Genomic DNA, 70,535 nt, shown 5'->3' on the forward strand with positions numbered 1-70,535 from the left:
AAAAAGACCTGGGAAACTTGACTTTCGGATCACCCTTATGTAACCCGCTCTGCGCTGAGCCTTGGAGAAGGAAAGCTCTGGCCCCTGGGTGGGGGTGGAGGGGATCGCCGAGGGGGGCTGCACAGATGGTGAGGGGCGGAGGCCTCTGGCTGTGGAAAAGAATAAAGTTTCTGTCCTTGCACGGTTGGAATGAGGGCCCTGGAGCCAAGCAGTCCGGGCCAGGGCGGGGCCAGCCAACCTTTGGCACGTGAAATGCCACCCAGTGCTCATGGCAGATAATTCTCGTTAATAATGCATCCTCCCTGGCAGGCACGCATCCTGAAAGCCCTGTCTGTTCGTGCCTCATGGGGTCCCTGCTGGAATGTGGGGGGTCGAAGGGCTGGTCCCAGACGTGGGCAGAGTTCAGACCGGGCTGGGTAGGCGGGGCAGCATCTGGGCACTGCCTGGGGGCAGAGGGAGCCTTTGTGCTCTGTGCCCTAGGAACCCCACCCCCAGCGGCAGCCGCCCTGGGGAGACATGGCTGACACGCCAGGCCGAGGCCTGCTCTCTCTGTTCCCTCTCCTGCGGCAGCCAGGGCAGAGGATGCTAATCTGGGTGCAACCTGGCATCTGACAGATCCACCCCATTGTGCTCAAGGTGCTCTTTCTGAGTGGCGGGAGGGCGAGGGGCAGGGGGGGCCTCAACCCTGAACGCACAGCACAATCTGCTGGGGAGCTTTTAAAACACTGAATCTCAGTCCTCCGTCAGAGACTCTGGTATGTTGGCCCGTGGGGGTCCCTGGGCATCACCTTTTAACATTGCGCAGTGGCTCTGGAACGAGCTGAGGTTGGTACGCATTTTGAGAGGGTGACTCCTCAAGCTCAGCCACCCCCAGCTGTGTGACCTTGAACACATGAGGTAGCGGTGGGCGGCTCAGTTTCCTCAATTGTGAAACATGGACAGCGATAGTACTTACCGTGTGGGCTAACTGGAAAGATCCAAGGACATGCTGGAAAGACGGAGCACCACCCCCTGGCACAGAGCACACACCCAGACGTTGAGTGCCCAGGGACAGGTAGTTATTTTTATTTCTTCCTTTCCACACCAGCCAAGGGGGGAGTTTTAGGGCTTGAAACCAGGGAAGAAAGTGGAAAGGGCAGAGAGAGAGGACGTCCCCTTTTGAGGACGACATCATTAGGGTGACCAGGGGAGGCTCTGCTTCCACGTGGAGGCAGGCTGGGAGGTCCTGGTCCCTCCGTGGCTCTGGGAGAAGCCCACACTCCTTAGCAAGGCACGTGGAGCCCCTCTGAGATCTCCGCTGGCGGAGCACCAAGTGCACCCGGTGGGTGTTGTTGTGTCTGAGTCCCCGCCTCCCAGCAAGCTCGCAGGGCAGCTCGGTGCCCCCGAGGCCAGCACACAGGTGTCAGTCACGGTGGAGAGCCCGCAGGGCAGGACATGGAGAGCTGGCTGTCCCTCAGAGCAGCGCATTAACTGGTCACAAGGGCAACGGTGGCTGCCATTTCCTGAAGCCCACGTGTGCTGGGCATCACGCTCAGGGCTTACAGAATTGCACTAGCCTTACCACTGCTCCCCCTGGCGCGGGGTGCTGTCAACCACGCCGGTAAGGGTCAGAGGTCAGTCAGTCCAGCCCCCCAGCCCACTGAACTCTACAGCCTCGGGCCTCTGTTGGCCACCGAGCTGCCTGGAACGCTGAATCGGGACCCAGAGCCAAGTGCCTGTCTCGTCCAGCGCCGGGATGCTACAGCTTTCTTTGCCGTCTGAGCGTCTGGCTGCAGAGCAGAGCAGTGTTTAGGCAAGTATTTTCCCCCGAAGATGGGTTTTCTCATTTTTTTTTTTTAAGGTTTTATTTATTTATTTGTCAGAGAGAGAGCTTGAGTACAGGCAGGGGGAGCAGCAGGCCGAGGGAGATGCAGGCTCCCTGTGATGCGGGGCTGGATCCCAGGACCGCGGGATCATGACCTGAGCCGAAGGCAGACGCTTAACGGACTGAGCCACCCAGGCGCCCCGGGTTTCCCCGTTTTCATCCAACTGCAGGGTGGAGGGAGTCACTGGGAATATCCTGTCTGCTTTCCAGCCTTAATGATCCGAGATTGCAGTCCAGAGATTTCTGTGTGGAACCTGACTTATGCTGCACAAATTCATGAAAGAAGCGTGGCCCATCCAGTGGTAACATATTTGGAGCGGACCCTGTATGAACTTGCCCAAAGTTCTGACACAGATTGCCCGGTCATTTGCAGCCATTTGTTGGGGGGGGTCTCCTGGGTGCTGGTGACATGGTGGGGAACAGCTCTGCTTTCATGGGGCTCTGATCCCAGTGAGGGGAGACAAACCCCAGGCAAGTACACGAATGTAAGTGCCCACCAGTGAAGAGACAAAAGAGCATGTTGTTGCGAGTTCTTGTCTCACGGAGTCCAAGAGTGAATCTCGGGGACAAAAGGGCAAAGTGAAGGGAAAGTTTATTAAGGGAAGGTGAGAACAGAAAGGAAAGAAAAGGAGCTCTCTAGAGCGAGAGGGGTCCCGAATGGGTTGCCACTGGGGGCGTTTATGGTCAGTCTTTTATAGAAAACTGACCAGGGACCTTGGTAAATATCTTGTCTATAACATTTAAGACAAGTGGATTTGTAAATATTATGAAACTGTCTCCTCTATATTTAGAACAAAGGGGATTTGTTATGTTCCCTTCTCTCTGGTTAATATCTTGTCTATAACATTTCTCCATCTGGGATTTCTGTGATCCTCGTCAGGTGGCCCCCTCCCTGTCTCTCCCTACCTAGCCTCGCCTGTGCCTTACTCAATGTGACTGGGGCCAGCTTCAGACCCAGCCTTGAGGGATCGCTTCTCTGGGCAGGTGACATTTCAGCTGAGACCTGCATGGCCAGAGGGAGGCAGCCATGCCCAAGTGCAGGTACCAGGATAGCAGCCAGACTGAGCAGCTGATGCAGAGGTCGGAGAAGATGGGGCAGTGGGGAACAGGCAGGGCTAGGGCTAGCCAAGGGCCTGAGTGGAGAGGCCACGATGCAGATTACCCAAAGCCCGGCCATGTTTGGTCTGCTTGTGTCAGCTCCAGCAGGGTCTACATGGTGAGAGGGACAGGGCTTATCAGCCCCTGCTAGCACCATGCTTCTGGCTGTCTGTCCTGGGGGAAGCGGGACCCTTGTTCTTGCCAGGGGCCACAGGGACAGGGCCCAGCTCTGCCAAGGCTGGGGAGGGAAGGCCTAGCTGAATGTGTGTGTGTTTGTGTTTGGGGAAGTTGGTCTAAATCCGTGTCACCATCAGTGGCTTGAGAGCTCTTGAGAGGTACCTAAGCCACCAGGCGAAAGGCCCTTGAATCACATGGAGAAGCTATTCCCTCTAGTCCCATCCCTCTGATTACATCAAGGTCAATGTCCACTTGGTGTTGGTCTGTCCTTTATACCCCCTGACATTGGTAATCTGGCTTTTTGCACGAAGAACAACTGGCCCAGGGATCACAGGCACAGTAACCACCAGAAACCAATGGTGCTGCTTGTTTTCAAAAGTGTCCCATCCCAGCCACCTTGCATGGTGGTCACTGACTTTTTTTTTTACTATTGTAATATTCCTCCTTTAAAAACTTGTTTTTGCTAACAGCTTATTAAACTTCCCTTTGAAATAAAATTATTTTAGTAAAAAGAATGAAATCATCTGAAAGAGAAACCGTAAAGCATACTGAAGATGGTCAAGGGGAACGGCAAAAGTCATGAAGAAGGTCTGTACAGGAGTGACAAGTTTGGGAAATGTGGGACTAAGATGCTCAAGGCCCATCTCCTCGGTTCCACAACACTCTTTTTCCCAGGAAATGAAATGTTTGTGTTATGATAAGGAAGCAGACCACAGCACTTATTCAAGACTTTCAAATGGAAATTTGATCATGTCTTTATTTAGGTATATGCCACCTTGTTGCAAAAAAGGTATTGTGGCAACTTACAAACATAGATAAAATACAATGGAGTAAAAATAAACAGATCTGGGTAAAGGTTAAAGCAGAAAGCTAGAATGAAGTCAGAGTCCAGTTGGTGACTCAGTACAATTGTTAAAAGTAATCTCAAATTTGACTTTGAGGTTCCCAGCGGCCAAAGCAAAAGAGAAAACACGACTGTCACAAGATTTCTAATAACAGTGAGTTTGGGGCTTTGGCATAGACACACACCTGGTTCAAATCTTGACTCTACTACTTGCTAGATTCAGGACCCTGAGCAGGTTGCTTAACTTCCCTGAACTTGAGGTTCATCACCTGTCAGGAGGGAAAGCAATGCCAACCTTGGGGATTCCTGGGTGCATCAGTGAGAATGTGTGTCCAGGTGCCTTCTAGCTCTGGGAGGGTGCTGCTTGGGTCCTCAGCTGCCCTTAGTCCTCCCTAAGCTGTAGGTCTTCAGCCATAAAAGGGAGTTGACATCTGTCTCCTCTGTCAGTCCCTACCCTGCCCAAGCATGCAGCATGGAAGAGGCTGAGCCAGATCCCAACAGGCCTCCCTAACTCCTACCCAGGCTGTCTGACAACCATCCGGTGCTGTGTTCTCCTGTCATCAGAGTGGTTTCCAATGTTGTCAAGGAGAACATGACGCTTTGGAACACAGAGGCTTTCAGGAACACTCAAATGATTCCCAGGAAAACCCCAGCCTCACTTTCTGGGCTGCCTCCAAGGCAGAGGCCCCCTTCTCTCCTCCGCAGACAGAGCAAATTAAATGTCAAGGCCTAGAAATCTCTAGGGGGAATCCAAGGCAGCAGCCCAAGCCCCTTCATATGTTCAGAACACCAGAGACAGCTTCCTTTGCCCTCACATCCAAGGTCAATAAGAAACGCTGGTCCTCCCCAGTCCAGGTCCTTTCTTATTTGAAGTACCTGTGGCCAAATGCAATAAAGTCCATGACAGAAACCCGTCCCTGCCTCCCATGAGCAATGGAATCAATTCCAATTGTCTTAGAATTTTCTTTTCTCTGTTAACTTATACTTGACTTTGTTCCAAATGTGATTGGAGGCAGTCTTTGGCTTGGCATTCAAGGCTCTTTACAGGCTGACCCCAACTTCCTTCTTGGGTGTCCTTTCTGGATGCAGCTTGTGGCCTGGTGACACTTCTGGAGCTGCCCTTGGAGTGCCATGCAGTTGGCAAACAACATGGACTGACCAGCCCTGAAACCCCGATCTGCCACAGACTAAGCCACGGTGTGACCTTGGGTAAGTCCCTTCACCTCAGTTTCTTCATCTGTAAAATGGGCACATTCCAAGTATAGACCTTCCCTGTTGTGACGAAGCAAGAATATGCACCCGGCATGCGTGGCCCACTTGATGCTCAGTCAGTGGTGATGCTTAGATGACCTGATTTTGAGACCTGGCTCCCCATTTAACTGCTTTCATGACAAGTGACCCACGTCTGGGCTCCAGTTCGACTATCTGTAAAGTGAGGAAAATAGCTACCACAAAACCCCACACACTAAGGCCTGAAAACAGAAGGGGCTTAGTGAAGGCTTGGAGGCTGCAGCCTGCATCACCGCCCCCCCAAAAACAATTTTGCTCGTCCTTCCATTTTCCCAAATCCCATCCTTTCTAACTTTCCTTTTTCTCAACTACTGAGCAAGAGGAGTCTGAACACTTCTCACATGGTTAGGCTGTGATATCATGAAAGACACAATCTTGTAAAACCCACACCCAGGGCCAAGGGAAATGCAGCCCCCTGAAGAGACTGTTCGGTGGAGCCCGCCGACGGTTGGGTGGGGGAGGCTGGATGTGTCCACCACTATGAGTCAGGCCTTGCTTGGCTGGCTATCCTCATTCCCCTCTATTTCAGGGGTGAGTTCAGCTTAAACAAAACATCACCTGACCATGCCCGAAAGAGACGTCTTCTGCACAAAATGCTTTTCCTTACACTCTTGGGTATGCAGCTGGGTGTCCAAATATACAGATATGCAGGAGTTGGCATGGGGACAGATGAGGGGAGCAGGGTCAGGGGGTGGTGTAGGGATCAACAGTAAATACTCTCAAAGGTGTTGGGATGGATTGGGTCCTTGGGAGTCTATGGCCTTCCCAGGCAGAGCTGCCTCTAAGCCGGAAGAATAAAGGAAATAGACAAAGCCCTTCTGGAAGATCAGCTGTGTCCTGTTCCCCAGCATGGCCCCAAACTACTCTCTAAACCTCTCTGGGGGCTTCTTTCTCCTTTGGTGAAACAGGGAGTTAGACTGGTGAACTTCCTAGCTCTGAAAATACTACCCAAAGCAGATGAGGGGAAGGCTTTAAGGTCTATGTCCTATGGGTTGCCTGGGTCTGAGGCTCAGGGGGGTCACCAGCAGCACCAGGAGAGACGGCCCACCTGTGCATCCTCAGCCCCAAGGCCCGGGTTCAGGGTGGTCCTGGCACCAATAACTCTGAAGCCTGGAAAAGCCTGGTCCACACACCGCCTTCTCCTTCCTTCCCAGCTTCCATCCTCTAGCACCTCCCTGCAACCATTAGGTCCAATTCCTCCCCTGGACCCAACCGCTCAGATCTCAAATCCCCCCCAGCGCCCCCCCAAAATAAACCACAAAAAATCTGCTGGGTCATTCCACCAAATGACCGGGTCAGGACTGACAAGGAAGAGGGAATCTGTTTCATCCTGGCACCACCCCAGCCCTGTCCAGGGTCTTGCTCACAGCAGACCTGAAGGTATCCCTGAGTACATCTAAGCTGTGGGTTCAAAGGTCCAGAGAGAAAGGACAACATGGACCCCAGGCCCCAGGGCTCTGGGAGGGGCTGAGGACAGGTCCCATGGCCTAGGTATGTAGCCAAAGCCGGCACTTCTGGGTGGAGAGGGGGCCTCAGGGCCTGGCCCAGCTCCCCACCCTGGTAGAGTCGGGTCTGGCAGGCAGCTGCCGGCGGCCTTCTCAGCTGCTGCTGCAGAAACAAATGACAGCACTGAGGAGGAATAAGAGAAAATAAACATGAATACAGAGGGAGGGGAACTTGGAACAGGGGCTGGTATTTTTCCTCGGGGTGCGGTTTCTGCTCAGTGGCTGGGTGACCATGGAGGTTTGGAATGTGGTTGGACAGAGGGTGAGGGGGGGTGGGGGGTGGCCAAAGGCAAGGAGCAGGAACATTAGCCAGGGGCCTGAAGCCCAGGGCCACCAACAGTTCAGCCAGAACGGGGGCCGGGGGTGGGACGCAGCGTGCCACATAGTGCGGAGATTCCCGAGGCCTCTGCTTTTGAATGGCCCCGGGGGTAAGGGAGACGGAGTTGAGAGAACAAGAGAATCTAGAGGAGTAGGGAGAGGCCTGGAGGTGAAGGTGAGCACAGTCAGGTCTCCTCATCTGTAAAACGGGGCTGTTGTGACGGCATGGCCTGCCTGATCCAAACTGAGGCTATTCAGGCAAGGGACATGGTCTCTCTGGGCCTCAGTGTCGTCATCTGTTAAATGGGCTTAATTATCCCTACCTCCGGGGGTGCTACTGGGAGGACTGAATGGGTTTGTGCATGTGAAGCTCTTGGCATGGTGCTCTGCAAGTGGAAGGGATTATTAATCCACTGGGTGCCAAGGAAGCTTTATCCTGGCTGTGCCACGTGCCTAGCACCTGCCCCGGGCCTGGACCCCCATCAATATGTGCTGACGGAGCCCCCTGCAGGAGTTGCTGTGGGGGAGCCACGCCCACGGCCACTCCTCTCCTGTGAGCGCCGGTCCCGGCTCAGACCACGAAGTGGAGGGTGTAGGTGAGCTGGTGGCCGTTGTCCCAGGCGTACAGCATGCGCTCCTTGGGGTTGTAGTCGATCTGGGTGGTGAAGGCGTGCGCGTTGAGGAAGGGCAGCTGCGGCCGGGCGTCAGTGCCTGTGTGCGTGTCGAAGGCGTAGGCCACCTGGCCTTCCTTCTGGTTGTACGTGTCCACGGCGTACAGGATGCCGCACACCAAGAAGCAGTTCCCGTAGGAGTTCCGCCGCAGCCGCGTCCTCCACGTGGTCTCCCGGTGCATGGACAGGTCGCCGGGGTCCAGGCGGCTCAGCACAATCACCTCGGGCTGGGCCTCGTCCTGGTCATCCGCGGCGGGGTAGATGACCCACAGGCCGCTCTCGTCCACGGCGAAGTCGATGTCCGAGTGGCCGCGCCACTTCCAGGGCGTCGTGTCCTCGTAGACCACGTCGGGCAGCAGTGCCCAGGAGGCCACGAAGCGCTGCCGCAGGTCGTACTTGATGATGTTCTTGGTGAAGGCGCGGTTGTAGTAGAAGGCGCCCTGGAACACCACGTGGCCCGTGCCGATCCAGCTGTACGGCAGCTTGTACATGTTACTCCAGCGGCCTGTGTGCGGGGCAGATGCTCACACCGGGGCCGGCGGGCCGGCCAGGCCACCCGGGGCTCCCGAGTGGCCCAGCAAGCAGGGGAGACCGAATAGGCTATGGGCTCGGAGCTGGGCCAATCCTCTTACCCCCGACCACCGCGAAGCAGGTACTGTCAGCATCCCCCTTGCCAAGGAGGAAACAGGGTCAGAGGGTTCAAGGTCACCCAGTTATGGAATGGCGCAGTCGGGATTTAGACAGCCCCAGGGCTCTGTCTCAGGGCCTTTGCCCAGGCTGTTTCTTTTGTCTGGACTGCATTCCCAGTGCTGTCTGCCTGGGGAATGCCTCCTTATCTTTCAGAGCCCTCCACCAATACTACCTCCTCCTGGAAGCCTTCCACCACCTCCCTGGGCTTGAGTGAGGGCCTCCCCTCTGGCCTCCCATCACCCTGGTCTTGGCACTTTTCAGTGGCTTCCTCCACAGCAGCCTATGAGCTGCCTGAGGCAGGCATCAGGTCAATTTTGGACCTGGCAGAGGAAGGACTTTGGCTGTTCCAGGCCATACCCGGTGACTCCAAGGCTCTCAGGATAAATCCAAACTTCGATGTGGCTCCCGAGGACTGCCTGAGCCTACTCTCTCCTTATGCTTCCCCCACCTCCCTTCTAGGCCATTCTGCTTCTCATTGCCGGGCCTTGGCACACACTGGGCCTTCTGCTTGGAACGCCCGGCCCTTTCCCTTTTCTATGGCTTCTTCCCGCTCTTCCTCCAAAGCTCAGCTCAACATCACCTCCTCCTCTGGGAGGTCTTCTCTGATGTCCAGGCTTGGGTTCCACAGTCCCTTGAGCTTTCCCTCAAACACTACACTGAAGTTATTTCCTTAGGTCTTTGCCTCTCGCTTCAGACCGTGCATTTCTGGAGGGCGGGTGAGGCCTAAATGACCCCTCCCCCATCATGCCCCAGATCCGATAACCAAAATTCTGCCCTTCCCTGCCCAGACTTGCAGCTCCTCTAAGGCCTGGGGCTCTGCTCTCCTGTAAAACAGAGTACTGACCCCACCCCCCATAGAATTATGAAGCTACCATGAGCTGACGCACATGGCGTGATTAGCACGTAATAAGTCCTCAAGAAGAGGACACCCTAAGTGTTGTTCCTCTTGACAATAAGTTACGCTCCTGAGGGCAGGACCTTGCCCATCTTGTTTGTTGCTGCATTCCCGCTCCTGGCTCCATGCTGGCACATAGGGGGTGCCCTCAGATGCCCCTCACTGGTGTGGCTGATCATGTGGAGCTGGACCAGGCTGGGACATTCCGGACCACAGGAAAGCACAGGCACAAGAGGGCCCAGTCTCCGTGGGAGACCCTCCTCAGGCTGCCCACCCCCTGCCAGTCTCCGTGGGAGACCCTCCTCAGGCCGCCCACCCCCTGCCCCCTTCCCAACTTCCAGCTCTCCAACCTTGCTTGAAGTTTTCCAGATTGCGGAACTCCACCAGGCTGTTCCCGTAGTAGTAGTTGGTGACGTAGATCCTGTCGTCTTTCGCAGCAGGGTCCTTCATCCAGGCTCCCTCGTGGCGCCCGTAACTGTGGTGCCTCACGGGGGGGTCCACGGCCCGCAGGGTGCCCTCACAGCTCGTCTCTCTGCCTGTGGGGGGCAAGGGGAGCAGCACTCGGTCCTCAGCCCCACAGGCCCCGGAGCTGGAGCAACAGTCCAGGAACGTTATCTGGGTCTTACTTAAACCCCTCCCGATATTTTGTTTACAGCATTTTTTTTTTTAAGATTTTATTTATTTATTTGAGAGAGACAGAGAGAGTGCAAGTGGGGGGAGGAGGGCAGAGGCAGCAGGAGAAACAGACTCCCCGCTGAGCAGGGAGCCCGATGTGGGGCTCGATCCCAGGACCACAACCTGAGCCGAAGGCAGACACTTAACCGACCGAGCCACCCAGGCGCCCCATATTTGCAGCCTTTTTTCCCCTTATGATCAAAGCAATGTCTGATCAATGTAGAAAACAGAACATTCAGCAAAGGAGAATGAGGAAAATAAAAACAATGAAAAATGTCAATATCAAAAGAAAAATTTAAATATGTTGTATTTCCTTCCATTTTTTTTCTTTGTATATACAGTCATGCAGACATACTTTTAAAAACCGTGGTTCTTCTGAATATACAATTTTATGTATCCTGTTTTTTCCCTCCACTGAGCAATTTCTCACATCATTAAATGGCTTTTAATGATGTGATTTCAAGGCTCTACCAAGCCACCAGACAGCTGTGCCCCAGTCCCCTCGGTGTGAGATCTTCAGATTATTTCCAGTTTTCTGATGTTGGAAATGGGCTGGGGGTGAGGGGCAGGTAAGCTGCAGCTGCTGTCCACATTGCTGATGGACCCTTGAGGAAAGATTCCTGGAAGTGGAACGCACCAGGACCGAAGTGGGGAACGGATTTAACAAGACCTTGTCGTCACAGGTAGCCAAGATACCCTCCAGAAAGATGGGCTCGATGATTTAATGGGAAAGATCTCTACCAAAAGACACAAGCCAAACGTACAAATGTGGACAGAAAAAAGTAAAGAAGTGGGAACAGTTGCTGGATTTGATGATGGGATTCTAGGTGACATGTTAGGAAGGATTTGTTGAAAATACTACCTGTTTGACTATCAGTGTCCTCAAGCTTTCTACAAAGGATCAGACAGTAAAGATTTTAGGCTTTCCAGACCACATACGTCTGTCCCGTATTCTTTTTTTCACAACCCTTTAAAAATGTAAAAACCGTTCTTAGCTCAAGGGCCATAGAGAACCAGGCTGCAGGCTGGATCTGGCCCATGGGCTGTACCCTGCTGACCCCTGTGAGGCTTACTCACCTTGGCTTGGGACATCTGGGTGTGAAGGTGGCTCGGTGGGCTGGGGCCGGGCGGTGGGAGTCAGGGTGGGGGTGGGGACAGGGTCGGAACTGAGAGTGCCAGAGGCCAGGTCCGCTCCCTCTGAGGCCCTGGGCCCAGCCTTGTCATGTTCCGCTGAGTTGGGCTCCGGTGACCTGCCCTCCACCCTGGGCGGCCGCTGTTCTAGCCAGGAAGTGCTCTTGAGGGCGTTGTCTGCGGAGAGAGGACCCTGTGCTCACGTCCCGTGCGGCTGCCCACGGTCCTCCCCAGGCCCACCTGGCTCCCAGCTCTGGGGCCATGGCGGAGAGAAGTGGGGAGGCCCTGAGGAGTGAAAGACCTCCACAAGTGGGCGGTGGGGAGGCTTTGTGGTCAGCAGACCGGCTGCAAGCCCCCCAGCTGAGTGACCTCAGCCGAGTCCCCTGCCTTGGTGGGCCTCAGCCTCCCCTTCTATGAAACGAGAGTCATAAGGTCCACCATGTTAGGCTGTTGTGTTGATTAGAGGAAAATGTATACACATCATTTGCCCAGGTCCCGGCATGCATGAGGTGCTGAACATGAGACCCCTTCCCTCCTAAGTGTCAAATACTTTGTCCCAATTCTTTCCCGTCCCAGATTCAACTCTAGGAGGGAGACACCCTCGCTCCCATTTTACAGACTTTTTTCTGCTGGTCCTCTCCTCTGGAACCCAGCCGACAGCTCCTCTCACCCAGCATTTGCCACTTTAAGCAGGGAGGGGCAGGGGCAGCCAGCCTCCCGTCACCTCTGGACCCCAGGTCTCTGTCTCTCTGCCCCCTCACTCAGCTCCTGTCTCTGATCTCGAAGCTTTCTGGGCAGGCCCCCCCTCCGCCCCCATCTCGCTGGCAAAGCCTTTGCTGATGGGATGACTTTTTCAGCTCCCGTGGGACCTGTCTGGGGCCATCTCTGGGTCATCCCTGACCCACACACTTGTCTGGGCTGGGCTGGATGGGGTCTGGGTAGGAAAAACAGGAAGATTCAATGCCACACAGCAGGGGACAGAGCTGGGGTGGGGTCTCAGGCTGGCTCTGTAGCCCACTGAGCTGGGTTCCTGTCCCACCAACTTGCTGTGAAATCTGGAGCCAGTCTCTTCACCTCTCTGAGCTTGTTTCCTCATCTGGATCAAGTCCAACAGGGTCTGTGAGAACCCACAGAAAACTGTGATGCCAGGGACAAAGGAAAGGGGATGGTGTGGCCCCCAGGAGCTGAGGCCCCTTGATGCCAGGACAATTACCTGACTTCTCTCATTTTCTCTCCCTGCCAGCCTTCCTCTTTGCATAGGGTTTAGCCAGGCCCTGTTGTAGGGCAGCCCCTGGGGTCTCTTGGGAATGGAGCACACCCTTTGGCGGGGGTGGGGGGCTGGCCTTGGCAGCCTGCCAGGGCCAGGGCCTTGTTCCCACGGGCCTCGCTGGCAGAGCCAGCTGCTTGCAGCTGTCCTTGGGCAGTGCCCAGCCAGGGGTCAGAGGTGCTGTACTGTGGCCAGGAGGAGCTAGCAGGCCTCACAGCCAGCAACTACCCCCGGGGGGTCTGGGAAGAGGCCCCTGAGCCTTGAGAGGCCAAGAATTTAGGGGGGGCTCTTGAATTCCACCTCCTGGCCCCTTGGACATGGGGTGGGCAGAGGGCCTCACTGAAGGAGGTGGTCAGCGGGATCCAGGGTGGGGGAGCAGGCTTGGGACACCTCTCTGGGGCATGAGAGGAGAGCAGGCGTCTGGGGAGGGCCTCAGAGGAAGAATCAGGAGCCACACCAGTGGGGACGGCCTAGAACTTTGGGTACTCCAGGGACTTTTGTCTCTTGTGGGTTTTTTTTTTTTTTTGGTTAATTACTTGGTTGCCCTTCAGTGTGATCCCCCATGGATTGCAGGAAAAATATAGGACTCTGTGGGCTCTCCTTTGGGAAAATAAGAATTGGGAGGCCATCCATTGCAAGGCTACTCTGGAAATAAGAGGTGCTCTGAAGGCCCCCTAACACTTCCCAGAACCCTGGCCTGGCTCCAGCCTCTGGGGATTCCCACCCCACCTGTGGCCGCTGCCTGGTCATGGGTATGTTTTTTCCACTGGACTGTGAAGTCTATGTTAGGCAGAGTCTCTGGGAGATATGGCACGTACATAGTGGACCTTCAGCAAATCTTTGAATGAAGAAGGAAAAGTCCAATAAGGGCAGAGATAGCGGAAAATACTGGAGAGGAACCGAGTGGCCCTTTGTGTTGATTCAATCATTTCATCCCCAACAACCCCACGAGGGGTACTATCTCATTGTGTGGATGAGCCAAGGGCACCAACAGGTAACCAGGAGAGCTGAAATCTGGGGCAGTTTGACTGTAGAGAAGACACTGGATCCCCGCAGGTGATCCTTGCTTGGGATGCAGCCATCCAGCAGCAAGCCCCCACTCCGCCGGGGTCCAGTCCTCCGCCAACTCACCGGCCACGGCCTCAGTCACCTCCTTCCCGCCCGCCTTGTAGTAGGTGATGCCTCGGATTATGGCCTGCTGCTGGGTCAGGGTCCGGGGCTTGGCTGTGGGTTGGGGGAATCTGCTCTTGCCGCCCTCCTTCCTCAGCTTCTCCACCTTCAGCAGCTTCTCCTTAGGAGGTTTTGTGAGGCCCCTGTCTGCAAAGGTCTTCTGAACGTTGACGTATTTGTTGTTGTCTTTGCCTTTCCCTCCAGCTGTGTCCTGAGAGAGAAGGGAAATCTCAGACTTAGGGGCGGGGGAAGGGGTGTTGCGGGAGGTCATGGAGGCTCAGCTTCGCGGGGGGGCTGGAAGTGGTCACGTTGCTCTAGGCCCTAGGTGTCAGGTGCTCGTGAACTCACAGCTTTCCTCCCATAGTCGCTACATCCATGACTGGGCCGTGCCTCAGTTTCCCCACTCAGCTCTCCAGCTCCCCTGCAGGCTTGAAGCCCAACCTGCTAGGTTAAGTTCCTGTTCCATTTCCAAACCCCTGCATACTCACCCCCGGGGGTAGATTATAATGGTTAATTCCCTAAGGAGGTAGCTGCTCAGGAGGTCAGCTTCTCATCCCTGTCTCTCTCTCGCTCATGGGTCTTTTTTTGTGGGCAGGGGCGAGGTTCTCAGGCTCCAAGGCAGGGTGATCAATCCATCTCAGTGTGCCTGGAACTTTCCCAGTTTCCGCACTGAAAGTCCTGCGTCCCGGGAAACCCTTCAGTCTCAGGCCAACTTGGACGGTTGGCCACCGAGGCCATTGTCCTTAGCGCATGCAGTTTCTTTCTTTTTTTTTTTTTTTTTAAGATTTTATTTATTTATTTGACAGAGAGAGAGACAGCGAGAGAGGGAACACAAGCAGGGGGAGTGGGAGAGGGAGAAGCAGGCTTCCCGCGGAGCAGGGAGCCTGATGCGGGGCTCGATCCCAGGACCCTGAGGTCATGACCTGAGCCGAAGGCAGACGCTTAACGACTGAGCCACCCAGGCGCCCCCAAGCATGCAGTTTCTAATGTCCTGTAGATTTCATTCTCACTTCCTCTTAAAGGCCTCTGCTGCTCACTTGGCACAAGAACAAAGGCCCCGTGACATCACCCACTGTCAAGCAGAATCTCCAGGAGATACAGCAAGTGCAGTCTCTAGACCTGCCGTGCTGTGGCCCAAACAGCATTCATTTGCGCCTGTGGACTTGACACGGGAACAAGCAGGAAGCCTGTCCTGGGCCACAGGCACCAGGCTTCCTCCACGCTTTATCAGCAACGAGGCGGTCCCGGCCGCAGACACAGATGGGCACAATGTCAGCACAACGTCAGCACGGGGGGCCAGGAGGTGGGAGAGGAAGAGCCCGGGCTTGTCAGTCACGCAGATGCAGGTTCCAGTCCCGGCGCGGCCACCCTCTCCCCACGGGGGGCCTCACTCTAGGCTTCCTCATCTGCCCAGCGCGCAATGATTGTCCCTCCCTTGCAGGTGGCTGTGGGATTAACTGAGATCATGTCTGTGAGCAAGTCAGATTTAGACTTTAGAAATCAGATTTAGAGGCTGTCAGGATCCCCCACTCTAAACCGCAAGGCTGCTGTGGGGAATGGAGCGGCTGTGTCCTGCCTGAGGGTGACTGGCCTAAGGGGCACAAATGACACTGAAATCCAGTCTGTACTCCCATTTGCCAAGCCACACCCCCTAGGGTGTATCTATCATAGGAAGGAGCCTCTGTCCAATTTGCCCACCTATGGGGGGCTTCTCTGCATTTGCCCAGAGGGACAGTCTTTTAGGCAATTTGTCGAGAGGAGGACCTTTTACAAATGTGCATAAAGGTGTATTATAGATCTTGGGTGGCTCTGCCTGGTGTCCCTGCTCACTCTGTGCTGAGCTTGAACACGGAATGTCTGGGTGTTATGCTGCAGGAATTCTCCACCCCAGATTGGGTTGATGAAGTGGTGTTAGTCTGCAGGGTCCCCAAGGCATTGCCCACCTGCCCCTGAGCAGGCAGGACCCGGCCAGGGGCCCAACCACACTAGGGGAGGCTCGAAGTGGTTTTGCTGCAGCCAACCTGGTTTCCCAGGGCCAGGCAGGGAGGGTCATTTCTACAGTTTTGTCTCTGCTAGTTTGGGGATGGGAATGAGAACACCGCCAGATGCCTTCCTCAGCAAACAGAGCCCTCAGCTGGATCCCCACATCTGCTCCCAGCTTACCTCTGTCAACGGTGCTCGCTGCACTGCAGGCCCCTGCCCCCCACCCTGTCAGGGACTCTCCAGCTGTGCTAGCCCTCAGCCCTGTCCTGTGACCCCAAACCCCCACCCAGCTGGCCCTCGGGACTGAGGTCCTGGCAGACTGTGTTCCCAAGCCCACCCACCTTCGGGCCCCATCGCCAGGGCCACGGCCTCACCTGAGCCTTGCTGGCAGGGCCGGGTGCTGGGGCAGCGGCCGAGGCCGGGGCTGCGTCCTTCTGCAGCAGCTGGAGGCCCAGGCTGGAGAGCTCCTTCTTGATGCCCATCATGATGGCCGAGTGATTCTCATAGCGCTTCAGCTGCTCGCTCAGGTGGCGCATGCTCTCCTTCACTACCTCGTTCTCCCGGCTCAGGTTCAGCTTGACGTTCTGTGGGGGCAGGACTCCAAGGTCTTTCTAGCCTCCTCTGACAGCCACCCCCCATCCCCCTGGAGGGGGACACCCCAGCTTCTGCCGTCAGGCTTCATGGCCCAGGCTCCTGAGCGGGGCCCAAGGGGACAGGTGCTGCGTGGTGGCACTCACAGCCACGCGTGGATAAAGCGTGCTGCCAAGAGACCACGTAATGATCAATGATTACTAAAAAGTGAATGAGTGATGTTGTTCCTTTGGGCAGAGGGAGTCAGTTCCTCCCGAGTGAGGCTGTTTTCTCCACCTCCACCCAGAGTTAGCAATAAGCCTATTTTTTTTTTTTTTTAGAGTTATCATTTAGTGAACAGAAGCAAAGCACAGATAATGCAAAACAGAAGATAATTAAAAAATCATTTCTTTGTGGCTTCGGAAATCATTTCTGATTTGTTCCAGCCACTGCAGACATACTCTCCAGATCGTCTGGCTCTTGGTTACATGACGTGAGTTAACATTTCCTAAGATTAGAGGAGGAAGGGTCACAGGGGGATAACTGCAGAGCTAGCGACAGGAGAGTCCGGCATCTACTAGGTGCACAGAAAGTACTGGTGCATGGTAGAAGTCCAACAACTGGTAACCTTACTCCCATGCTGGCAAGGGCCTTACACCTAGGAGATACACACCAAACACTTCTGGATAATTCAAGCCACTGTGACCCCAACTTTGGGGAGAGTAAGGGGTTAATCTCCCACCCTGGGGCACAGGATGCCCAGGTGCCCCCTCCCTCCGGAAAGGAAGCTGGGAAAGGAAGCCCCCACACCCCGCTCCTGGCAGCTGCATGTCCCCAGGCTCCCAGCAGCCTAGCAGGGGCCGGATGCAGGAAACAGGCGGAGGCCTGGCCCGTGCCAGCAGAGATGCATGCCAGCAAACCTTGAACCTGCAGCCTGGACCCCCATGATTGCCCAACTCTGTCGCTGCCCTCAGGGGGCAGTCCTGGCCACCTGCCTAGCCCTCTAGCACATCTGCACTGACCAGAAGACGCTCGGCCCCTCAGCCTCCACTGCAAGTGGGGCCTGGGCCAGCCATGCTGCCTTAAGCCCTGCCCCAGTGAGCTTGGCCAGTCCTGCACTTTTATGTGGCATTTTATGTGACCGGTGGCCTTGGAGTTGTGTCATGTGTGAGTCCTGGTCTTGGTGGACTGAGGGCCACTGCAGGTTCCTGCCAGCCCCCTCCACATCCCTTTCAGACAATCAGCTGGTGCCTCAGTTTCTCCACCCAGCCTTCCAGCCTTCTGTAGGCCCATGAGCCCCAGTGAGACCCCTTTTCCAAAGTCCGGACCCAGAGGCCTGTATCTCCCTCTCCCAGCTCCCTGCTGGACTCCAGTTTTCAGCAGCCACCAATGTAAGGCAGAATGGCCCAGGCCCGTTCCGGCACAGCCCCTGGCTCCCAGTGTTGACCCAGCCTGGCTCCTGGGCAGAGCTCTGCCCTTACCTCTTCCAGCGTGTTCATCTGGGAGGCCACCTTGTGGACATAGGCGTGCACTTTCATCAGGTCCATGCTGTACAAGGTGCCCTCCAGGAGATCCACCATGGACTGGAGCTGCCCGGGAAAGGGTGAGGGGTCAGGGCAAGGGCAGAGCACAGGATCAGGCACAAAGGCTGCAAAAGGAGCCCCACCACTTGCAATGGCCTGCGTGGGCCCTCGGCACCCACTAGACCCAGCTTGCTAGTACTCATCGTGGGAAAAGCCACAGATTCCATCTTTTGAGCACTTACGACACGGCAGGCCCTGTGTAAAGGGCTGTAATGAGCTGTTTCACTTTGTCCTCGTGACAACCCCACGAGGTGTGTAGTGGACACTAAAGGAGATCAGTCTGCATGGCCTGGGATCCCTCTTTCTTGTTTCTTGTGCCCATACCTGGTTTCCATGTGCCTTTATTTTTATTTATTTTTTTAAAGATTTTGCCTATTCATTTGACAGAGAGAGACAGGAGAGAGAGAGAGAGCACGCACAAGCCGGGGGAGCGGCAGGCAGAGGGAGAAGCAAGCTCCCTGCTCAGCAGGGAGCCCGATGCGGGACTCGATCCCAGGACCCTGGGATCATGACCTGAGCCAAAGGCAGACGCTTAACCGACTGAGCCACCCAGGCGCCCCGTGTGGCTCCTTCTTAACAGCCTGCATCTGTGACTCTTCCAAGAGATGCTGTGTCCCCAAACTGCCTGGGAGAGTATGTCCTCCTGGGGCAGTCCTTCGGCAATGCCTGACAGGTGCAGGCATCCAAAGGCCCAGCTCCCTAGCCCCAGTGGGGACAACTGAGCTGTCATTCACACTCCGCGTCCCCTGGGGCTGATGCTGATGCTTGGCCTGAGATCACATCCTATTGGGCTTCCTTCTCCTCCCACCTCCACTTCTTTCATTTTGGTACCAGCTTCTCTTGGGAACTTTTTAAAAATTTATTTATTTGACAGAGAGACACACAGCAAGAGAGGGAACACAAGCAGGAGGAGTGGGAGAGGGAGAAGCAGGCTTCCTGCTGATCAGGGAGCCCGACGCGGGGCTCGATTCTTGAGAACATTTTCATAATAAATCACTGCAACACTAATCACTTGCCTCAGAGTCTGCACCTGGGGACCCAAACAAAAACAAGGTTGGGACAACTATTTTTTTTAAAGTAATCTCTATGCCTAACGTGGGGCTTGAACTCACAATCCCAAGATCAAGAGTCATGTGCTCTTACCCACTGAGCCAGCCAGGCGCCCTGACAAGGTCCAGACAACTTTTATCTTCATCTTACACACAGAATGGGAAAGTGCAGCTTAGGTGAAGTGACTTGTCCAAAGCCGCCCAGTTGTTAGAGGGTGGGGCTGGCAGCAGAACCCAGATTGGTATAAACCAAAACCTCTTTCCTAACATGCTTTACCATTCCTTCTTGTGTTCAGATGGGGAAACTGAGGCCAAGAGAAGGGGAGGAGCTTGCACAAGAAACAGGCCAGTGACAGATGCTGGGTCGTCCTGGCCCAGCCCCCAGCTCCTCCTTGTAGCTGCCCCTCCCCTTCCGCTCTCCCCTGCACGTAATCAGGATATGATCTTCTCTCCCGAGGGCGAAGATGCCGGTGAGGGTCAGGGAAGCCGCGGCGCAAGAGGCTGGCTGGGAAATCAGCTTCCCCCGGCTTCTTGAGAAGGGCAGTTCCTCCAGCCCACCCTCTCGCATGGCCCCACTCCGAGCCCTGCAGCATTTCTCAGGGTTTGAGCAGGCCAGCGCTCCTGTCTGGCCCTGGTCAGCTATTTCCAAAACAGTTTGACTCCCGCTCTCCCAGGGGTGTTCGAGCTGTTTTAAGCCAGAGAGCCTTTCTTGGAGTAGACATTAATCTCTAAAATGGAAAAAGGGAGCGGAGAAGTCTTAGGGAAGCAGGGATTGGACCTTGAGTCTTGTCTGCTCCCCTGGAACCTTGCTCAGACTCTGAAGACTTGCTCAGTACCCCTCGGGCTCTGGGGAGCACAGCGTGAGAACCATGCACATAGACTCTTACGTGCTTCGGCTTCCTTCTCTGTGAAATGAGGCCATAGTAGTGTGTGGACAGGGCTCAGCACAGAGCAGGTACACAGCAAGGGGTCCATGAATGTCAGCAGTAATGATACTATTCCAGGGGGCTAAAGGGGATCCTCCCAGCTTCACTCTGCTGCCTTCGTGGCCACCAAAACTGGCTTTCCAAAGCACAGGTTTGACCCTGGGTCTCTCCCTTGCTAGATAACTTTCATGGCTCCCCACTGCTCATGTGTGGCTTTGCACCTCCTAAGCCTGGCATTCGAGCCCCCCATGGTCTGCCCCTGCATCCTCTTTGAGCTCAGCAAATGTTTTCTCTGGGCCAGGCACTAAGGACAGTGAGGAGTAAGATAGACACAAGCCTTCATGGTCCTTCACAGGCTGTGAAAGAACAGAGTGACAGAGAGGTGCCCAGATCATTAATGACAGAGCGCTGACCTTGTTGAGGAGCAGATGCGGATTAGTAAAGTATGCCAGGAAGGAGTCTGTTGGAGCTGAGCTCTGCAGGAAGAACACAAATTAGGCAAAGATGGCAGGAGAAGGGCATCCCAGGCCAAGGGAAGCTTGTGCAAAGAGCTGGAGGTGAGAAGAGGCATGGTGTGTTTGGGCCATGCTACTCAAAGTGCGGTCCGCAGACCAGCACCAGTCCAAGCTACTTGTTACTCATCTGTGATAAAATAATTGCAAAAAGCGAGAGTAGACTTTTATAAACTCTCAGAACCCTTTGACAGAGAAAATTTTTTAAAAGATTTTTATTTATTTATTTGAGAGAGTGAGAGAGAGAGCACAAGCAAGGGGAAGGGGGAGAAGGAAAAGCAGACTCCCCACTGAGCAGGGAGCCCGATGCGGGGCTCAATCCCAGGACCCCGGGATCATGACCTGAGCTGAAGGCAGATGTTTAACCGATTGAGCCACCCTGGCGCCCAACAGAGAAATTTTTGTCTGTTGACTCTAACAGTAAAACCCTGGACTTGTATTTTGCTTGTCTGCTTTTGTTTCATTTTTCTAATCATTCATTTTTATGGCATTTTCCAAAAGTACTGGTTCTTGTTTTTTAAAAATTAGTCTTTCACCACAGATAGGTTGAGAAGCCCTGTGTTAGAGGAACTGACAGGTGGCTAGTGGGGCTGGAGGAGAGAGAGGGCAGGGAGCTATCCTGGGCCACATCCACTCCACTTGCTCTCACCCACAATGCCCTCCTTTCTTCTCTGCCTGAGGGACTCCTACCCATCCCTCAAAGCTCAGCTCTAATATTACCTCCTCCTCTGGGTTCCCACAATCCCTGAGACATCCCTTGGCCCAGCACTAATGACCAACCGTTGGAGTCAGGAGCTGTGTCCCCAGGTGACCGGGGATTCCTCAAGGGTGGGGCCATGTCTAGTTCATGTCCAGAAGGAAAAGGAGTAAAGAGATGAAAAGCATGTACCTGCCACCGACCTCCCCCAAAAAGGGGATCTAGAATCCTCTCCCTCCTACTCAGAGTCATGCAACTAAGGCCAAATCACAGCTGGAGTTCTTAGCTTGAGGGAAAGGGCTTCGGTAGAGACCAGGGGAGGGTATAGCATGGGTGTGCCCTGCTCCCCCTCCTCCACGGGCTTCCCTTAATCTCCTCTCCTGGGGGGCTGCCCAGAAAGAGCCTCCTGCTGAGGGAGGAGGAGCCACATGTAATGGGAGGGGCCTGAGCCCTGTCTCATACTGCCTCTGCCCCCTTCTCCTCTTGGGGTTCTCTGAGTTACCTCTCAGATACCTACCCCTGCAGTATCTTCTCTTCCTCCTACACCACCGCCTGCTGAGTCAGTCCCTCCACTACCCCACTCCAGTCCAATAAGGCTGAGTGAAAACCACCATGGCTGCCATACATTGAAAAGACCTAAGGGACAACGGGCTCCAGGCTGAGAGCTGCCTAGGGACCTGTTCCATGGGTAAGGGAACATAGCAGAGAATTCCTGAGTGCAAATCTTAGTGCTGCCAGTTTCTTGCTGTGAGATCTTAGGCAAGTCACCATCCTTCTCTGGGCCTCAGATTCCTCCACAAGTAAAGCTGGGACCCTAAGTTCCCTTGCCAAAGGATTGTGGCAAGGATTAAATGAGCCAGAAAGTATGAAAAGCTTTTGTGTATCCTCCTGTAAAGTATGCTTACAATTTAGTTATTGCGAGGTGGACTTTGAGCAGAAGTTGGATTTGTTCCTATAACTGAAGACTGACCTATGACCTCAGTGCCTGGAGTTTGCAGGGCCCTAGTGAGGCCCCACAGAGACAGTGAGGTCCAGGGACTGACAAGTTAAGAGGCAACTTGGCCTAAAATTCAGCCCTATGCCAACTTTGAGAGTTTTGGTATGCATTTAGTTGTTATAAAACTAAAGCCGAAGTTAAATTTAAAGAAGACATTTTTAGGGGTGTCTGGGTAGCTCAGTCAGTTAAGTGTCTGTCTTCAGCTCAGGTCTTGATCTGGGGGTCCTGGGATTGGGCCCCGTGTTGTCAGGCTCCCTGCTCAGTTGGCTGTTCCTCAGGACGTTAAACATAGAATTGGAGGGCCTGGCTGGTTCAATCAGCAGAGTGTACAACTCTTGATCTCGGAGTTGTGAGTTCGAGTCCCACACTGGGTGCAGAGATTACTTTAAAAACATTTCAGGGCACCTGGCTGGCTCAGTTGGTAGAGGATCCAACTCCTGATCTCAGGGTTGGGAGTTCAAGCCCCACGTTGGGTGTGGAGCCTACTTTAAAAATTTCAAAAAAAAAAAAAACCCTTAGGGATGCCTGGGTGGCTCAGTTGGTTAAGTGTCTGCTTTTGGCTCGAGTCATGATCCCGGGGTCCTGGGATAGAGCTCCGCATCGGGCTCCCTGCTCAGTGGGAAGTCTGCTTCTCCTTCTCCCTCTGCCCCCACCCCCCCAACTTGGGCTCTCTCTCTCTCACATAAATAAAGAAAATCTTAAAAAAAAAATAAAGAAAACATTTTTAGCCAAATGTTGAAGACAATTTTTCATGGGTCTCTTGCTTTTCTGCATGTCTTGCAAGCAGAGGCATTGACTGTCTTTGTTCTAGGACATATTTTGTATAGGCAACAGCCCTGGAACACAGAGAGAGTGTTTCCCTCCAGAGTAGGGAAGGCATGCTCAGTGCCCATTGTAAAAAGTTTGGATTCTCTAAGCTTGGGGCTCCACTCCTGAAAAATACCCTAGTATGTGTGCGGGAGCTATGTAGTCTTCACTGCATCACCCCGTGGGAACTGGAGCTGGGAGAATCAGTTCAAGAAAATGTAGATACTCTGGCTGCTGTGAGTAATAAAGTCCTTTGTCTCTGACCCAGGAGGCTTGTGTCTTTTGCCAGCATCCATGAAATTGGCTGCCAACTTGTTAGCTTACAAGTAGGGTAACATCTCAGTCAATTTCACAGTGCGTGATACCAAAAAAGGCAAAACAGATGTTCAGGTGTTTGGAAGAAATTATAAGAGAAAAGGATACTCTCAAAAGACGCCAGAATTATCTAGTCCATTACAGAAAGAAAGGAGACTAAAGGTGGTTTAGAATACAGGCTTTGGATACAGCAGGACGTGGTTCAAATCCCAGCCCCACCAAGCACTGAGTTGGGCGTGTTACGAATGGCACAAAGGTGCCTGGCTCGCTGTGGGGACCGTGATGTAGGCTGCACATGCCTATTCAAGCATGGGTCCTGGGGGTAGACCCTGGCATGGGCCTGTGCTCCCCAAAGGTGGTGCTTCTTTCTGATCTGCCTATGTTGGTGGCTGGGGGGAAGGTAAGCATAAAATACATATAAAAGTATGGTATAGACCCGAGGCTACATGCCATTAGGTGAGAGTTTGGGCCAGTTACCTAACTTCTCCAAACCTCAGTTTTCTTGCCTATAAAATGAGAACAGTGATCCCATATTTCACAGAATCGTTTAAGAATTTAGAGGAAAAAGGGGCACCTGGGTGGCTCAGTCGTTAAGCGCCTGCTTTCGGCTCAGGTCATGATCCCAGGGTCCTGGGATTGAGCTTGGCATTGGGCTCCCTGCTCCGCGGGAGGCCTGCTTCTCCCTCTCCCACTCCCCCTGCTTGTGTTCCCTCTCTCGCTGTGTCTCTCTCTGTCAAATAAATAAATAAAATCTTAAAAAAGAAAATAAAAATAAAAAAAGAATTTAGAGGAACATGTCAAAAGAGCTTAGCACAACATCTGGCATGCAGGTGGTGCTTGAATATGGGACATGTTCTTATTACATTAAAAACAATAAAATGCTACAAAATTTAAAATGTAAAGAACTGTATTCAGGTGCTGACAGATGAACAGGTTTGGGTAAAATACAGAACACTGAACTAGACAATAAAATATTATATCCGTGTTTGCTTATTTTCCGTCTCCCATACTCTACGGAAGGCATGGACTTTGTCTAGTTCCCTCCAATATCCCCCAAACTAGTGCCTACCTGGCTGGTGGTAGGTGCTCCCTGAACATAAACAAGCCTGCATTTCGCATACACGCTAGAGCACAGGGTAAGCTAGCCAAAGAATGCCGCCTCCACCACTTACTGGAGAATGGTCTTGAGCAAGAGTGGCTTCCCCTCAGGGAGCCTCTGTTTCCCCACCTGTGAAATGGGATAACAACAGCACCTCCCCAGAGTGTGGGCTTTCCACTGGGAGGACAGCCTGGCACCAGCCCCTGCTAGAATCGCGTCCAGGAGGTGCTCCCTCCCCCCCCCCCAAAGCCTACCTTGAGGAGCTCGGGTGCCTGCTTCTTGAGCTTCTCCATCTTCCACTCGTTCTCGCAGGGGTTGAGCGAGGAGGGTGGCGCCGTGCAGGAGCAGCGGCAGTCGGTCCCCGAGCTCACCGTCTCCACAGTGTAGTAGTCCTCCACCCGGGCCTGCCCGCTGCGCACTCGGCTGCAAGCGTCCTTGCTCAGCGGCCTCATGATGCACTTGCAGCGACAGTCGGAGCCCTCCGAGGTCATCCGCACCTGCTCCATGTCACCAAACACCTGCAAGAGGGGCTCCGGTGAGCCGAAGGCCAGGGCTGCGGGGAGGAGAGGACTGGAGGAGCCAGAGGGGACAGGTAGCAGAATCCAGTGTCCCTGGCCTTTGTGGGACGGCTACAGGCGGCTGAGGAGCCAGCAGCCCTTTGGAGGAAATAGAGTATAATAGCCTTAAGGTGGTAATACCTGAAAATATTAATGGCCACCTTGAAAAACAGTTTGGCTGTTGCTCAGGACGTTAAACATGGAATTGGGGGGCCTGGCTGGCTCAATCAGTAGAGTGTACAACTCTTTTTTTTTTTTTTAAAGATTTTATTTATTTATTTGACAGAGAGATAAAGAGAGAGCACAAGTAGGCAGAGTGGCAGGCAGAGGGACAGGGAGAAGCAGGCTCTCCACTGAGCAGGGAGCCAGACGTGGGGCTCGATCCCAGGACCCCAGGATCATGACCTGAGCAGAAGGCAGTGGCTTAACCGACTGAGACACCCAGGTGCCCCCCCCCTTTTTTTTTAAAGATTTTATTTATTTGACAGAGAGAGATACAGCGAGAGAGGGAACACAAGCAGGGGGAGTGGGAGAGGGAGAAGCAGACTCCCCACTGAGCAGGGAGCCCAGTGCGGGGCTCGATCCCAGGACCCTGGGATCATGACCTGAGCTAAAGGCAGACGCTTAACGACTGAGCCACCCAGGCGCCCCGAGTGTACAACTCTTGATCTCGGAGTTGTGAGTTCAAGTCCCACATTGGGTGCAGAGATTACTTTAAAAACATTGCAGGGCACCTGGCTGGCTCAGTTGGTAGAGGATCCAACTCCTGATCTCAGGGTTGGGAGTTCAAGCCCCACGTTGGGTGTGGAGCCTACTTAAAAAATTTCAAAAAAAAGTCTTAGGGATGCCTTAGGGTCCTGGGATCGAGCTCCGCATCGGGCTCCCTGCTCAGTGGGGAGTCTGCTTCTCCCTCTCCCTCTGCCCTCCACTGTGCTCTCTCTCTCTCTCTCAACTAAATAAATAAAATCTTAAAAAAAATTTTTTAAAAACCCATAGAATTACCAATTACCATAGGACCTAATAATTCTATTGCTAGGTAGAATTATTCTCCAAAGATTACTTCTCCAAAGAACCGAAGATAGGTATTCAAACAAAGACTTGTATATGAATATTCACAACAGCACGATTCACGACAGTCTCAAAGTGGAACCAACCCAAACGTCCATCAACTGGTAGATCAACAAAAGTTGGTATCTTCATACAATGGAATATTATTGAGCCCTAAAAAGGAATGGAGTACTGACACCTATATCATGGATGAACCTTGACAACATGATGCTAAGTGATAGAAGCCAGACACAAAAGGCCACATGTTGTATGATTCCATTTATTAATATCCAGAAGAGGCGCATCCACAGACAGATTCGTGGTTGCCAGGACTTGGGAGGCGGAAAATGGGCAGTGACTGTTTCATGGGCACGGGGTTTCCTTTGGGAGCGATGAAAATGTTCTGGAACTTAGTAGTGGTGATGGTTGCACAACACTGTGAATGTACTAAGAGCCACTGGATTGTAAACTTCAAAATGGTTAAAATGGTAAATGTATGGGCACCTGGGTGGCTCAGTTGGTTGGGCGACTGCCTTTGGCTCAGGTCATGATCCCGGAGTCCCGGGATCGAGTCCCGCATCGGGCTCCCTGCTCGGTGGGGAGTCTGCTTCTCCCTCTGACCCTCCCCCCTCTCCTGCTCTCTGTCTCTCATTCTCTCTGTCTCAAATAAATAAATAAATAAAATCTTTAAAAAAAAATGGTAAATGTATGTGCAGTTTATCACCATAATAAAAGACATGAATGAAGACCTTTCATTGGACACCTACTACAGCCCAGTTTCCATGGGCATCACACCCTTTCATAATACCTGTGTACGGACGGGCTAGTTACCTCCAGCGTCCTTACCGTGGCCTTCAAGGCCTATGTGAGCTGACAGCCTCCCCACAACCCTTTCTCTTGCCACTCTTTCCTTCCTTTGGGTCACTCCACTCCAGCCTCAGGGCCTTTGCAGATGTGGTACCCTCATCCTGAAACCCTTATCCCCGATATTCCCTTGGTTCATTCCGTCATGTTACTTTCCTCTGAGAAGCCTTTCCCAACTACCCACTTCCCCTTCCTCTGTCCCCTTATCTAGTGGCTTTGTTTTTCTTTATTATACCTCTTACCATCTGAAGTATTGTATCTGTGCTTGCTTATTTTTTCCCTTACTCTACTGAAGGAACCATTAGAGACCGGAACTTTGTCTAGTTCTCTCCTATACCACAGACTGGTGCCTGCCTGGCCCATAGTAGATGCTCTGTAAATATCTGTTGGATCACTGAGCCTGCATTTTGCAGACATGCTGGAGCACAGGGCTAAGAACATGGCGTCTGCCACCTGAGTGAGTAGCTGTGAGATGGTGGGCCACTCATCCTTTCCCCGCCACTCCCCGAGCTGTCTCACCCCGCCCACCCTGGGCTCCAGGCTCTTGGGACACAGCTCTTTGTGGCTCCGGCAACAGACACCCCAGGCCTCATGGCTACTCAGCTCTCACTAAAGCCACCAGGACTCAGGTGAGTTCGTGGCTCTGTTGGGCTTTCTGCCAACCCCAACGCCCACGAGCGTCCCAGAGCCCTCTGGGGAAGGGCCATAGATACTCCATTTCTGTTCTGAGCTGTCAGACACCTGTTTGAGCCTTTGGCCTCTGTCAGACCCTGGTGACAGCTGGAGGTGTAGGAGAAATAGATTGAAGTACATTCCTGAGCTTCTCTGCTAGAGGAGAAGCCAGCAGGATGGGCTCTGTCTGAGAGCACAGAGGAAGACATCCATGCCAACTGCTCAGGGAGGGACCCCTTGGGGGACATCGCTAAGGAGAAGGGCATTCCAGGGTGAGCAAACCAGATATGTAAAGATGAGCAAAGGCCTGGCACTTGGAGAAGGTTCACTCTGGCTGGTGCTTGCGGGACCCTGGGGTGGCAGAGACCAGCTCCTGGAGGACCCTGAAAGCTGGCTGAGGATCTTGGCTTCTTCCTGGGGAGTCATGGAAGGATTTTAAGCAGGGGAGAGCCAGGGTCAGATCTGCGTTCTGGGAAGCTCACTTGGGAGGCTTTGTGGATAGATGGTGGGTGGAGGAGGCAAGCCGGGGGCACAGAGCCCAGGAGGAGACAGCTACTGAGAACTCACGAAGTGCTGGGGAAGTGTGGGCAGTGGTTAGGCACACAGCCATGGGCCATCTACAGCTGTGTGCCCTTGGGTAGATTACTTAATCTCTCTGTGCCTCAGTTTCCTCATCTGTAAAATGAGGGTACTACTAGTGTCTACCCAACAAAGGACTGTGTGAGGACTGAGAGACAGGATACCAGGAATACGCTCAGTCTAGTGCCAGGAGCCCACAGCGTAGTCTGTACATTGTAGCCGTTATTATTACTAACAATGATCCTGAAAGGGGGTTGTCTATGTGTTCATTTCTCCATGGGGATGCAGTGGTAGATATTCTCAGCAGTGTCCTACAGACGAGACAACGGAGCCCTGGAGCCATCAAATGACTTGTTCAAGGGGATCAGAGCCTGGTGTGGATAGATTTCCAGTCCCCTGGGGGATGAGGAGGTGGGGAAGGAGGAAGCTATGGGTGGAAGCTTTGTCCTGGGCCTTCTGTGGGTGGAGTGTACTCGGGGCACCGCGGGGCAATCTGCCCCTGCCTGTGAACGCGGACAGCCAGCCTAGGGGTCCCACACATTCCTAAGATCTCGGGCAGTGCCTCAAGCCTGCTTTCTCTTCGAGACTCCTGGGCCCCCTTCCCAGCTCTGCTGTGGACCTCTAGTCACCCCCACGCACTCCCCAGCGGGTAGATGCGGCTGTGTTCCGTGTGGCCAGGCCACAGAGGCCTCCTCCTGGGGACCCACTCATCGTCCTGGCGTCCGCCCCCACCAGCAGCAGCCTCCATATCAGACTGCAACATTCCTTCTCTCCTCAGATGAGGTGCTACGTCCTGACGGGGGCAGCCAAGGCCCTGACACGGGCCAGGAGCCGGAAGAGGGCCTCTGCGCCCAGCCCCAGCTGCCAGGAGCCTAGGCGAGGCCCTTCCTCCGGTGATTACTGGAGCCCGTGGTGCTTGATTGGAGGCCGCAAAGCACCGCGGTGGGGAACCAAGCCCAGACTCCAACCCCAGCTCCTCCATTCCCCTGCGTGGCCCTGACCCCTCTGAGTCTCTGCACCCTCCACTGCAAAACGGGGAGGACGACGGTCTTTGCCTCACACGCCCGACCTGAGGCTGAAATGAGTCCACGCGCACAGAGCAGCTGTCACCAAGCCTGGCACAGAGTCACGGCTCTTTAGGTGGTGCTTGCTATCCAGGTGGCCACCCAACCCTCCCGCAAGCCTCCCTCACGTCGGCGCGGCGTTTTCTACCTCTCTCTCCTCGCGTCACGACCCCGTCTTAAAGGGGAGAAATCTGAGCATCAGCAACACTGGAGGCCTGCCCAGGGTCACGATGAACAGCCTGACTCCAGATTTTGGTTTACTTGCTCTTCCTCCCATGACCACCCGTCCTCACCCGGTGAGGGCTTCTCCAACAGCAGCCGAACTGCGACCGAGAAGCGGGCCCTGGGTTGGGTCCAGGGGGGCAATAGAGGGCCTGGCCCCCTCTGCCCTGGGCACGAGGGCTGTGCCTGCCTCAGGCCTCCCCCCGCACCTCTCTCTACAGCCTCACTCAGCACACACTGCTGCCAAAGACCCCAGAAGTGTGGGTGGTTCGTGGGCTTAAAAAACATCCCTAGGTACTTGCGAGGAAATCCCACAATGAGATGGCAAGAGGGCATACTTGAGATTTTTCTGAAGAAAGATGGATAAGTCTGGCCACAGTGGGGGAGGGGGGTTTCAAGCTGTGAAATGTTCTAGAAATGAGCAGATTCAAATTGTGCCACCTTGGGGTGGAGTCTTCCCTCTTCCCTCCTGGCCAGTCCAGACTTCCTGAAAGCACGTTTCCAGGTCCTCCTGCAGGCAAAGATGTCCCCCAGAGCCCATTGCCAGCTCGACACCTCCCTGGTTGGCACAGGACCCCCACACTGAAGCCATCCAAAACTGGACCCGGCACCGTTTCTCACCTGATGTCTACCTACCCTCCCACCCACCCCAGGTCTCTGAGCCTCCCTTTTTACACCAGACAAGCCATCAGTCATGTTCTTCCAATTCTTTATCCTGAACATCTCCCAGCTCTCTCTCCGACTCTCCATTCCATGACCACAGCCCTGAGTTCAGACCCCATTAACTGCTTCTGGGAACACAGCAGCCTCCTCTCCGCCGGTTTAATCTTCCAAAAGCTCCTCTTTGATGATCTGTGACTGTCTTGGTCCACAAACCTCCATGGCTCTCTGTACCTCCGTGAGTTCTCACTGGGGGATGTGCCTTGGGAATTACCTGGAATGCACTTGGAAAATGCAGACGCGCTGGCCTTAGTCCACACTTCTTAACTCAGACTCTCAGGTACCCCAGGCCATTTGGATGCCCACTGAAAGCTGAGCATCCTGGAACTCCAGGATTCTCCAAACTCCTCCATCTGACTCTTTTGACCTTCAGTGTTCAAGCCTGGTCCTGGGGGGACCAGCAGCAGGGTTGTGTAAGATTCTGGATTTAAGTGCTGGGCATGGGGCTTGGCACACAGGATGTCTCTCAGTACTTTGTTCTAGGTGCCCCAGCCAAGGGGAATGTTGGGACAAGCATTTCCCTATAGAGAGACCCTGTGGGGCCTGGCATGGTCCCATGCTCTTTGTGTACAGAAGGACTTCATCACTTGTATTCCCTGTCTGCCCTGAGCCTGTTTTCAATTACACCCACAGGCGGAAACTCCCAGAGCAGAGACGCAGCAACACCTAAGCCCCTGGGACCAGCCTGGCCTAGAACATCCGATGTAGCCTGCGACACGGCTGCCTGCCTGCCTTCAGCCCCCCTGCCTTGGCCTTCCCTCTGTCCTTGGGCCTTGGCCTTCCCTCTGTCCTTGGGCCCCTGGTCAGTGGCGGGGATGACCAAAGACCCCCTTTCCACATCTGGATGCATGGAGGAAGTGAGGCACCTTTCACAGATGGGGAAACTGAGGTAGCAATGGGGAATTCTCAGCCACATTCCAAGGACATAGAGCAGAATGCAGGTTCCCAGAGGTCTCTGGTGCCACGCCTGGGTTTCATGTGGTTACCTGTCTGTCCAACTCCGAGCTGGGCAGCCCCTCAGAGATGCCAGGGAAGCTGTGAACTCCCTCTCCCACTCCCATGCTGGATAAAGCACTTCCCTAGATGAAAACTCCTGTTTAGGAGAGAGAGACCTTGCCATAAACATGAAATGAAAACACGCTGAGTGAGAAGCTGCCCGAGACCACAGAGTTCTGTGGTGAGTACTGGGGTTGAGCTGCCCCTGTACCCCAGAAAGTATGGGGCAGGAGGGGGTACTGGACCTCCCAGGAGCAGGAAGCCTAAGGAGAGGGCCAACTTAACCCTTTAGGGCTCTAAATAGATAGACTTCAAGTCCCAGGCTGGCCCTCGTAGGGCTCTCCCCCTCTCCCTCCCTCAAATCGGACAGGCTTGAAGACGAAGGATGGTTATGGGGGAGGGAGAGGGTGATTATGAAAACAGCTCTCCCCGTAGAGCCAGCAGGAGACCAGCTGTGCTGAGGAATGCGGAGTAAATTCACCCATCACTTGATTTTTATTTTTCCCAGCTGGCTGAAGTGGTGTGGGGTGGGAGGTGTCTGAGGGAGGGCTGTGCTCTGTCCCCCAGCTGCTTCATCCTCCAGGCTCTAGAGTACGCCTCCCTACCCCACCAGCCCCAGCTTGCCCTGGGACAACGAAACACACACACACACACACACACACACAACCTAGCAAGTGTTTGGCTAACTCACTACATAAACAGGGTGTTCAGTTTTCTTTGTCTTTGCTTTGTTTTGAGTGCTAGCCCTCCCCCACAAGCTCTACATGCATGGCTCAGAGGATGCCCAGGACCAAATATTCCTCCCAGCCAGAGAGATGGGAGGGGCAAAGCACTGATCAGGTCATGTGGGGTTTTTGGCTCACTGTTCCCCCACCTGAGCCAGGTCAGGGAATCCAAGAAGGCCCTGCACGGAGAGGAAGTTGGCAGACATTGCTTTTCAGATGGGGAAACTGAAGCCTGGAGGCAGGCAGTGACTTGCTCAAGGTCACACAACCAAAGAGTAACAAAGGGGCGGAACCCAGGTTTTTTGATTCACAAGCTAGCCACGTCTCTATATACTCTAGTTTCCCATCTGTAAAGTAGGGATGATACTCCTTCCCTTCTTGTCTTCGGAGCACATGGTCAGGACTGCAATTCACTTGCTTTCATCCCCTGAGCAGGATCTTCAGGATGAGAGACTGCTGGTGCCCAGCGCTCATACACTTACTGCGTGGCTAGTGGCTTCTGCCCTTTACCTTGCCTCTGGACAGTGCAGCCTCACCTTCTACCCAGGAAAGAGGCTGGAGCGACATCAAGAAAAGTCACTCCATGAAAGAGTGAGCAGGGCCTTACCTTCTTCCCTCATTCATTCCCAGTCCCATCCTTGTCCTAACTGGGTCATTTCCAGAACACCCTCAAGGGGGCCCTGCTCTCACTGGCTCTTTCAGGTTCCCCTAGTAAGATTTTGTAATCACAGCATGATTTATTGGGCACCTACTAGGTACCAGGTGCGGTGCTAAACATTTTACAGGCACGACCTCGAAAAAGATCACCAACTGTAGGAAGTGGGAACTACTGTTATTCCCATAAGTGAGGAAACAGAGACTGGAAGCGGTGAAAGCCCAAGATCACCCAGCTGAGAGGTGGAGGGGGATTTGAACTCAGGTCAGCTTGACAGCGCAGCAGATCCTTTTAGCCACAACTGAGAAGACTTAAGGTCCCTTCTGGAAACACGGTGTCCTCCAGAGGGTGCATTAGATTCCTGGCAGGACTACCAGAGGCCAGGTGAGTGACCAGCCCACTAGGTTCACTCTGGGTCCCCAGCATGGCCGGAAAACCTTGGCTCAGGGTCTGCTGCAAACCTGGGAGTCCCTGGGTAGCAGTTACCCAGGGGTCTGCCCGACGTGGGTCAGCCTCCCATGGAAACTTTGAGCCAGATTTCCAGGCTGCCCTTGCCCAGCGCTCCTGGGAATCCCTAGGCTGGGGACTGCATCTCTTGTCCGCGCCCCTTCCAAACTCCCAGGCTCCCCTCTTCGGGGCCCTGCGTTTCAGTGCCGATCTCCTCCCCGCACTGAACTGGGTCCCAGAGCCCTTTGCTGAGACCCCCAGGTCCCAAGTACTCCCACCATCCCCAGCGCTTCTTCCCCCTCTCCCTGGGTCGTGGCCCAAGTGGCTTCCGTGCTGAGCCCGTCGGGTCTCCCCTCTCCTGGTCCTCCGCTCCTGGCCCCGACACCCTCCTTGGTCCGCACCCCAGCCACAGCGCCCCCTCGCGCCCGGCTCCCCGCGGAGCTGAGCCCCTGTCGCAGGGCCGCGCCGTACCTTACTGTCAGCGCGCACCCGGCCGGCGCGCGGCGGCAGCAGCAGCAGCAGCAGCGGCGGCGACAGCAGGAGCAGGGGCAGCGGCCGGGACAGGAGGGCGGCCGCGGCCATAGCGGGATGGGCGCGGTGGGCACAGACAGCCGCGTGCGGACGCTGGGAAGCGCGGGCGGCACTGCGAGCTCGGTGCGCAGCCAGCAAAGCCCGCGCGGCGCGCCCCCCGCCCCGCGCCCCTCCCGCGCCGCCGGGGGCGGAGCTAGGGTGGAGGGGGCACCCCGCCCCGCCCGGCCCTCTGCGGGGCCGCTTCGCCATCGGGCGGCTCTCCAAGGGGCATCCCTGCGAGGACACCAAAAAGGGTCTTGTTCCGAGTCCCCAGGAGCAGCGGGGCCCGTAAGCGGAGCGCGGGGTCCCCACACGGACGGAGGGCTTGCTCTGTGAGATGCTCTGTGGGCTGTCCCTTCACCTCTTTGAGCCTCAGTTTCCTCACTTGTAGAATGGGGGAAATAGTGCTTTCCTTTTGGAGGGGTTGTAAAGTTCAGATGAGTGATGTTTCCAGGGCAGGTGAGCCTTTGAGCTCTCCCAACACCCAGACCCCGCCAGCTCTACCCTTCTCACGGCTCAGACCCCCCCTGTCCCGCATGTTTTTTTTCCTCTTCCCTCCAAAATCCCGCCCGGCGACCGCAAACTAAACTCCAGTAGCTCCCGGCGGCGTTTACACACCCTTCCTCCTCCCCATCCTCAGGAGGGAGTGCTTCATTTCTCTGGTTCCTAGGCAGCAAAACTTTCAAAAGGAGACGCCTCCCGTCGTTACTCCTCAGGTTCCCTGCCCATGCCCTCGCTCCATGGCTCTTCGGTGTCACGTGGAGGTGCCTTGTTGAGGTCTTCTGGAGCTCCCGTAATTGCACCCAAGGTGGCACCTCTTTACCCTCCCAGAATCGAGAGCTCTGGATCATGCCTCCTTCTCGACCCCTCTCCTCGGTTTCTTTCGGATTCCCCGTATTATCTCACACTTTGCAGGTCCTTCCACCTCTGCACACCCCAGGGGGGCCAGACGCCCTTCTCTTTCCTCTCCATGCTGACTCCGTAGGTGACCCTCCCCTGACCCCAAGACAGTCCCACCTGTGTGTCTGTTTACCTGCCCTTGTAAACTTCAACTGCTCAGAAAGGAACCTTTAATTGTGCCTCAAATGTCCTACCTTACCACTACTCTCAAGCACTTCCCCCTCATGCATATCCCTTCCCCTGCTCCTTTTCTTCATAGAATTTACCGCCCCATGAAACTTTCTAGTTGGTATGTGTGTTTCCTTGCATCCTTTATGCCTTCCTTTGTGGGAGAGACGTACGTCAACAGTGCACAGACCTTGTGCACGAACAGCTAGCTGAGTAGTCTGGAAGTGTGGTCCCAGGACCAGCAGCCTCAGCATCACCTGGGAACTCAGAAATGCAAATTCTCAGGCCCTACCCCAGATCTCAGGAAGCAGAAACTCTAGGGATGGGGCCCAGCAATCTGTTTTAACAAGCCCTCCAGAGGATTTATAATTTGAGAGCTACTGGGTTAGCACAAGGTCTGGTGCTCCCTAACTCTGAGCTGCAGCAAGTCATGTGCAGCTGGTGTTCAGTACAGATTAGGTTCTTTCATGACCAGAGATCTGGGCACGTGTCAAAACCAGGGCTGGATTAGTATAAAACATGAATATGCTGTGTGTTCTTGGTTTTTGTTTGTTTGTTTGTTTGTTTTAAGATTTTATTTATTTGAGGGGGGGTTGGCAGAAGAGGGAGAAGAATACTCCCCGCTGAGCAGGAAGCCAGATGCAGGGCTTGATCCCAGGACCCTGGGATCCTGACCTGAGCTGGAGGCAGAAGCTTAACCGACTGAGCCACCCAGGTGCCTCTAGTGCATAGACTATCTGTGAATGGACACACTATAAACCAGTATGGTGGTTATTGCTCAGGAGGGAAACCAGTTGTTGGGAATCAGAGTAAGGAGAAAGGTTTACTTTTCATTGAATACGTTTTTTGCATCTGGGAATTTTGTAATGTATGTCCTATCTATTCAAATAATAGACAAAATGTACTTAAAACAAATAGAACCACACAAGGATTCTCTTTCCCAGCCTGGGTCTGGCTCTCTGGCTAGGCTCTGGAAGAAAAAGACCACTGTCACCCCATACTCTGCCCTCTGCTGGCTGTTCCACAAGACGGCCCCATGGTCTCTGCTTTCCTTTTCACCCTTCTCTTCTGCCCCTCTTTCCCTCAGCAGGCTCCAGTCACAATGGATTCTCTGTTCCCACTTGGCCTTGGGACCTTTGCATATGCTGTTCCTTCCTCCTGAAACTCTCTCTCTGCTCAATCTTACTCACTCCTACTCATTCTTCCCATCTTATTTCAATGTTCCTTATCCCAGAAAGCCTCCTCTGATCATCACCCCCGACAAAAACGAACCCTGCCACATTCCCGAAGCACCAGGACCTTCTAGTTTGTTCTCAATTATAGCACTTACGTGCACTTGTGGGTTTGTGTGGTTATTTGATCTGATTAGTGTCTGTCTCCACTGGGCAAAGCCCCCATGATGGGGCTCAAAGCTGCTTTGTTCTTAAGTGTATCCCTGTTTCGTCCTGTTCCTGTCTGCCTCTGGCCTCAGGACCACTCCCCTGAAGATCCCTCCATATCCTTCGATACTTTCCTTTCCAGCTCTTCTGTCAGGAGTCCTGCCGGTGATGGGAGTCTCTTCCATCAGTCTTCCTGAGCCTGTTTCCTCATTTGTAAATTGAGGGGAAGTACTGACTTCTCAGGATGGTTAGGGAGGTGGGGAGCACTGTAGGGAAAAGATCCCATCATAGGTGCCAGACACATGGCAGGGGCCTCCCTCATAGGACTCTGTATGTTTAGGACCGTAGCTGGGGTCTCACCACATTGTCATTTCCCTCACCTTTCTCAGTTTCATGGTAATTGACTCTTCCCAAGGAGCATTTTCAGAGGAGAGGTGAATGGGAATTAGGATAGCTCTTTAATGTAACAAGTCCCATTTATTAGGCCAGGCCTTATATTAATTGCTTTGCATGCATCATGTTAATTCTCATAACAATCCTGTGAAGTAGCGGCTATCATTATTTTCCCTCCCTCCCCTTAGAATCCAGGACTTTGAGGCTCAGAAGTAACATGCCCAAGGTCACAGTTACTAAGTAGAAAGGTCTGATCTGTTTTATTCATCCTTTCACTCACTCAGCAATTATTTATTGAGTGTCTACTATGTTCAGGCTCTGTGCTCAGCAGCTGGGGTTATAATGATGAGGGAGAGAAGAAAGGGATTTGACTATCAGATCTAGAAAAGCTTTTAGGAGGAAGTGGCAACAAAGCCGGAGTCTGAAGGAGGAGGATGAGTTGCTTCTAAGGGCTGAGTATTTGGCGAACTTTTTGGTCCATCTTCGAGAGTCAACTTAGAATCTGTCCACCACTGAAACCCCAGGCCTTCAGGAGGTTTCTGCAGTGCCACTTAACCTCTGACTCAATCTCCAGGGAAGGGGACTTCATTACCTCCAGAGGACTGTGATAGAAAGGGAATTTTGAGGGCACCTGGGTGGCTCAGTCGGTTAGGTGTCTGCCTTGGGCTCAGGTCGTGATCCTGGAGTCCTGGGATCGAGCCCCACATTGGATTCCCTGCTCCTTGGGGAGCCTGCTTCTCCCTCTCCCTCTGCCTGCCGCTCCCCCTGCTTGTGCTCTCTCTGTGTCAAATAAATAAATAAAATCTTAAAAAAAAAAAAGAGAGAGAGAAAGAAAGGCAAGTTCTAGAAGGCCTAGGAAAGCCATATGGTCCTGACACGTTTTAGAACCCAGAACTGAGGGTACGACCCAGAGGATCCATCTCCTCTGCCCCCTTCCCCTCACACCACACTAAAGGCTTTCCTCCCCCCATCTGGGGCTGGGGAATGGTGGTAGGGAAGCAATTAGCTCAACAGAGCTGTAAGGGAACACAGACAGGATCTAGATTAGATGTCCCCTGGTGGGAAGTATTTAAAAACATGTCCCTGAGGATATATTTGAACAGGATCTTGAAAGATGAATAGGAGTTTGGGAGTGGGTTGGATGAAGCCAGCAGAGTTCCAGCTTGAAGGAGCCAAGGTTCAGGTTCTGATGTCTGACCCACTCAAACTCACTAGGTTTGGAATCCCCATCACTGCTGGGTGACTTCATCAGTGTATCATAGAAACAATATTGGAGCTACCTCATAGAGCAGGTGTAAGGTTTAGACAACACAGTTTTAATGTAAATCTCTCAGAAAAGTGGCCAGCACTTTTCTGATTAAAGATACAATACAGGTTAACCAATGTTGGTAACAGCCACCTTCAAAGTGCAAGGAAGCGTTGCAAAACATCCTGTGTAGCAGGTGAGGGAAGGGGTGTGATGAGAAACGTGGGCAGGGGTCAGACCAGGCAGGGGTGTGAATGCCAGGATAAGAATTTTTTAAAAATTAAGCAAGGAATGAGATGAGGCAATGGATTGGTAGGGCGGGATTCAGGGGTGGTGAGGAAGGGGCAGTCATGAGGAAGCTGTGGCATGACCCGGCAGAGGAGAGGCGGGCAAAGCACCAGAGTTCTTGTTCTTTGTCTTCAAACAGGCTAGGTAGGGCTTAGTTACACCTGGGGCGGCAGCCAGGGTGAGTCCTTCCCTGAGAGGGTCGCCGAAGGCGGTTCCCCGGGCAGGCCCAGAAGCTGGTGGCCGCGCGCCACCTGGTGGCTGCAGAAGTTAGGCTCAGCCCGGAGCAGGGGAGACCGCAAAATCCGGCATTTTGCTCTGGGAAACTGAAGCGGGGAGCGGGGCGGGGGTAGGGTGGGGTTTGTGATTTTTCGATTGGACTTCGTCCCTATTCTAACCCCATTTTACAGATAGGGTAACCAAGGAGAAGGGAAGGCAAACAAGGCTGGGTAAGGAGTTTCTCAAGCGGAGCGTTTCAAGACACCAGGAGTCAAAAGCCTGAGAATTTCTTTAATGGCACCAATGGCCTGCAGGTTTATTTTCCATTCTGTTGGGCAGGGGAAAATGAAAGAGGAGGAAGAGAAACCGTTGTCTTTCCCGCCCACCCGGAGGTAAAAGGCTTTTAAGAGTACCCCGGAAAGCAGAGTTTTATAGATTCCATTTGCATACGAACGTAGTCACCTGGAGTTAAGCTCCGGCCCTTTAATCTCTGGTCCAATTTGTCCCGAAGCCGCGGAGGAAGTCCCTCGTGAATACCTCCAAACTCCGCCACCACCTAAGCCCCGCCCACAGGGCTGGGCTTCATTGCACGTGCTCACCCAGCTCCTTAGCGATCCGCCCCTAGGAAAGACTCATTGTCTAGGTGGGGGGATACGGGTAGTCGTAGGGTACTTTGATCTTGGAAAAATCAAATAAAGAGAAGGGCCCTGAAGTAATCTTTGTTAAATTTCCCCCGAAGTTTTTATCTCGGCTCATGACATTTACAGGCCTTGGCCTTCACTTCTCAGCGCCGCTTATCCTTCTTTCCACCCCTTCAATTGGTGGGGTCCCGCGTGGCCGGCCTCGCCCGGCGGACTTCAATTCCCAGCGTGCCCCGCAGGCCCGTGCGTGGCAGCGGCGCGTGACGTCGGGGGAGGGAGCTGGCCAGTGCTGAGGGGGCGCGGCGCGGAGGGGCGCGGAGGGGCGCGGAGCCGGGCGGCTCGGGGCCCAGAGAGCGCCGCGGCCGGGAGCCCGCCGGCCCCTGACAGCCCCCTCCCCCCGGCGGACGACGACGACGAGGACGAGGGCGCCGGTCATGGCGGAGCAGCGAACCGAGCGCGGGCCCTGAGCACCACCGCATGGAGCGGGACGAACGGCCGCCTAGCGGAGGGGGAGGCGGCGGGGGCTCGGCGGGGTTCCTCGAGCCGCCCGCCGCGCTCCCTCCGCCGCCGCGCAACGGTGGGTGAGGGGCGTGCGGAACCCGGGCCCAGGAAGAACCGAACGCCTGTCCCTTGCCCCTGGGGTTCCCTTCCTCTCAGCCGACTCTCTGGGAAGCCGTAGCGGCTCTGGGTCCCCTCAGCGTGGACCTTCACCCGGGTCCCCTTAGCGCGGACTCTCCCTCCTCCCCCGTGTTCCTCAGTGTGGACCCTCCCCCTCCTTCCCCGTTCCCCTCAGCGCGGACCCTCCCCCTGTCCGGTTCCTTCAACCGGGACCTTCGTTTCCCCCTCCCCCATGTCCCCTCAGCACAGGCCTCCCCTCCCCCCGTCCCCTGTGCGCGAATCCTCCTCCCTCCCCCCGGGTCCCCTCAGCGCCGAGCCCTCCCCTTCCCCTGGGTCCCTTCAGCGCGGACCCTCCCCGGCCCCCCACCTCCGGTCCCGTCAGCGGGGGCTTTCCCTCCCTCTCGGTTCCCCTGTGCTCCTAGCCTCCCCTTTCTCTCCTCGGAGGGTCCCTTCAGCGCCCTCCCCTCCCCCCCCGGCCCCTCGGCGCCCTCCCCCGCGGGTGCCGCCTCCCTCCGCGGACGCCACCCCCTCGTCCCCCGTCGTTCTCTGTGCCCTCACCTTTCTGGAGCCACTTTCCTACTCCTCTGCAGTCCCGCGCTTCCCCTGCCACCCCCGTATGCACCGCCAGCCTCCCCCTTTGCCCCGACCCCCAGTTCGTTAGCTACCCGCTCAGCGCTTCATTTTCGGACCTCTCGGTGCCTGCTCCACACCCCATTCCTCTGCTGCTGCCCCCGCCCGTGCTTAGCCCCCTTCTCTGCTGGATCAGATCTCTGGCCCGACCGGGCGCTCGGGACACCTGCCTCTTCCCTCCCTCCCAGCGGGCCGTCCCGGTCCGCGCTTTCCCAAGCTCAGCTCTCCCCTTCCCTCTCGCGGTCCCGGACCCGCACGCTGAGAATTCCTCACCTGGCCCGGCCCTTCCTCCCGCTCTCCCCCTGCCCCCACGTCCGGGCCAAGTCCTCGGGTTCCTCGGGGCCGACTTGCCCTACCCGCCCCCCCCCCCCCCCCCCCCCGCCCCCGCCCCCGCCCCGGCTCCTTTTCTCTGCGGGGTGTTTTATTTGTATCTGTTTGATATTTCCCCCCCCTCGGTGTTTGCCGCGGAATGTTTTTATTGGTAACGTGTAAGGAGCTTTTGTGAGGTCGTAAAAGGTGAACTTTTGAACTTGGAAAGCGCCCTGGAGCAATTAGCGCAGGCGATAGCCCCGGGAGGCCTGCATTACAAAGGGTGCTCGTACCGGCCGGCAAACGCTCCGGCTGCAAACCCGATTTATTTATTTATTTGCCCTGCCTTCCACCTTTCACATCTCCTCATTTCCGAATAAAGGGCAGGCTCTCGGAGATCGGCGCCTCCTCCCCTCTCTGCGCCATAAACTCGCAATTCTCCGAAAGATCTAGGACCGAACAGTGTCTAACAAGTAACAGATTTCAAATTGAATGCAAACACCCGGGACAGTTAGGAGGCACTAAAAATTAATTGCTTCAGCAAGAAGTTTCTCAATCGGGACAGTGACCTGGCAGGTGTGAGGAAAGTAACCTGAAAATAGGTCATTTAGGCGCTCAGTTGTTGAATGAATGAGGAGCTACGGAAGGGGAGAGATTTGGGGGTGAATCTGCGCCTTCGTGTACTTACAAATTCATCAGACATTTACTGCCAATTCAGTAGATCTGGTATTTTTACCAGTTAAGGGAAAAGTCGGTTTAGAAGAGAGCCTGGTTAATTTCACTTGATGTTGCTGCCCAAATGGTGGTATGTTTTAAAAGCTCTTGTCCTTTTTTAAGATGTATGTGATGTGTGGTATCTAGGTGGCTGGCAGTCTCGTGGGATGTCTTTGGAGAATAATTTCTGAATGTGAACATGTTTGAGATCAATAAAATCCCGTGTCACAAAGGAGGAGGCTGGAATCCATCGAGTGTAGAAGAAGACAGTATCATAGGAACAAAGGATTTCTTTAACGCTTTTGACTTTTTAAGCTTTTTTAAGTGGAGATTTGTTTTGGTATTGATGTATGAACGTTGTAAATCCTGATCTAAAATTTACTATGCTGATTTTTTACCCAACCTACATCTGTCTTATAGCCCATATTAAGGGCATGTATTTTCATGATGTCTTTCTACGTGTGTGTACTTCCTGTACCCACCTGTGCATAACATGTAGATGATCGATTTTACTGCAGACATTACTTTCAGTTCTACTTGAGAATGTTGTAAGGGAAGCCTAGGAACTGCATTTGCTATTAATTATTCATTAGTACATTTTAAAGAACTCAATGGTAATTTTAACTCTTAATCAAATTTCCCATTCATAGTCTCATTTCCTCAGTTGGTCAGAACCATTTAAAAGAATGTTATTGAACATTCCATTTAGGCCAGGGTGGCTTTAATATTTTACATCAGTCCATTTTAGTGCTACAAATATTTCCTTTTTGTTGAAAACACAATGGGACTTTGGGCAGTTTGGGCTTAAAAGAAAATACACGAAACGTTAGACTGTTGTGGGATGTTTTATTTTTCACTGAGCATTGTGTATTGTTTTACAATTTATGTTCATTATCTCTTGCATTTTAACATGCTTACAGAAGAATTACCAAAGTAGAAAAAAAATAAGGTTTACCTTTGGAATGGTGGGGACTTTTTTTCTCTTTTATACTTACTAGTATTTTTCTCCAAAGCAAATGAAACTGCTTAAGTTCTAAGCAGAGTAAATGAATTTTCCTGGCTTTTTATCCTAATGACTGATTTTCATTTTGTATGAAATATTTGCCATGAGGAGGTCTTTTGGTTTGTGTCATGAAGAAATAAACTGGAGGTGGAATTTTAGAAATGTTTTCCTGCCGGAAACGCCATTAATGCTGAATTTACAGTCTTTTAGATTTTTTTTTTAAATTATTCTATCAGAACAGAGTTGCAAGCCTTTTGATGCACCATCACCCTTTCAGGAATTTCATGTGCTGGCTGCACCAGATATTTTCAGTTGTTGCTGTAGGTTTTCATAACAAACACAAGCTCATTTAGTCATAATAGAAGACTGCTCCCTTTTTGGGGTTTCAAAGGAAGATGATTTGAGGAAATATATGAATATTACATTTGTTATATTTTAACAGAATGAATTAGTAGTCTTTTTGATATTTTAAGTAAAAGGAAGGTTAATAAGCCATTATCAGTAATTAAAAGCATGTTTTATGTAACTATACTTGGGAGGAAATGGGGAGAAATTTGCTAGATAACTTGTTGACTTTTTCCTGCTATGACCGTGTCATGAAAATCTGAAAATATCTGAAAAATATCCGATAGTCTCCATGACAGTTTAATTTTTAGTTCTGTGACTTTAAAAGTTCATTCTGAGTCACCTCAGAATTTTCTTTCTTTGGGAAAAAAACCAAAAAACATACTGTGGTATTGTTGTTTACAAAGGGCACATAGGTATTTTTTAGTAAGTTCTGTGACCTCAAAAGAACACTGAAAGGCAACAGAGAATGAACAGATTGGTGATTTTGAGCACCTGAGGTGTAAGATGACCACATTTCGGATCTCATATTTACCATCCATCAAAATCTTTGTGAGCATTTCTGTTTCTTGTAATGAAAATATGATCGTGACATGCTTCATAATCTGTAAATTATTCTGAATTACATAGCAAAAAGGTATGTGGTGTGTGTGCATGCATTAGCATGTGAAAAGAAGTTAGATGGGGAGCTAATGAAATAAAATGGTAGATTTCCTAAACTGTGGCCAAATCATGCATTTCCATTTTATTAATAATTTTTTGGTTTTTCTTTTTTCTCCCCCTTTTCCCTGAGGTTTTGGGGCAAAGGTAAAAAATAAGCTTTAGATTAAAATACCTAATTTTAGGTTAGCGGAGGAGGATAGGGGTTAGAAATGCCAACTGTTACTGTGATATTGATAAAGGAGTTTTTTATGCCACTTGTAGTGCTTGTTGTGCAAGTTGCCTTCAGTTGCTAATCAATGTGTGTTTGGGGGCCTGGGGCTGTGTAAGTGTGTTTCATCTTGTATTAAGACACCATCACTTAGTTTTTATAACTAGGTAGATATTTATTGGTTTATGTTGTATAAGCTTTATACGTTGATAAATTGTGTTCAGGTCGCAACCTCTGGCTTCAGAATTTCAAAAGCCAGGATGACTCCTACACCAGGAGACTTAGTTTTCAACAAGCTCATTTAGATCTTTTTGGGCCCTTGTCATAATTTTTAGTTTTATATTTACCTTTGTGTTGTAGCCAAGTTAAAGGACATTGCCTCTCTTTAAGTGTTTGTTTCCATGTATATTATTAGGTTGAAAGTTAAATTTGAGAAGATGCCCTTTAAGAGTTCTACATTCTTGGTCATCCTTTTAAAGTAGGACAATAAAAACGTCTTATTTTGTGCGAACCAATCACCTTATATGTGAAAATGGGTCACAGTCAGAAAAATTAAAGTTCTGAATCAACAGATAAACAAAACTTGCATTTCTGCAAAAAAAAAAAGTCCTTGAAACAATTTTAACAAAAGGTAGCTACTAAATATGCCTATTACAAATACCTAATTCTTTGCAGTGCTTTGAAAGTATTTCCAAAACCAAGACATTGTAAAAGAAAGTGTTTTGTTTCAGACTTTTTTTTTTTTGATTATTCAAATTTGTATTTTTAATGTCAACTTTTCCTGGCTCAGGTAATTTCTTAAGGATTTACGGATGCTTTTGATTGATAACTAGAGTTCAGAAATCTCAGAATTATTAAAAGTCGGCAAGAAGTCCTGAGCAGGTAATTGATTTTCGGGTGTTGAGCCCCTGTTAGAGCCAAAGTTTCAGATTCATCTGAGCTTAACCTTAAAAAAAAAAAAAAAAAAAAACTCTGGGTGTAACTTTGATATATACAGTATTACTAGAATCAAGCCCAGTATTTATTGCTTGTTTTCCAACATGGCTTGTCTTTATGAAAAAGATAAGGCTGTTAGACTACAGTTGATGGAAAATTAGAAGAAAACCATTGTGAGATGTCTTACCTGCTGCTTTTCAGTATGGTTTAGAACTAATTGTAAAAGAGAGAACTTTGTTTGAAAGAATAAAATATTTCCGACTTTATTTCGTTCTTCCCTTACTACCTGCTATTAAATAGAAGTCTGTGTAGAACAGCTTCTCAAGAAAACAGTTTTTTTGCTAGTTATGATTATTTAAATAAGACTTTACTATGTAAACCGGTAATTCTAATTAACAGTGATTTAGTTGGGGAGCGAACCAGGATTTCCTCAGCTGGCTGCTGGGGAGCTGAATTGCTTTTTTCACCACCCCCAGCTGCACCAAATCTTTTGATCCCTAAGCTACAGTGGTTGTCATTTGAGAACGCAAACTGAGAGAAAATATGTTGTGAAAATAGCCTACTTTGAGGCTTCACTTGCACTTTTGAATTTTTGTTTTTGAAAAAATTATAGGGATAATTGAACCTTCAAAATTTGTCTTGAATGGAGCAAATTCTCATGTCTAAGTAGAAAATTCCTTAAAAATACATTTCTTGCTTTAAAACTTTGGGGGTGGTTTTAATATTGACAGTCACTATTTCAAAAGAGAAATTCTAATTATAAATTCACAGGAGACATTCAGGTGTTTTGAATTTCTTTAGGAATGCATGGGTGTTTGGGGAAAATGAGCCTTTATGCAAGGGAAAAATTTTCATTCAAGGTAGTTTGTGGTTTCTCTATCAGTATTAAATAATAATTCAAATAGAGAATCCCAAATTCTTATGTCATATACTAACTAAACTCTACAATTTGTTATATTAAGAGTTAACCTAAAAAATATATTCAAATAATGAGGTCTTTGGTCCTAATTGCAAACTGTACACCCTTCAGTTGTTTATATCAGAGAAGCTATTCAAGCATAAACCACAGATGGCAGTAGTAGCATATTTTTCTATTTTCTGGAGGGATTCTTGCTTTTAACTTGGTGTCAGTTCTGTGGGCACTGTTGATAAGTCAGCTGGCAAGTGTAATGTTTCCAAAACCCAATTCCCTAGGCAGCAACATGTAATGTATTCCGGAAACAAATCTGAGCATTTGATTTGAAGATATACTCTGTGGGTGGTTGGAACCAGAATAGTGACTTTGTCAAAGGGGGAAATTATAAAAAGAAGTTGTTAATAATGATAGAGGGCATTGTTTGAGTAATAAGCACATTGGAACTATAGCTGTGGTATTAGCAAAAGATATATTAACCATAGATATTTGCTTGAACAACTATTTGCATTGGAAACAATTCATAATTCATTTAAGAAATACTCAAGAATTATAGTTTTGAGAGAAGTGTACAACCAAATTCCTCATGTGAAGGAGGTAGCTAGCCTTCTCAGCTTTTATTTACAACTTACTACATTTCATATTATCATGGAATTCTAGTCTGTCTATAAAAACATTTCAGAGGTCTATGAGTGGCTTCTGCTTGCTCTTCTAGTCAATCACCATAGTGTCAAGATTTCTGTGTTCTTAATTTTCTCCTTTAAAAACACTGATTGATAAAGGACATAATCGATTAACCAAATTTTTAAACCTCCTATGATATTTCCTCTGAATCCAAAGGAAACAGAGGTATAATCACATAGTTTAAGACTTAGGAAACATTTCAGTAACAAATCTGTGCCAAAATGAAGGACAGGCTGATTCAGTGAAGGAAACTGCCTTAACCTATATTTAGTTTTCATTAAAAAAATTAATTTTATGTAACTCATGCACACATTTCAATCCTGAAGCTGTGTCATTTTGGAAGGATTAAAAATTCAGTCTTGTTACCCATTTTTGTTAACTTCTTATAGATCAAATGCAATGTTCTTTGTATCAGTTAACTCTATTCAATTTAGTTTTTCTCACAAAAGAAAAAGAGGACACAACACTTTTATGAAGTCTTACACATATTCTGCTTCCTCATCTCTTGCCTTTTAAAATTTATAAATGATTAATGACATAGTACTCAGTTGGATTGTATTATTTTCTATCATTCATCATTTGTTGATCATTCATTACTGGATTGTTTGTTCCAGACGTAATTTCTTTCTTCTTTCATTGAGTCCTTAACTCAGTTATTTATTACATTATCTAAACCAGTGGTTTTCAAAGTATGGTTCAAGAGCTTCTGAGAGAGTCCTGAGACCCTTTCAGGAGGTTCTTGAGGTCAAAACTACTTTTATGTAATATTGGCATTATTTGCCTTTTTCACCATGTTGGCATTTGTACTGATGTTGCAAAAACAGTGGTGGATAAAAACTGTTTGAGCCTTAGAAGAAATCAAGGCACCAATTATTATCACTAATATATAATATATAATATATATTATCACTATTAACTGTACAAGTAGTCATTGTATTTGTCACCTCCATGCACTTGTATTGTTTAAAAAAAGCCATTTCACCTAAGTCTGATGAAAGTGTAAAAATGATTAATTTTGTTAAATCTTGACCCTTCAGTACACATGCTTTTGATATTCCATTTGAGGAAATGGCAAGTAGGCAAGTACACACGAAGAATTTCTGCTGCATACCAAAATAGAATACTTGTTTTAAGGAAAAGTATTTGTGCAGTTATGTTGTAAGCTGAACTAGAAGCTGCTTTTTTAGTGGAACACCGTTTTCACTTGAAAGAAAATTGACAAACTATGGTTTATTTAGACTTAGGTATTTGGCAGTCCATTTTTTTTTTTTTTGGAAAACGAACAGTGAGTTTGTTACATCAAGGAAAACTGGCAGTATTTGTTGCTGGTGAGTAAAATCTGAGCTTTCAGATGACAATTAGAATTTTGGAAAACTTGTGCCTGCCACTTGGAGCTTGACAGTTACTCAATATTTGAGTCCTTTTCTGATGAAAAGTATCACTATTAACAAATTTGATTTTTCATTGATATTGTATACTGAAATGTGCTAACATTTTGAATATCGTATTTCAGTGAAGGAATATTTTCCAGATCACTGGTGTATGATACAAAATCCTGAATGAGTTAAAAGATCGGTTCAAAATGTCAGATAGACCAATGGATTTTAAGTGACAGAATACACAAAGTGCATTGATACAGTTTTATATTTCACATTGAACTAACTTTTTTTTTAAAGATTTAGAGTGCGGGGGTGGGGAAGGGACAGAGGGATTGTCTTTTTTATTTTTATTTTTTAAAGATTTTATTTATTCATGAGAGTGAAAGAGAGACAGAGGGAGAAGCAGGCTCCCTGCTCCAATGCGATGTGGGGACTTGATCCCAGGACCCTGATCATGACCAGAGCTGAAGGCAAATGCTTAACTGACTGAGCCACCCAGGTGCCGGAGGGAGAGAGTGTCTTAAGCAGTCTCCACGCAGAGCCGGATGTAGGGCTCCATCTCATGATCCTAAGATCACAATCTGAGCCAAAACCAAGAGTTGATTGCTTAGCTGACCACGCCACCCAGGCACCCGTCACACTGAACTAACCTTTAAGAAACTACTTCCAAAACACTTACTGAGTTTTGGTGGATTATCAAAGAAAAATATCCACAATTATTTTAATAAGCAAATACTTCTTTCTTTTCCAATTATAAATCTGTGAGGCCAGATTTTCTGCCTATACTTCAAAATGGTTTATCACAACATACTGAATGCAGACACATATAGGAGAATTTAGCTGCCAAAATTAAGCCGGATGTTAGAGATTACCAAAAATATAAAACAATACTATTCTTCACCAGTTTTTTTTTGTTTTGTTGTAAAAGTTATTTTTCATAAAAATGTTATTCATGTAACATGTGATGGGTTTGTTACTTTTAAATGAATAGATATTTTTAAGGTTTCATAGTTTTCTAGCATGATAAATTATCGATCAATAGCTATAACCCACATATACATTAGCTCTTTGAGGTCCTCAATAATTTTGAGGAACGTAAAAGGGGTCCTAATCGCTCAGACCAAAACTGTGTGAGAGCCCTGTTATAAATGAATGAATCTAAGGTGTAAGAAAATGGTGACCTCACAAGATCCTATTGTTAGTGCTTTGTTACTTTGGGTTGTCCTTTTCTTGCCCCCCCTTTTTTTTTTCCTGCTGAGGGGAAAAAAATGAAAGAGCTCATATTTTAAGTTTTCTTTGCTTGAGACTAAATGAAGTGTGTCATAGTTCACCCTCACTGAGTTCTCTGATAAGGCTTTTGTTACCTGTTACATGAAACCTGTTGCTTAATTTAATTATCTTGTGGTAGAAATTTTCCAACAGAACCTGTTTCCTCACTAAGGGGAGATTTATAATTGTGGAAATAAATCTTATGACACACAAATACTTAATAAAGAGTCATTCCTGTTAAAAAATGGAATATTTATGTGGGATTTAAAGGGATCCTATCTTGCTTTTTAAAACTTCCAACAATAGCTTGCTTATTTGCTTTTAGACAAATTTGGCTTTCATTGAATCTTTTAAAGTTGTGATTTTGGCAATGTCATTTTGTAGATTGGTTTGCCTTTTAACCAGGTTTTCACTGAGGGAGGTGGTAATAAAGCCTGTATAGAAGAAGCATCTCCTATTCTGGTCTAAGAATACCCTTTCCTAGTGTGAGTAACATTTTAGTGTAAGTCAATTACTGTGTTGTTAAAGAGTTAGGGATTTACTCCTAAGGGTAGTTGCTAGGTAGAACTCATTCTGTAGTGAGCTTGCTAGCAGAAGAAATGTCACATAACAATGTGAATAACAAGGAGTTACTGGATCAGAACTTATGAAGCTTGGTGGGTGATGAAAGATCAGTGAGATATTTGGGCTTCCTTCCTTGAGAGCTCTGTAATTATCTTGATGTTCTTGGAGTTTCACGTAATGTACCTTTTATTTTTTAAAGATTTTATTTATTTTTATTTGACAGAGACAGGAGCACAAGCAGGGGGAGTGGGAGAGGGAGAAGCAGGCCTCCCGCTGAGCAGGGAGCCCGATGTGGGGCTCGATCCCAGGACCCCGGGATCATGACCTGAGCCGAAGGCAGACGCTTAACGACTGAGCCACCCAGGTGCCCCCGTAATGTACCTTTTAAAGCATTTTTGTATTCTTCGGGGGTTGCAGCTTAGTCATAAGATACATCTTCCCTTTTTCATTTTAATAGTTTATTTCAAGTTTCAGATGAAAATCTTAAATTCATCCTTCATTAATTGATTTAAATTGTTTTAATTACTAAAATTAATAACTGAGGCAGATTTTTTTTCTTCCATATTCTTGCTTTACCCTTGAAATCTAACCTGTCGGGAGACTTCCTCTCTAGCCTTAACAATCCTTCCTCCAAAATCCCTTTTTAGCAGGATAATAAACCACCTGGGGGAAACCCCCCACTGATAACTGTTTAGAGGGCTTTGTTTTTTGGAAGTGGCAGTAGTTTCTGTCAGGGAAGAAGGATTTTGGTTAGATGGTGTGAGAGGCAAAGAGCATGGACTCTGGAGTGTGGCAAACAAAGATCACAGCTATGTGACTTTGTCACTTGACTTCTCTGAACTTTGGTGTTCTCATTTAATAATTATAGCAGCTAACATTTATATAATATTATAAGCACCTTACATATATTAACTCAGTTTATCCTCATAACTCTATGAATTAGGTGTTCTGTTATCCTCTCCATTTTGCAAATGTGAAAATTGAAGCCTAAAGAGGTTAAGCCCCAAATTTTATAGTTAGTAACATTGTAAATAATTGTTTCCTAGATTTAATTCCTCCCCACCTCCAGTTATTAAGGATTAGTGACAAGGTCTGTAAAGTGCCAAGAAAAATGGCCCAAAGTAGACACTTGTGAATCCAGGCCATTTATAGTTGTTGAGGAGGCCCAGAACTCAGCTTCCTGTATATAGTCACAAGATCCACTTTTAGAATTCCAAGTGACTTTTTTCTTTCTCTCATGTTGGCTTTAATAAGCCAACTAGAAAACAGTATTGAGTCAGGCACAATCCTTGGTGGCCCTAAGGGGTGCTAAGGAAAGAAAGGGTTTTGAGCTACTCAAGGCAGGGATAACATATCTTGTATTTGTGTCTTCAACACTAAGCACAAGAAATTGGTGTTTTATGGATGTTGAATGAACGAATGAATGAATGAAAGAACAGTTAGGTCAGGAATCTGAGTCTTGATTTTATCAGAGACCTTTGAATCTGAGTCCTTTGCTGGTAGAGAAAGTCTACAAAACACACGGGAAGAGAATGATGTGCTTCTTAGTCACTTGGGAAGATTGGGGCCAATATCTTTGTCAAGCAGTGTGTTAAAAGCTAAATCCAAAGTTTGATGGGCCCTTGAACCAGAATGTAGTTTGTCTTTGGAAATGTGGCTCTCTTTGTAACTAAAATGACTAGATACACCAGATTAAGATGAGATGGCCAATAAACTCCTGGCTGTTTGACTGCATTGGGGGATTCAGTTTAGGAAAAGATGGCTTTGTCCTTTGTACCTTTTTTACTTCTGCCACACAAAAGCTTGCTGTATGGAGGAGAGGAGAACCAATCCAAGAAGGTTGATGTAACTCGTTGAAAATGGAAGTATAAGAGCCAGTTGTCCAAAGCTTTTAAAATACAGAAAGTGATTTCCTAGCAAAGAGAGATACAGTGAGAAAAATGTGGCAGTGTGGGTTAATAGATTATGGTAGCAGTATGGTCTGAGTAGGAAAGGACTTAAGAGGCCAACCAACCACATTATTTGGGGAGGTAGGATGCCCAGGAACTAGTTGATAAGGCCTGGGTTTTGCCTGGGTTCTGATTCTAACTTGTTACAAAGTCATGTCTCTATGTCACCTATAAAATGAAGGAGCTAAATTAGATAATCCCTAAAGGAATTTCCAGCTTTATGATGGTATGAATTGGGTAAAACAGGAAGTTGCAATTTAGGAAAGCCCTGCCTGAAGCAAATAGCTATGATATAGCACAGATTATCTGGGAGGATTTTGATTTCAGATACTGTTCAGTCATCCTTCAACGTTTGTATTTACCATACATAACTCCTGTTTCCCTGTTTTGATTTTAGATCACCTGGCTGCTTTAAAGTCTGTAGGATCACATAATTTACATGCAAATTCCATTCTCTGTGTGTACTTTTATACAAATGTTTACAATTAAAGTTATAATGCTACAATTTGTAATGTAAACTTGAAATTAGATGTGTTTTTCTTAATATGATCACTTTCCTTCCCATTTATAACCCCTCCATGTTACACTTTCTCTTTTTTAAGTACAATTTCATTCATTGAGTCAAACCTGTAGTTAATTTCAATTTTTCCCTCATTCCTTGTAAATGGATTTTTATCTGCAAAACTAATTCAGCTGTCTTGTCCTTTTAAGATTAAATACCTTGCATTTGAGAACTTGGATTCATTAAGGAAAATTGCGAAACCTCCTTAAATGCTGTAGATCTGTAAAAAGGGAACCCAGCAGGAAAGGGGCAGTAATGCATGGGGGAGGGGAAAATGGGGGGGGGGCAGTAAGCAAAGGAGCTGCAGTTGAAATATTCATCAATCATTTTACTGGCACCAGGAAACCAATCAGCCTTTTAGAGGAGAGAACTTAATCAATCACCTAATGTGGGAAATTACAATTGCTTTCCCCCCCACACAAAAATATTCTCTTACTTGCTGACAGGTCAAATCTGAAAGATAGTTGGGCTGGCCAGAATCCAGAACTAACCGAAAGTACTACTGTGATGAAGAAATGCATTTAACATTTGAAGATAAAATTTCCTGTCTGTTTTGACATATTTCAAAAATATTTCAACATGAGTTTGCTTTTCATACAGAGTGTTCCATTAGTAAGAAACAATTACTGAGCACATATGGGTAATACAAAGTGTGTGAAATACTGTAGATTTATTCTCCAGTGCTAGTTTAAGAAGCATAGATGGGGCTCCTGGCTGGAGAATACCCAGTGTTTCCAGTACCTCATTTGGAAAGCAACTTTAGAGCATTGTCTAAGTGACACATCCTGGGGAACACAGTTGGAAGTGCTTGCATATAAATAAAAGCAGGAGGGATTTAGCTGTATCTTGCATTTAGATTTTAAGTGGTGTGATCCCTGAACTGTGTGCTTGAATTGCCTATGGCCCTTAGATACTCAGATGTGAGCTGCCTGGAAATCTAATGTTCTTAAAATTCGAAATGCATGATCGTTGTAGAAAATACAGAAAATGAGGGAAAATTACATATATTAATCTTGCCTCCAAGTAACTTTCATTAATACTTTATTTTTCTTCTAGACTTTCTTCAAATCCTAGTTTTTCGCTTGTTGTAATCATACAGTATATACCATTATGTTTTATGCTTGTTTAATTTTAAGATTTTTTCTCATGTTAATAAACTTTACTCATTCAACATGAATTAAAACTGTTAATAGTATATCACAGCCTATTGTTTTTAATTGCTGGACATTTCTCACTTCGTAACAATACTGCTTGGACCATTTTGTGCTTTAATTTGGCTTATTTTGGAGGGATAGATTTTTAGAGGTATATATCTACCTCATTGTATCTTCTTCAACCAGTTTAATTTACAGTAAGATATCTTGTATGCTGACATCTAGGTCTGTTAGCAGTCCTTTTTTTTTTTTTTTGCCTGGTGCTCAAGATAGAATTGAGACAGTGTGATAGGCTATTCTGTTCTCATTTTTTAGAGAGATAAAGTCATTCCCAGTGCCTTTTGTCTCCTGAATCTTTTAGATTTCTGGCACCAGGCCTCCCATGCACATTGCTTTCCACCTCCACCCCAGTATCTCCAACTTCATCAGAGGAGTGTTTAGGGACCCTTCTGAGGCTGCCTTCTTTCTCTTATAGATTATTAGGGAATGGGTAGCAGACACTTTTGGAGCTTTCACTGGTTGCCTCTAAAAATCTCTGAAGGATGGATTCGTGTGTGTGTGTGTGTGTGTGTGTGTCTTTCTCTCTATTCCAGTACAACTATATCACTCACCTTCCTCAAAGTCTTGAATAGATCTGGAAACTTACAACTGAATTTGATTAGAAACACAGGGAAAGAAGTTAAACTTGCAATCCTTTAGAAATCTGCATAATCCTCCTGGGTTCCTCAGTGACTTTTATCCTGATCCTGCATAGGGTTTGATGGTGAAAAAGACCTAAATAAATTTTGTGCTAATTTGAAAGGCATTGGCAGTTTTTAAGAGGGCTGGTTTCAGAATGGAAATAGTAACATTTTGGGAGGCTGGCTATCTACAAATTTTGAATTAAAGCATAAATCGTATTTGCTGAAATTAAAGAGTTTTCCAGTAATTTGTAAAATTATGTTGATTGAGGGTAAACACAAATGTTTGAAGATCATTTGCTCTGCTTCTTTGTTCTCACCACTGGTGGTCAGAGAACTTGCAATTTGCCAAGACACAGTTTTTATAATGCTTTTTAATAAGAAAGTGAATAAGCCAGCTGCTCTTTCCCTTAACTATACCAATTCCAACCTCCTCAAGTCCTGGTTAGTAATTAAAAGCCTTGAGATGACCTTGAATCTAACTGAACTACAAAAAGCTGTATTGAGTTAAATTTATAGCTTTTGTTGATTTCAAAAGAGATTAGAAAGAATCGCATTCTATTTGCTAAAAACATTAAAGGTAGCCTTGGGTGGTGTACATTGAAGATGAGAAATAATAAGAGGCACTATTAAAGTGCAAAAGAGAGGCCTGCAATGGACTAAAAGAAAAAAAGTAAGTTTGTCATCTCTTCGTTGAGCATTTAAAATATGTACTTGAAAAGGTTTAAGATAGGTTGGCATTTTTCAAACTGTCAGTTTGTGGTATTCAGATTTGTTAGAAGATCTGGTCCGCCCCCATCTTAACATCAAAGAGATGTTTGAACCCAATGGGAAATCAGAAGAAATGTTTAATGCTTTTTTTTTTTTTAAAGATTTTATTTATTTGACAGAGACACAGCGAGAGAGGGAACACAAGCAGGGGGAGTGGGAGAGGGAGAAGCAGGCTTCCCACCGAGCAGGGAGCCCGACGTGGGGCTTGATCCCAGGACCCCGGGCTCATGACCAGAGCTGAAGGCAGATGCTCAACGACTGAGCCACCCAGGTGCCCCTGTTTAATGCTTTTTAAAAGTAACAGTGTAATTGGTTCTTTTTTTTAAGATTTTATTTATTTTAGAGCATGAGAACATGAGTGGGGGGAGGGGCAGAGGGAGAGGGACAAGCAGATTCCCCGCTGAGCAGGGAGCCAGATATGGGGCTCCATCCCAGAACACTGGGATCACTACCTGAGCCGAAGTCAGATGCCTTACCACCTGAGGCACCCAGGTGCCCTGGTAATTGGTTCTTAAAATATTTTACAGGAGTGGGAACTTTGTTAGTAAAAGTTTGATTATACTGAGGTGCAGTGTAAAAGTTAAAAATACTAATATTTTAAAAATGCTTTATATAATGGGCCATATCATAAGATCTGTGAATAGAGAATTGTTCTGCCTACCAAAAAGGGCAGAATACATTTTTAGTTGTTTAAAGAGCCTTGAACTACTATCTTATTGATAAAGGAAGCTTGGAATTGTCACTGTTAAATCAAGTTTTATATGTCAATTGGTGAGATAAGACATGTCTTCTAGCATCAAAAATGTGATAAATCCGTGAAGAGTCTAGTCATAAGGCAAATAGTTTGAGCAAGCACTAATGTCTTATATGGGTCTTACAGATTTTAGGATTATTTTGGTTTTTACATTTATTTAATGAGACTAGCCTACAGTTTGATCAAAATAATTATAAAATTGTATACTTCTTTGTGCATGTGTGTGTACGGGGGGAGGGGAGACAGACGCACCAAGATAATTTAAAGTTGTACTGTACAGTAGTGATTGCCAGTCTGGGATCCTTAGAGATGGTAATGGGGATTCTCAAGCAATTGGAGTTATTTAAAATTTGATCTGAAATCATATGAGAAAGTTGTCCAGGCTAAATAAATAATAAAATTTTTTGACTTTTGCCTGAAATTATTCCAACTTAGTCTGGCAACACTACCACTCAACCGTTGGATAGCAGATAGAAATTTTTGTAGAAAAGGGTAGAGTAAGTATTGTAGTATGGTAGACAAACTGCACTGATAATTAAAAATGATTTCAGTGAACTATTATTGTGATGTAGTGATAAGTAGGTGTGTTAGAGCTTGAGCTTCAGAGTTAGACCTGGCTTTAAATCCTGTCTAATCTACTTTTTTTTTTTTAAGATTTTACTTATTTGAAAGAGAGCAAGAGAGCTGGGTGAGGGGCAAAGGGAGAAGCAGACTCCCCGCTGAGCAGGGAGCTTGATGCCGGGCTCCATACTGGGACTCCAGGATGGTGATCTGAGCCAAAGGCAGATGCTTAACTGACTGAACCATCCAGGCACCCCTAATCTACTTTTGTTGGGGTTTTTTGGGGGGTAGTGGTGGTGAAAGAATGTTAGAATCACCACACACCGGATTACTGGTGAATGAAATGATGTAGTTTGAAGAACCTAGAGTATGGCTGTATTACTTTAGGAAAGTTATTTAACATTTCTCAATTTCCTTATCTATAAGTTTAAGATCATCTACTTCATAGGTAGGCAGGCAAGTTCACCAAAATCTAAGTCATTGAAACTAGTTTGCCAATGTCCAGTTTACCCAATATGAAATTCAATAAAAATCAGTTTGCTCCATCTTATTTGTAGAACTTACAGAATGTGTTGTCACTCTCATTCTCCTTAATTGCTGTCTTACCATTTTTCCTTATTCTCCCCTTTTGCTGTACCATATCTCTCCCCCATCATCTGCAGCCCAGACCCGGGCTGTATCTTTCCACCAGCAGAGGTCCCCTCTCTGCTCTAATTCTTTGCAGCCACAGCAGCAGAGCTGGGGTAGAGACAAATTAAACATTGTTGAAAATGCTGCTATCCTATTGATCTTAATTTGGCAGAAATATTTAAAAGCTAATTAAACCATCCCATTAATATGACTTGTTATAAACTGTGTAAATAGTTAAAACGAGTTTTTGGTAAGTTTAGAGATTTGGCCATTTGGTGAATTGACTTGGAACTACCTCACATGGATGTTTGGAGAAATTAGGGAATATATGTAAAAAGTGACTATTACTACACAGTGGTTGGACTTTAGTAGGTACTCCATTGGGGTTTCTTTTCCCAAAGCACTTCTACTCAGGGAACTGGAGCCATGCCCCCCACCCCCACCAGCCCCACCTGCCCCAGTTTTCTCACCTGTGGGTTCTAGTTGGCCAGTAGCAAGTGATGAAGTGATCGAGTCTGGTTTATGGACCACCTAGTGACTTCCCTTCAACTTAGTCTGGCAACATTACAGCATTGTTGAATTTGCCCAAATGAAATACCTTCTTTTAGCTTGGACATCTGTTATAAAATGGCCTTGTCTTTGGTACCCTCTATGGTCTGATTTCTCATTGATTTAAGATATGTACCACTTTTCTGAAACACTTTATTCCTAGTCATTTGTAACTAGAATTATGAGCCTTAGAGAGTAAACTGTAGCCTTATCAGGGTAAAATGCAAGGCCAGGTCCCTGGAGGTTCTTGATGGGACATATCATGATTAGAGCAAATGCTCTTGTCTCTAATTCACAGGAAGCCTTGCTTCCACACCCCCTATCCCAAGCTCCTCTAGAGGTCTTTAAAAAGGCTTTCTGGTAATATCCTTAAAAAAGGAAGGGAAGACTGGGGCACCTGGGTGGCTCAGTCTGTTAAGCATTTGCCTTCAGCTCAGGTCATGATCCCAGGGTCCTGGGATCGAGCCCCTCACTGGGCTCCGTGGGGAGTCTTTTTCTCCTCTCTCCCTCTGTAGCTCCCCCTGCTTGTGCTCTCTCACTCTCTCAGATAAATAAATAAAAATCTTTAAAGGAAAAAAAAAAAGGAAGGGAAGAAATGATTGTTGAATGCTCAGTGTGTGCCAGGCACTGTACTACACTATCTAATGTAATCCTTTCCATAATTTTTCGTTGCTGGATGGTGACAGTCTCATATTACAGATGAGTTAACTGAAGTTTAGTGTTGAAAATAACTTACCACTGCTTACACCACTACTCCACCAAACCAGTATTTTCCAGACTTCAGTCTTTCTTGTATCATCATCATGATTTTTGTCATTTCGTACTATATTGTTCACTTAATATTTTAAATATTGTGTAGTTTAAATACTTTGCAACCACAATTTATTTTAAAAGGAAATTTTGTTACTATTCTAAATGGAAAAATATTTGCCATAAATAGAAGGTAACAGTAAAAAGTAATGAAAATAATACAGTGTTAAATTCTAGCTAAGAGATTGTCTGCCCAAGTCTCTCATCAGGCCTTTGTTAGAAAGGGAGATTAGCAAGCGTTAGAGAGACAATGGACAAACTAGTAAAACTGAGGTTTTTTTTCCTGATGTAATTAGAAGGATTGAAAAAATTGAAAAGGTAACATACAACTTTGGAATGTTTTAAAATGCTTTCTGTTTGCACCACTTAAAATCTTCCAGTGATCTCCTCATTTTGGGAAACACTGACTAGATGATGGTATGCTCATTTTTTTTTTAAAGATTTTATTTATTTATTTGACAGAGAGATAGTGAGAGGAGGAACACAAGCAGGGGGAGTGGGAGAGGGAGAAGCAGACTTCCTGCCGAGCAGGGAGCCCGATGTGGGGCTCGATCCCAGGAACCTGGGATCACGACCCGAGCAAAGGCAGGCACCCAACGACTGAGCCTCCCAGGCGCCCCGGTGTGCTCGTTTTCTACATGAGTAAACTGGGGAGGAAATTTGTTCAAAGTTGAACCCGTAGTCTCACAGACCTTGTCTATGCACCCATCCCCACCTCCCCTTTTCTTCTCTCCTTCCTCTTTTCTTCTCCATTTTCTAGGAGACTTCAGAAGATTTTATTTATTTATTTTTAAATTAAAAAAAATTTTTTTTTAGATTTTATTTATTTGAGAGAGAGAGACGGAGATAGTGAGAGAGAGCACAAGTGGGAGGAGAGGGAGAAGCAGGCTCCCCACAGAGCAAGGAGCCTTATGTGGACTTGATCCCAGGAACTGAGCCGAAGGCAGATGCTTAACCAACTGAGCCACCCAGGCACCCCTTCAGAAGATTTTAGATGGATTTTTCTGATTTTTTTTCTGGATAAATCTAAAGACATCATAAACCTTTTCCCTTGACTACTAATTAGATAATGTTGGAAAGGTAAGTTTGAAAAAAGATACTGCCAATAGTTTTGAAACCGATATCTCAAGTACAATAAAAGGCAGTTTCTTTGATTTTTGTCTTTTATAGTTTTGTAATTTACATTTACAATAATTATAAATTTAATTAACATTTTATTACATTATGTTCCCATGGAGACAACAGGTACTTGATATAACTGTCATAACTGGAGTCTAGACTATGGTTTGAATTTTTTAAAGTTCATTTTAAAAAGATTGTTTACATTTTAATTTGATTTTTATTTAACTCTGAATAAGAAACTTTTTTTTTTTTTAGGATTTTATTCATTTGAGAGAAAGAATGAGTGAGTGAGTGCGCATGAATGGGGGTTAGGGGCACAGGGAAGGGGAGAAACAGACTCTCCTGCTCAGCAGGGAGCCCAAAGTGGGGCTCGATCACCCGAGCCGAAGGCAGACACTTAACCAACTGAGCCACCCAGGCGCCTCAAGAAAAACTTTCTAATACCGCTTTTCTCTTATTTAATTTTGTATTGTCCCAGTTGCTATAAAAGGAATTTTGTAATCCTATTGTTGAAAAAGTTTGTTTCACTGGTTATTATACAAGAAAAATATTTGGTTCTGAATTGTTTTGTTTTGTTTTATTTTTCAATAATTTCTACACCCAGTGTGGGGCTCAAACCCACAACCCTGAGATCAAGAGTTACACACTCTTGGGGTGCCTGGGTGGCTCAGTCAGTTAAGTGTCTGACTTTTGATTTCCACTTAGGTCATGATCTCAGGGTCGTGGGATCTAGCCCCGTGTCCGGCTCCAGGTTCAGTGTGGGGTCTCCTTGAGATTCTCTCTCCCTCTGCCCCTCTGGCTCACTCTCCCACTCTCTCAAATCTTAAAGAAAAAAAAAAAAGTTGCACGCTCTACAGACTGAGCCAGCCAGATGCCCCCTGAATTATTTTAAATAGCATCTTTAAAATTCTTCATGGAAACACTTTGTATTTGGAAAGAAATTATGAGGAATTTTCTTAGAAATCACAGTTATGAGGGGCCCGTGGGTGGCACAGTCAGTTGAGCATCTGACTCTTGGTTTTGGCTTAGGTCATGATCTCAGGGTTGTGAGATCGAGCCCTGCTTGGGGCTCCGAGCTCAGCGAGGAGTCTGCTAACGTTTCTCTCTCCCTCTTGCTCTGCCCCTTCCTGTGCTCACTCGTGCGCGCTCTCTCTCTCACTCAAATAAATAAATCTTAAAAAAAAAGAAATCACACGGGGCGCCTGGATGGCTCAGTTGTTAAGCCTCTGCCTTTGGCTCAGGTCATGATCCCCGCATCAGGCTCCCTGCTCTGCGGGAAGCCTGCTTCTCCCTCTCCCACTCCCCCTGCTTGTGTTCCCTCTCTGGCTCTTTCTCTCTGTCAAATAAATAAAACCTTAAAAAAAAAAAAATCACGGTTATAATAATACACAGATCTAAAATCATAGGCAGAGTTTACTTGGTGACTTGATTTTCCTATATCTTTTATTATACTTTATGTAATGCCTTAGAATATTTACTATGGATTCTTGATAAACCATCGTGTGACACCTATTCCTAATAAATGTCTAATCTCAGGGACCAGGCTGGTGTAGTGTATGGCAGGCCAAACTTGGTTCAATGGATATTTTAATGAAATTTTTCTAATACTTGGCATAACCCAAAATCTATGATTCACTGCTGTATGACATTCTGAATCCAGGGTTTTAACCCAGGGTTTAGCCCAGGGTAGGATATGTCTTTGCGTTCAGGTATATGAAGTAATGGAAACTTCAGACCAAAGAGTTTGAAATTTTATTATTAAGCTCCGATGTGCTATCATTTAGGATTTTACCACTTAAATTTTAAATAAGAAAAACTTGATTTCTCTCTTGTCTAGAGTATACACTGAAATATTTGTGTTCTTCCTGTTAAAAAGAAAACTCTTTGTCTCAGACTGATTTCTTAGCTGAACTGTGTATTCATGTGTAAAATTGGCCAAATTAGTACTTCATTTGTGACCATTGTCTTTCTCTGAAAATTTTGTAGTTAAGGGTTTTATTTTTTCTCAATCTGAAGTTTATTGTGTGCTCTCTTGGTGCTAATTATGTATAGCAGTCTTACAAGGGAAGTAACATTGTCATTTTTGCAGATGAGGGAACTGAGAGCATTTAATGCGACTTGGCCCAGTCAGTAGGAGAGTTGGGATTCAAATCCAGGTCTAATTCCAGCACTCACACTCTTGGAATCTCAGCACTAGCTTCTGGTAGAGGAGGATCCTAAGGGCCATTTGTATCCTAAAGAGTCGAATATTTAGTAGACATTGCTTTAATAGTAGATGCAAAAGTTAAAACTAAGATTCAGGGGCACCTGGGTGGTCCTAGGATCGAGCCCTGCGTGGTAGTGGTGGGGTGTCCCTGCTCAGCGGGGAATCTGCATCCCCTGTGGGCCCCTCCACCCCACCCTCTGTCTCTCTCTCTCACTGTGCTCTCTCTCTCAAATAAATATTCAAAAAAAAAAAAAGATCAAAATTCAGAGTACTGCCTCCATTTTTTCAGGCATAGGGGACAGGTGTGCTCTTTGAAAATTACTTGCTTAAAATTCTTAACCTTTTTTTCTTAGTTGGTCATGATTTTTTTTTTAAGATAACTTTATGTGTTTCCAAGGAAAAGAACAAAATCCAAAGCCAACTTGTGGTGTTAAAGAAGGATGTTATGGGGTTTAAGACAGATCCTTGCCAATGGGGAGGCAGGGCTGGCTCTGGGCATGTGACACAGAATCAGATCTCTCTGTGTGTAATGGGAGGGAATTTTCATACTTAATGCCTTTTAGGATATAAAGCAAAATAGCATTAGGCTACTTAAATATTATTTGGAACAAGATAAAAAGTGGATAATGTAAGCTAAAAACATGAAGACTAACATGGTAGAGACTGTAAGTAACCAGTGTGTCTACACAGCTTCAATTTCCAGGTCAGCTTGTATTTCAGTTCTGCTTTGTTGACCTTACAGATATGCTCTTCTCATTTGACATGGTTAGCCAATACTTGCTTCTGAATACTATGGTCATTTTGACTTATTCAGGAATGTCAGGCATATTCAGAGAGAGGATTGCTAATGTCAGATCAGAACAGCTGTATACCAAATAATGGGCTCTTCCTCTGGAAGCCTGAAGTTCTCAGTATTTCACTTAGTTTTGAGCTATATGGAAGTAAGAATGCTACTTTAATATTATGTTTGTGCTAATGCATATGCATGATAATGCTAGAAGAGGAACTTTACCTCTAAGCTGATAGAACTTCCAACAAGTATCAAAAACTATAAGGAAGGGTGCATTATACAAGTAGAGTGTGATTTTAGTGGGGCAGGGTGGACTAGTATCTGTAGCTCTTAAACATGCCCCAATCATTTATTTCATTCATCTGGTGATCTGAGATCTTAATGGTTGACACAGAGGTCAATTTTCACATGAATGCTGTAGCCTCACCAAGAAGCCAACATTTCAGTAATAGTGCTGAGTGGTGACTTAATAAAAGGCTCTATTCCCTGTGTATGTATAGAATGGAACAATTTCCCTAGAGCTGCTGCAGAGTTGTTTATATTTTTTAATAAAGAAGTCTATTTTCCAAGTATACTTGTATTTAAGGTTTGGAAGGTGAAGATTAGAATGATTGTACTTACCAACTCTGATAATGATGGATAACCCTTATTGAACATTTACTGTGCACCAGATAATCTCTTGAGTGCTTTAAAATTTTTAAATTTCATTTAATCGTCTCAACAGCCCTATGATGTGTAAGTACTGTTGTTCCCATTTTCTAATTAGGAAAATTCTAAACCCTCTAGGACCGTGATTAGTGTTTTATTTTATTTTAATTTTTAAATATTTTATTCATTTATTTGAGAGAGAGAGGGAGCATGAGCTGGGGGTGGGGAGGGCCAAAGGAGAGGGAGAAGCAGACTCCCTGCTGAGCCAGGAGCCTGATGACCAGGAGCACAAAGATGACAATGACAACGACGGGGCTCGATCCCAGGACCCTAGATCATGACCTGAGCCGCAGGCAGACACTTAACTGACTGAGCCGCCCAGGGGCCCCATGATTAGTGTTTAAGTCGCAGATGTTACTCTCTTTATACAGCTTCTCCTGTCTGTAAAATGGAGGCTAGGATGGGATGGTAGAGATTAGGGATGGTTTTAAAAAAAAAAATCTTAAGAATCTTGGCAACCCCTCAAGTGTTAACATATGATTTATGTGCCCTAGAACATACAACTGAAAATTTTTGTAAACTCACAGACTTTAAAGCTGATAGGAATATTAAGAAAATTGGCCAGACCTCCTCCTTTTACTGAAGAGAAAATGGAGTACAGAGGGAGTGATACCAGAGCAGGGTTGATGTAGAGGTGTCTTGCCTCCCTTGTGTATTACTTTATTGCTGTCTGAATATTAGGAAATTGCTTTAACATCGAAGTTGATATAGACATTTTTAAAATCTCAATAAAGAGAGTTTGGAAATAGGAATTTATGTATTACCCTTTTCAGCCTTCAGGATGTGTCAGGGAAATAAAGGTTGCAAAAAGTAGCTTTCCAGATTTTGGATTTATTCCTATAACTTAAGGCCATGAATATCATGCTAAAGAGTTGAAAATGGGGAGCCAAAAGAGGAATTTTAAGTGGATTAGAAAATCTAAGTTCTAGGAAGTGAGAAAAGAAAGGTAGCAGGGAGAATAGTTAACAATAGTCTAAGATTCTAGTGTGGTGAAAAGGCTTGAATTAGGTCTGTAAGAGATTTGAGAGAGAATGAAAATGCTTTGGTGATTCAGTAGATTAATTGGGGTGGGGATGTGGGGGAAGAGGATGGTAAAGTGGCAGGGATTTTTGGCTTAGGGGATGAGAGTTGGTGTTATCTGGAACTTGGTACAGGAGTGGAAACACAGAAAAAGCAGGTTTCAAAGAGAACATAATAGGTTTAATTCAACATGTTGAATTTGATGGAGCCTATGGGGTATCCTGGTAGATATTGACAGTAGGCATTTGGATAGGTGGATCTGTGTTTTAGGAGAATAGTCTCATCTGAAATCGAAAGTTTGAGGGTCATCAGTTGGGAAGTATAGGTGAAAATGTGTGTGGATGAGACCATCCAACCCAGGATGAAAGGTTAGTGTGTGTGTTGAGATAGGACTTTCTTGCCCTCTTGACTTCATTTAGGGAAGAACATGTCTCAGACAGGACCTTTATAATCTTCATCTGTTAGGATATGACTATTTCTCGGGGAAGTATTTGCCAGCAGAGTGGGTAAGGACATATAAAAAATATACATGGCTTACTGAATATTATTGACAGTCTATTTACATTCTCCCTTTCCTTCCTGACGAGCCTGATTCAAGTACCACTTGCCATTAAAGTCTTTTCCAGTTCCCGCTAGAAAGAAATAAGTGCTTTTTGGCCACTGGTGCTAGTTTCTCCATTAGGACATTGCTCCATAATTCCCTGTATCCAGCCAGTTACCTATTTTTCTTTTTAGATTTTAAGAATCTAGGGGTAGCCAGCTTCATTTGTTTTTTGTATCCCTTATGTAATCTAGCACAGTGCCCTATACATTCAAATTGCTAGGTAAGTATTTGTTGAATTTAATTTTGGGATGTAGGAAAGTTTAGATCTAAGAAGCAGCAGGAGGGCGCCTGGGTGGCTCAGTTGGTTAAGCGACTGCCTTCGGCTCAGGTCATGATTCTGGAGTCCCAGGATCGAGTGCCGCATCGGGCTCCCTGCTCAGCGGGGAGCCTGCTTCTCCCTTTGACCCTCCCTCCTCTCATGTGCTCTCTCATTCTCTCTCTCAAATAAATAAATAAAATCTTAAAAAAAAAAAAAGCAGCAGGAGTTTTCCACCTATAATCCTATTTATGAAGTAGCCTTTGTATTTATGTAGTGCTATAAACATAGGTTGGTTGTTGCTCTTTTATCTTGACTTCAAGTTTGAATAATTTTTAAATTTCTTTTGGGGTTATCGATATGATTAACTAGATTTGCTTCAGGTTTGAAAGATCCTGGGATGAAAGGTTAAAGATATTTTATCCCTTTGTTGTCACACAATGGATTTTTGAAGTTGGGAGATCAGAGATGGTACTGAGCTTTAGGCATTAATGACTAACTAGTATGTCAGAAAGGTTAGTGTCCGGAATTGTGTTTCTAATAAAAAGTAATTTAGAAGTCATTTAGAGAGGGGCACCTGGGTGGCTCAGTCGGTTAAGTGTCTGCCTTCAGCTCAGGTCATGATCCGGGGGTCCTGGGATCCAGTCCCACATCGGGCTCCCTGCTCAGTGGGGAGTCTGCTTCCCTCTTTACCTCCGCTCCTGCTCTGTCTCTCTCCCGTGCACTCTCTCGAATAAGTAAAAAAAAATATTAAAAAATAAAAGTCATTTAGAGAATGTCTGGTAGGTTTTTTTCCTTTAAGTGATCAATTTTAGAGAATTAAGCCACATTATTTTGTTTTTAGGATTTCTTTAAATGTACATTTTTCTGTTTATAAAAACAACTTACTTTCAATCAGAAAAGTAGAATGGAGGGGAAAAAAATCAGACATAATTCCCACACTTAGAGATAATCACTGGGATAAAATAGACTAAAATGTGCTTTTTCATGTATGTATGTATCAGAATAGCTGAGCTCATTCTGAGAATACAACTTTACATTTTTTTAAAGTGGCATTTGCCCATTATAAAATTTTGATAAACATTTAAAATGCTCGCAAAATAGCCTCATTGAATAGGTGTGCCATAATTAGTCATTCTCCTATGGTTGGATTTTTAAATGGCTTTCGCTTTTGTACTATTTATTTCTGGCCCTTTTCTTAGGATATATTTCCAGGATTGATCCAGAGGGATCAAGGCCCTTCATGCATCCATGTTCTATTTTTATATGGGAGTTTTCAAAGAGAATAAAGAAAAGGTACATTCTGCTGCTTGTGGGCATCTCTTGGTTGCATCTGCTTCTTACTAATGGATTTCCTGAACAGAGCTGACTTCTACTGTTCCATCAAACCATCTGTTGAGGATGGTATGAGGCACTTTCTAAGATGACCTCAAAAGCTTTCTGACCACGTTCACGCAAACTCCTTGGTCTGTAAGACTCTTTTTCAATTAGTCTTTGAAATGAATGAACAAAAAAAATCTGTCACTCTCCCTACTCTTGCTGGGAGCAACTTAAAATTTTTCAAAAGAAGGTAGTTCTTGCCTAATTATTTATTTATTCATTCATTTAAAGTTTTATACTTTGGGTTTCACCTAGTTGGTAAAGTTACTCTAGCTGCTTCTGACATGGACATCTTGGATTATTCAAGAGGAAGTTTCTAAGTGGATCCATCTGAGGTGTGGATTTCTTGGACTCTAAGGCCCTGCTGTTTTGGGAATGTCAGGGTTTATTCTTTGAAATAATGTCCATTTCCCATCTATCTGGGTGTTGCAAAGCACATAAGTGCAAAGGTAGGGTTTTTATTAGCCCTAATGCTCTAAATACAAGTTCTTTTATTTTGCCTTTGTCACTCTTTCCGTAAAGAGTAACAGAGTACGATAATCTCTTTAAATCTAGAAAATGGAGATAATACTAGCTACTTTCAGTAAGAATTCATATAAAGCACCAAGCCATTGCCTGGAATAAAGATTCAATAAATGGGGGCGCCTGGGTGGCTCAGTTGGTTAAGCGACTGCCTTCGGCTCAGGTCATGATCCTGGAGTCCCAGGATCGAGTCCCGCATCGGGCTCCCTGCTCGGCAGGGAGTCTGCTTCTCCCTCGGACCCTCCCCCCTCTCATGTGCTCTCTTTCTCATTCTCTCTCTCTCAAATAAATAAATAAAATCTTAAAAAAAAAAAAAAGATTCAATAAATGGCAACTGACAGATTATTTTACATAGTTTCTTAAATGTATGCATTTTGAAATTTCTTTGACTTCTAGGCCGAATGAAGAGTTATCAGTAATCCTTTCTGTTACTTTAGAGAACCAGAAATTGTAAAAGAAAAATGTCAGAGGTTCATCAGTACATGTGGTTTTCTGAGAAATGCCTGTACTATATTTCCATAGAAACACTAGTGACCTCTGACTTCTCAAATCGAATTGCCTTCCTAAACTGTTTTCACCTTCTGATTCTGTGGCCACAGCCTTGAAGCTGTGTGTACTGTTGTTATTTTTTTAAAACGTCATAAAATTGAAATGTCATAATCTTGGGCTAGATTTTCTGCCTTCAGTCTGGTTTCAAGGCTATAATTACAAAACTAGAAGCCTGAAAAACTGTATGAAAGGTGATGCAGGTTGATTAGATGGAAGTTACTAATGTTACCATAGAAATATAGACACTTCTTGTGACATTTAAGCTGAGCAAATATGTGGGTACAATAGGTTATATAATTGAGAATCCCTGGCTTCCCTTCCCCCTGCTCTTTTTTGCCCCTAAGATTTCACATTAAAATGACGTTGGGAAAAGGGCATTGTTTTTGTTGCAGTTTTTAAAATGTGACCTTGACATTTGTAGGTGGAGAAAAGGAAATATGACTTGAAGCTCTGCCAGCCAGCTAGCTTTTGCTGTATGGACTTGTGGTGCTATGTCCCTGCATTCAAAAGCATTTTCTTTTATTTCTGAAGTATGGTTTGTCAGGTTGCCTATGAGAAACAAAAGCTAATGGCCCAAGTAGCACTCCGCTCACTGGATAGAAAGGAAAGAGGCAGATGTGAATTTAGGCTCAGCCAATTCAAAGAAAAGTGTTTCGGTATCTCCTTAGGTCTGGGGCTCGCTTACAGGCTGCAAACCTGGTTGTAGGGCAGGCCCTGGTCTGACTAGCTAATGTTTGCTTATCTCCCCCTTCCCCTGCCACCCTCCCCAACACACACATTTCTTCTCAGCCTCTATCCAAGCCATTCATTGTACCAAAAGGAGCCTAGAAGAAGTTGGGCAAGAACCCTGAAAAAATGAGAAGAGTTCCTAGAATTTAAGGAGCCGAGGATGGTTTATCATGTTTATGTTGGCTACCCCTGCAGAGCTCTTTTAAAAATTTTTTTTAATTTTTAGGGGCACCTGGGTGGCTCAGTTGTTAGGCGTCTGCCTTTGGCTCAGGTCATAATCCCAGGGTCCTGGGATCGAGCCCTGCATCGGACTCCCTGCTCGGCAGGAAGCCTGCTTCTCCCTCTCCCAATCCCCCTGCTTGTGTTCCCTCTCTCGCTGTGTCTCTCTGTGTCAAATAAATAAATAAAATCTTTAAAAGGAAAAAATAATAAAATTTTTTAATTTTTAAAAATTCCTTGCGCTTTTAGTTTCCTGGTTACATTTTTAAATTTTTATTTATTATTATTATTATTTTGGTTGAAATTTTAGAGCCACTGTATTGAAGTAGTCAGAGTTGGGCTGGCATTGACGAACTCCCTAGGTATATACATATATTTCCTTTCCTCAGTGACTCTTTTGTCTGTAGAATAAAACCCCAAACTCCTCATGTATGGCAGTTAAAATCCTTTGTGATACGGTCCTGGCTGGGGCTTCAGTCAAATCAAGTTACCAGGTAACATTCTGTTTCTGCTCTCTCTGTTCATGCCGTTTACCTCCAGCTTCCTTTGCGTATGTTTCTCAGATAGCCCCGTTTGTCTGGTGAATGCTTATTCCTTCCACATGCCTCTAGCCCCATGGATGCTGTTTCTGCTCTCACTAATATTGATCACAGCTGTCAAGCACTTTCCACTGACCTAAGTGTATTATCTCATTGAATCCTTACAACAATCTATAGATGAGGAAATTGACTCAGAGGTGAGGCCACTTCCTGAACTAACATAATTAGTAAGTTATGGTACCAGAACTCAAATCTGTTCTGTACCAAAGTTCTCTGTACTACTTCCAGTTGCATATTGTCTGTCTCTCTCCATCTGTCTGCTACAGTGTGGGCATGTACTTAATGACATTTGAAGGAATAAGTGTATTTGCAGGCTGATGGAATTATTTTTCTGATAATATATATACTTATAAATTGAATAGTAAGTAACACTGGCCTACACATTTCTGTATTTTGGTTTCTTTAAAGCTGTAACAGAATCCAAAAGGTGGCATAACAAGTTTAAAAGGAGGGATGACATCTTTTTAGCCTTTTTTATTAAGATTGTCCATCTTAATAGGGACTGGCCTTATTAACTACTTTAATTAAAATGAAATAAAGTTTATGGGGCACCTGGGTGGCCTTCGGCTTAGGTCATGATCCCAGGGTCCTGGGATCGAGCCCCGCATCGGGCTCCCTGCTCGGCAGGAAGCCTGCTTCTCCCTCTCCCACTGCCCCTGCTTATGTTCCCTCTCTTTCTGTGTCTTTCTCTGTGAAATAAATGAATAAAATCTTAAAAAAAAAAAAAAAAAGAAATAAAGTTTAAAATTCAGTTCCTTAGTCACACTAGTCACTTTCCAAGTGCTTGGTCAAATGTAGCTAGTGGCTACTGCATTGGAAAATAGAGAACATTTTCATTATTGTTGTTTAACTTCTATTGGACATTGCTATTCTACATATTAAAGGCAATTTTTTTTTTAAAGTGAAACTATGTTCTCTCAGAATTTGCTATTGTAAGAAATTCATTGTTGTGGCACTGTGGTTTAGTACTATTGCTTTTTGGAGAAAGAAGCAGTTCCTCAATATTTACTGTGCAGCCTTTCTTGAGATCCAGGGACATGTCTCAACTTTGGGGCTAGAATATAATTAGGGCTGAGACCAGATCTGACTGAAAGAAGGACACAAGTTTCATTGGGAACCTATTCATGATCAGAGGAGACAAGGCAGATGGGAAACGGATACAAATGACTAGAGCTGGTTGGTTCAGAAAGGAGCAGTGAATGACTGTTATATATCAGTACAAATCCTGGGTAAAAATTTTTAGCTTTTTGGTGGGGAGTGTGGAGAACAATTTCTCTAGAAGCTGAATCATGATGTGCTGTTGGAAGCACAGAAATCTGGAAGCGCAGAGTAGAGACATTAACTAACCAGAGCAATTTCAGAACCCTTTTAGACCCCTCTGACTTCCTTCTGGAAGTTCTGTTTCATTTCATATCTTACATTTTTTTTTTTTTAAAGATTTTGTTGAAAGAGAGCGCGTACGCAAGCAAGCAAGCATGAGCCGGGGGGAGGGGCAGAGGGAGAAGTAGATGCCCCACTGAGCAGGGAGCCTGGGCTCCATCCCAGGACTCAGATCATAACCTGAGCTGGAGGCGGATGCTTAGCCGACTGAGCCATCCAGGCTCCCCCATATCTTACATTTAAAACAATGTGTAGAACTTGAATTACAGTTGACTGAAAAAAAATCAGATTTCTTTATTAATTAAAACATTTAATGTAATATTTGCTGGGTTGGTTGGTTTGTTTCTTGGATTTTGAAGCCAGTTTTTTTCTCCCCTTGTCTTCAAAGATCCCTGAAAAGCTCATAGATTCAGTCATTGTGTCTCTGGTGCCTAACTTGGACTTGAGTGGGTGTGGGAGAAAGAGGGGAAAGGACTGGAGACCTGACCTGAGCCCTGACATCAGAATGGTAAGAGCAGGCTCAGGTGGAGAAAACTGTGTGCAAAGGAATGGAGACTAAAGGTAAAGAGGATGTTGAATTTAGGGAGCTACAGTATAGTACCATGTGGCTGGAATGTACTCTGTTGGATGGGATGAGAAGCAAGAGTTAAAAGTTGAAGTGGTAGGCAGATCATGAAGGATATACGTGTTTCCTGTTTTGGGGAAAGATGTGATGTTTGGTTAGAGTTGTAGAATTTTGCCTTTTAAGAGCCTCACCTTAATTTTGCCTGTGTGCTGCGGAGGCTTCAGAATAGACTGAGTGACTGACATGCAGTCATATTAAATCAAAACATTCCTAGAATAATACTTAACTTGATTTTGTAAAAGACCCATCATAGATTAAAATTGACTACAATTTCACGCTTCAGCTTATTTACTGGCATTACCCATAGCTTTTATTTGTTCACATTTGGATAAAAATGGATACTGATAGTTTATTTAGGATCCTATTGTGGTAAATACATGATTTTATCCTCAAAATGGTAACTAAAGAAAAAGATCAGTAACTTATAATTTGTCTTTGTAGCCAGTCAGATTGAGGAGTCACTGATCTTTTTCTTTTTGCTAAATGCCTATTGGAGAAAAGTTTGTCAACTGGATCTTCCTTTGTATAAAAGAAAATTCCTAGACTTAGAGCCATTTATTGATGATTACTTGCCACAAAGTAGGTAATTTATGTATATTCACCAAATCTCATGACAGTTGAACAGGAGGATTATTTTTATCCTCAGGAAATAAGCCTAGGGTAGTAAATTAAATAAAAAGAGCGGCAAA

The 70,535-nt window shown here is 47.3% G+C and overlaps 2 protein-coding genes and 1 long non-coding RNA gene across 5 annotated transcripts in view; 2 read left to right on the plus strand and 1 right to left on the minus strand.

Annotated features, from left to right (window-relative positions):
- Positions 1-3,878: 3,878 nt before the first annotated feature.
- OLFML2A (olfactomedin like 2A) lies at positions 3,879-33,359 on the minus strand. Of its 2 annotated transcripts, none has more exons than XM_035015827.1 (8): positions 33,153-33,359; positions 24,388-24,651; positions 17,630-17,737; positions 15,953-16,162; positions 13,557-13,806; positions 11,105-11,335; positions 9,703-9,888; positions 3,879-6,902 (listed from the first exon to the last, which is right to left on the minus strand). In XM_035015827.1, exons 1-8 carry the CDS (start codon positions 33,261-33,263, stop codon positions 6,670-6,672), a joined length of 1,593 nt encoding a protein of 530 aa, XP_034871718.1. In that variant the 5' UTR covers positions 33,264-33,359; the 3' UTR covers positions 3,879-6,669. The 2 variants fall into 2 exon arrangements, with proteins under 2 accessions (XP_034871718.1, XP_034871717.1); XM_035015826.1 differs by having other exon boundaries at positions 6,695-8,272.
- LOC118017694 lies at positions 5,120-10,759 on the plus strand. Its single transcript, XR_004681213.1, has 2 exons — positions 5,120-5,192; positions 10,369-10,759. It is a non-coding gene; the product is annotated as an uncharacterized LOC118017694 (long non-coding RNA).
- Positions 33,360-38,959: 5,600 nt separating the features above from the next.
- The window catches only part of NR6A1 (nuclear receptor subfamily 6 group A member 1), a 228,664-nt gene continuing 197,088 nt past the window's right edge, over positions 38,960-70,535 (plus strand). For both annotated transcript variants that reach the window (XM_035015828.1, XM_035015829.1), the window contains exon 1: positions 38,960-39,059. In XM_035015828.1, coding sequence (XP_034871719.1) covers positions 38,960-39,059 — 100 coding nt within the window. The remainder of the gene's footprint in view (positions 39,060-70,535) is intronic.

This window comes from Mirounga leonina, unplaced genomic scaffold, assembly GCF_011800145.1.
Source record: "Mirounga leonina isolate KUSES-001 unplaced genomic scaffold, KU_Mleo_1.0 Mir_170, whole genome shotgun sequence".
NCBI lineage: Eukaryota > Metazoa > Chordata > Mammalia > Carnivora > Phocidae > Mirounga > Mirounga leonina.

Excerpts from the sequence above, each read along its gene's own strand:
- OLFML2A (XM_035015826.1), bottom strand. The coding sequence starts at position 33,263 with ATGGCCGCGGCCGCCCTCCTGTCCCGGCCGCTGCCCCTGCTCCTGCTG. Across the intron at positions 24,652-33,152 it reads GGGTGCGCGCTGACAGTAAG|GTGTTTGGTGACATGGAGCA; the intron begins GTACGGCGCGGC and ends CCCCTCTTGCAG. Across the intron at positions 11,336-13,556 it reads GGTGACTGAGGCCGTGGCCG|ACAACGCCCTCAAGAGCACT; the intron begins GTGAGTTGGCGG and ends CTCTCTCCGCAG.